General features: G+C 34.7%; 1 protein-coding gene across 1 annotated transcript; it reads right to left on the bottom strand.

The window, feature by feature from the left end:
• Positions 1-39,524: 39,524 nt before the first annotated feature.
• On the bottom strand, positions 39,525-40,853 carry LOC124642694. Its single transcript, XM_047181295.1, has one exon. It carries the CDS (start codon positions 40,851-40,853, stop codon positions 39,525-39,527), a length of 1,329 nt encoding a protein of 442 aa, XP_047037251.1.
• Positions 40,854-60,948: the final 20,095 nt, after the last annotated feature.

Raw genomic sequence — 60,948 nt, forward strand, 5'->3', positions numbered from 1 at the left:
TAGAGTTAATTTTATCTGGCTGTGCGGAGTTGTTCCCACGGGATGCAACTGAAACTGCTGGCGGAAGCAAGCCTACAATATAGGCGACCTAAAAACATTTTCCTTCTTGTTCTTTCTCATTTCAATGGCCAGACATGGGCTGGATGGATACAATAGTGTCTAGTTACATTATTATTAGCAACAACTAGAAAACAGTGGTCAATTCCGGGTCCGTCCGGTTTTAACCAAATACTGACCCCTTCTCACGATTCTACTGTCCTTTGTTATAAAAAACTTTGGCAGATGTTTCGTACTTTGCATGTTGTTGGGTCACGTTTTATTATTTTGAAAATCTATGCATTTATTTGCAGCTATTTAATCTGTGGACAATATGCTGATTGATCTATGGAATGACCGCAGCAAGCACGTATTAAAATGATCGATTTTATCATGGTTCTTACACGAGGCTGCCAGTCAAGATAGATAATTTCACATATACAGGAGTGGTACGCTCATCATCTGCCTAGCTTTTTAGTAGGTAGGTACTATAAAGAAGTATTATAGTAGAATTTTGTATTTTATGCAATTCCTGAAAATCACTAGACCATTTCCTTATATTTCTTTCAGGAACAGAAATCTCAAGACTATTTTTAAGAGCATAGGCAAAGCAAAACATTTTTTTTAAATGGAAAATGGGAACTTTTGTACTTCAACTACAATCGGCCTGTGAACATAATAATCCATCCTTTCTCAAAGTCGGATAAAAATGCGTACTATACCAACTCTTTGAACGACCATACCATTGATTTTGCAAAAATCCCGTTTAACTACTAAGGGTCAATTCCGGTTCTGACCAACAACTGACCCCTTCTCACGGTGCTATTGTCTGGCGAGGTCAGAAGGTCAGACAGATGTTTCGTAGTTGCATATTGTCTGGTCACGTATCGTGAAGTAAAGGATTTGCGAATAGTTGCTGAATGTTTTTTTGGAGTTGAATAATGATCGATGATTTTTTTACTTCTTTCTACAGTGCGCGTTTGAGAGTTGTTATTTGAGTTGAGTTTATTTTAATTTTATCACTGGGACAAACAAATTAGCATGCATTGTTTTTCAGTTATTTTTTAACCTTTATAAATTATTTTATCATATTATTGTTTCTATCGTCGTCGTCGATTTCGACGTCTAGACCAGACGTCTACTACGATCAATAGATTTATTTACATTAAAACTCGAAAAAATATCGAAATGAACGATACTCAATGTTTAGTTATGTTATATAGAAAGACCTGCTGCTTCTTACATATTTACAATGAAATTCATAATTTCCAAACTTACCACAAAAATCCACTCAACCCAAATACTCAAACTACCACATTAAAACCAAAGAACAAACAAAATCAGATACAGCAGTAGATAAACGCGCCGCGGTATGTAACGGAAGCGCGGTGTACCGGCGCGGTAAGAATTCGCGAAAACACCCGCAAATCTAGTATTTGGTAGTTTGGGTTTGTTGCAGAAAAAAATAAGGAAAGGTTCGTAGTTATTAAAATAACAAATTACACAACAGACACAAAACAATTTCTAGACATCCGTGAAAAAAAAAAATATTTAGTCATCTTCCGAGCCTTTTCCCAACTATCTTGATGCAGCTGAGTACCAGTGTTTAAAAAAAATGTTCTCTAGTAAACACGGAATTATTTGTCACATACTAAATCCACATAAACAGTGCTACATTAAAACCAAAGAACAAACAAAATCAGATACGGCAGTAGATAAACGCGCCGCGGTATGTAACGGAAGCGCGGTGTACCGGCGCGGTAAGAATTCGCGAAAACACCCGCGAATTATTGTCGCCTTCCTGTCGCGTGTTGTATACCTACAGGCGCTACTGATTTGTGACTAATCTTTGGTTGTTTAGTTTTATTAAATTTTTTTTGTTGAAGAAAATATTTTCCTGTGGCCGTTTCATCTTACATGTTTTGTTGCAAATTTTTCAAAATGTTTTATTGCAGAAAATTGCTTCATAAAAAGCATGCACTATACTTTTTTAAATAATAAATTAAAGGAACAGAAAATAATTGAAAAAAATCATGGACCTCTTAATGCGAATTTTCTTTACATAGACAAAACAAATTCAGCAAAATAGCTAAGTTAGAAAAGAACAAATTATTTGCTGGTGATATAATTCCGTACCAATTTTTCTAGATGAAATACCTACTTGATATTTTTAAAAGTTAGAGAGCAAAAAAAACTGTCATAATAAGAGAGACTTAACAAAAACTGAAACTGCCAACAATAACTTGACAAGTAAACACGATATCTCATGTTTTACAACTTTAACTTAAGCTTTAAAGTCGATATCTTTACTTTAATCTCTACAAGAGTTGGAACAATACTTTACTACGAATTTTATTCGTAGAGAAAAATGTTTCAGTATTTTTTTTAACTTTTTTCATAATCCAGTCTCCTGAAGTCGTACTCAGAGGTACCTTACCATTAAAGGCAATTTTAAAACGACTAAACATTGACGAATATTTCTAGTAAAATTTCAGAGAGAGATCAAGACAGTTTAACTCGCTCTCTAAGCCACAAACCGATATTTATTTAAATCAATAGTACTCTACCCGTTCTACAATATTAAATAAATTGTAATGTCGTTGCAGTAATGCCCCTCAATAAAGACGAAAAATACTTACTTTGCCCAATTTTACACAGTAGCTACAAAATTCCATTCGCTCCTTCAGCTATACCGCCTAATGTAAGATTTACACCGGTTATCCGGCTCCGGAGAATAGTTAGCTTCGCGACGGATTTCCGCGCGTCACACTAAAAATTTGCCTCACAAATACCCGGGTCCCTACCTGGTATGTGGGGGAAAGGGGTGGGGTGTAATAGGTACTTAGGTATGTGAAAATTTTGAAGTTTTGTTGGCTATGTAGGTTAGTGATTTTTATTTCTTTTTCTGAAAGTTACATAGGGAGGCTTTGATAATTCCTGAAAAGTAATTAAATAATATTGTTAGCTGAAAAAAATATCTACAAAGAAAGAAATGGTGGGTGAAATACGATACGCTGGAAATGATAGGGAGATGACGTCAGCGAAGAAAGAGGGTATTGAAAATAACAGTCTATGCGGAATGGAATATAACTAAAAAAATGTGTGTGCTTCGACATGCTCTGCCTGAAGAAACATATCAAACTTAGGTATAGGTAAACTGGGTTTTGTTGTATATTTGTTTCTTTCTAAAATTACTTCTCAAATCAGAGTACATAATATGAGAGTGTAGTTCACTCACAAATAAAACCATCTCAGCATAAATAAATAAAATTCCATTTATAATTTACATGCCTACGCCTCGGCGCTCCCACTGCGGCTCCGCATCGCTGCCAGTGCGGTGAATCTGTGGACCGCCTTGGGCACCATGGTCTTTCCTGTAGCAAAAGTGCTGGTCGCATGGCACGACACGCCAGCATAAATGACATTATCCGTCGTGCTCTTGTCACCGCCGGAGTGCCAGCCATTTTAGAACCCAGAGGCTTGGCGCGCGACGATGGCAAGAGACCAGACGGGATGTCTATAATGCCTTGGAAGTTGGGAAGGTCTTTGGTGTGGGACGCAACCTGCGTCGACACCCTTGCACCTTCCCACCTTCCCAGTACGGCGTGCTGTGTCGGTGCAGCTGCTGCAGCCGCGGAAAACCTCAAGCGGCACAAATATGTAAACCTCACCGGCAATTGCATTTTTGAGCCGTTTGGGGTTGAAACCCTGGGACCAAGTGCCCACAGACTCTTTCGAGAAATTAGTAAGCGATTAGTGGAGTCCACTCGTGACCAAAGGGCTGGCCTATACTTCTGTCAAAGGATATGCATTGCCGTCCAGCGTGGCAATGCAGCCAGCCTTTTGGGCACGATCCCAGCTGACAGCGATGCGGATGAATATTTTGATACTTAGTTTTAATATTTCCCTATAATAAGATCATTACTTAGTAGGTATGTATTTTTTGTATTATAAGATCATTTTGTAAAAATAAAATATATATTTTTTTAGAGTTAAAGTTTAAGTTGGAACTTGTGCGATGTTAAATAAAGTTCCCATACAATCATATTAAAACCAAAAGCTCACAAAAACCATCAAAACAATTGACAAACCGATAAAGTTAACAAAAACAGTAAACGTTTACAATATAAACATTTAGGTACGTAAAACACACAATATACGTATTCAACAGGTGGTGGGCAGTTGTAAGCAATGATAGGACATGTGTCGTCAGTGTCACGCCTTGCCGGGACAAAGAGTAGGCATGTAGCAGAGGGTACGAGAGAAAGTATGTATTCTGCCTAAGCTGTTTGGGAGGATTAAGTTTTATTTTTATTTACGTACATAATATACCCAATACAAATGCAGTAAATAGGTGATGTGTCTGATAAGGTTGTGAGATAACTGTTGTGTACCTAAATATCAAAAAGGAACACTACTAAGGGCCAATTTCTGTAATAAAAGAAAATATAAAATTGAATTTAAATCTAATTATTTATGTTCACAGTAGGTATTTATTTATTTTTCATAACAACGCGAACGAACGCATTTTGTAAAAAGTTTAAAATAACAAGCTTCTTACATATTGTCGTGCTATTTCAAAAAAAGTCATATGAGTATATTTGTAGTAAGTAGGTGCTGAATAAAATAGTCTATGTCCAAACTTAACAAGGTGTCGATCGTTTATTTATTAAAAGCGAAGTTATTGAATTTTAAAATGGCTACTTCCGTCTCCCGATCTCAGACAATATTAATTTATTATCAATTCATTGCATTTTAAACCTTATTCCTTCGCAATAAGAACTGCTTAAAATTCGATCAACTGCGTTCCAATATAACAGGATCAATAATTTGAAAACGTAGGTCAAGCATCGAAAACTACCTTCACAGAATTTTCAATCTTAACACTTCGAAATAAGACACATAATTATTTAACTGATAAATAATTTGAATAAAAAATAAAATGCGCTTTATACAATTTTGTATTTGCTGATTTTAAATTGAGAATTATTCAAAAATAGACTTTATTCTTTAGAAGTTAAGGATTACGCCTATTTGAATGAATGATAGCTCAATTTTTAAAATTGGAACAAGTAAGTGACGCCACAACTGTCATGTTAAAGAAATCGAAAGTTAAGGGTTGAAACGCGGTCGTAAAAAAATCATGTTTTATTGAATTTTACAAAAATATGGACCTTAACAGGTGGTTAGTGAAAGTATGTTAGATCTTTTTTAGATGGTATGCAGTGTAGATTTTTGGTTTGTATTGATTTTTTTTTTTGTTTGGTTGAAAAAAAAACGATTGTGTTTTTTAACCATCTGCTTGTGATAGGTAAAAAATGTATTTGTTTAGATATTTAGATATTCGGTTTATCATTTTACAAAAAATGGATCATCACTCGTGAACGGCTCGAGCAATTTTGAAGTTTTATTTTTTCCTTTTTAAGGTCAGCGTAGTATGTACCATAGTACAGAAAACCTAGTGCTTCATAACTAAAAATCTCCCTAAGACTACCCACTGACCCTCCATTGAATTCGAATATTTATACAAAAACATCCGTACTAAAAATATAGCAACTCTACATAATATAATTAACACTCAAGGGAATTTCTTTGTTACGATTTCACGCTAAAATTTCTAAACCGATTAGGATGAAACAGATCTGAGATGTAGTTTTCAGCAGGCAAGAAATTCAGTCACAAATAAATACTTATCTAATGTGGAAAATGAAAAGATCTATGACTCTTGTAGTGAATAATAAAGACTTAACCATACCTACTTAATAAACAATAACTAAAATAACCAACGGAAATGCCCATATACTTAACAACCCATAATTTAACAAATAATTGAATGGAACATAAACAATTTCTCAAAAAACACACCCACTATATGATTAAGGTGCTCACACACCATAACGTAACATTCGTCGCTACATGATTGGGTAGCCATGCAAAATATTATTCACTTAGAAAGTGTATGTAACGGTCTGTTACGCACAAATCGCGGTATTGGAATAATATGCTATTATTAAAATGATTGTCGGTAGTATGTTAATAGACGGTTTTAAGCCACGCCTTGTAAAATAGTCGGGTATTTTTGCATTATTTTGATGTTATTTTTATTATTTTGCAAATTGGAAATGTATTTAAACACCCTTGATGAAAAAGGACACTTATTTAAAAATATTTGAAAAATAACTATAGGCGTAAACAAAATTACTTAAAAACTAAAAGGTGTCGAATATAATATCTATCATCTCTAAATGACTTATTATTTACTAGCTGGTGCCCGCGACTTCGTCTGCGCAGGTTTAGTATTTCGAACAATATGTTTACAAATTGTAGCTTATGTGTTATTCTGATGTATAAGCTATATTATTGTACAGTTTCATAAAAATCCATTCAGTAGTTTTTGCGTGAAAGAGTAACAAACATCCATACATCCATACATACAAACTTTCGCGTTTATAATATTAGTAGGATATCTCACATACTACAACACAAAGGCAAAGGTTCGCAAAATAAAATTGAGTGGGGCTGTGGGAAACACCAGTATGGTTTAGAAGTCAAAAAGGCACGCAAATTATGATTCTGCATGTTGCTGAAAAAAATATCCAGTATTTTATCTTCTCCTTTTACAATTACACGAATACTTTATTTTGAAATTGTTTAGGTAAAGCTTAAATCATTATGAATATGTTGCTTTTAGATATAGAACCTTTAAACTATTGGCGGTATCCACACATTTCTTTGACGTTCTGGACAATTGCTAGTCTCTATTTTGTATAGAAAATCTCCAAGAGAATCATTAACCGTCTCTCTGCACTTGAATGAAAAACCTAATCGATCGAAAGGCAACTACGGCAATCTACGTATATACAGAGTGTTCTCCGCCGTTATACAGGACGCTACAAAACAGGGCAACTCGCCGCTTAGCTATGTAAGTGCAATTTAAAATGTAAATTAACACAGCAAAGAAGTGGGGGGAAGCACCAACACTTGGGGAATTTCCACCAACACTGTCTTGGCCACCCTGTATAATCACTTGGGTGAACAAGTTAAGATAGAAAAAAATGCAACCCATTTCATTCCTTACCACCTTGCAATAGAGCTCAATTTCAAATGTTTGTTTGGTCAGTTACGCCGTTTTGTGTTAAGTGAAAACGGTGATGTGAAAACTCTTGTATACAAGGTGATTTCAATTTTATTTTTAATGGAATAAGGTTGAGTTTTGAGTGTGTTCCTAGGGTTGCTTATAGGCTTTTCTTGGTGGGATTTTTATATTTTCTTCCCGACAGAAGAGATTTGTTACGTATAACTTGTAGCGGACTCGGTCCCTTCAGCGCGGAGGAATAAATTATAATGAGAACACCCCTGATTGCTTTTTCATTTTACTTTTTTGTTTTTGATTCATTTTTAGCAGTGTAAGAAATTATTTAGTTTGGAGTAGAATTTAGTGTTTTAAGAGGTTGTTTAGGTGATGACCAAAAAAATATTTTTTTAAGTACCTATTAAAATTCCTTGGAATTAAAATGGTGTTCTTTGACTATTTTTTGCACTCTAATAAATAATTGGATCCTTGAATTACATCTTGCGCTGTCCCTTTCACGCACGAGTGACGCAATTGCAGCGTTTTTTTTTTCCCCTTTTTATGTTCACTGTATTGTTTGTTTTGTGCCATATTTACTTATTTGTTTTTTGCGTCATTCGTGTGTTCGAAATAAATGGATTTTCTTTCTTTCTTTCTAATGAATATGTATTTTGATAATGTTAATTTTATATTTTATACATTGCATGAATATGCCATTTTTAATGTAACATTTTGTATACTTCTGTTTGTTTTTTCCGACATCTGTCATGAATATCCAAGTTCTTATGAAATAAATTATTTAAACTATAAAGTAAAGAATCTTCTTATATATAAGATATAGTCATTGTAATTAATCAAGCCACAGTATTAAAGTATATAAATAAATATATAATTTCTTAATAACAGCTCAAACCGTTAGGCTGAATCATAATTTGCGTCCATTGATGAAAATAATTATTGATCTCTAAAGGCCAGACGACAGTAACTTCAAATTAGAAAACTGACTCTAATTTAGCACAATACCTACCTATTAATTTTAGAAAACACTGTAAAAGACAGCTATCTTCAATCAATATACATGTTTTGTAAAAAATGCGGTTTCTCAATCCTTCATCATTAGCCTTTTTTTACCGTTACCGCCGTTTTATTTACTGTGACCGCCTTTTTTTTTAAATTGAATTATGACAAAATCCAAATCTTTATAATAATTTTCAGTGATATTAAAAAAAAAACATTAAGCTTATTCTCCCCTGCTGCTATATAAAAGAGTAAATAACACCTCAGGGTACATTATCGACCCCCCAAAAACTCCCATTAAAAAAACAAGCAAAAACCGTTCTCAAGGCGTCTCCGTCGCGAGGCAACGAGAGGCCACTTCTTTTTTCACCCCCATCCCCCGGAGGGGGGGGAGGGAGGGTCGCCGAGAAATGGAAAACTCGGGAAAATTGTAGCATTCTTGAGGCAACGCTCCGCTCACACCTTCTTGCGGATGGGGTGGCAAACATTTTGGTGGTGATAGGATTTATCTATATGTATTTTTTAGTTTTATTTTGGCATTTTTATTTGTGTTTTCAATTTTATGAGCTACGTGACTATGATGTAACTAATATTTACCTACGTTGATTGCTACGTTTGAAGTTAACTTTTTAATGGTAGTTTGATTTAAAAATGCAATTTTGATTCTTATATTCTGTTTTCGTAAATATAGATCATTTTTTAAAATATATAAATTAAATAACGCCTTTCATCAAAATATATTATGTAACTTATTTTTCAAGTATGAGAATCACATTTCACCTTTTCATGGTAGATTACTCCCGTCCGCATTTACTAGCTAAATAAATTATTTTCATATAGAATAACCACATTTTTACATTTCCACAATTTTCAACCCCTTTCTGAAACTATTATCTCAAGCCAAAGAAAAACATATTTTTTCCCAGAAAAATAAAATAAAAATATTTCCCCAGACGAAATCCAAAGAAAATGTTGCTAACCAATGCAGCGGCGCGCAACGTAAAAAGGAGCGCTGTGTCGGACGCCCCCCCTCCCTCCCGCCCCGCGCCGCCCGTGCCTCACCCCCCTCGGCCACGGACAGCGTCTCGGGGATGGATTTGGAGGGGACAATTTTGGGATGGGGTTTTTTTTATTGTAATTTTAAATTTTAATTGGAGTTGTCTTATTTAATTTTGGTAATTTCTTTGATACACGTATTATGATTAGAATTCGATTTTTATAAAACTATTTAGTAATCGAATTAATCTAGGTACGTGCCTACTATAACATCGGTGAATAAATAAAATAAAATAACGAGCCTCAGAAATTAGCAGTAAGATTTTTATATTAGCAGCGAAAATATCAAATGCAACCAACCAGACATTTGTTTTCAGAGTTTAACTAAAAAAGTCACCCTCACATATGATAGAAACCTCAATCAATTCATTACTTAACTTTCATACTTAAAAATAAAACATTTACCTAAATATTTAACAATAAAATAAATTATACTGGGATCGATCTATCATCACTGACAGGACTATTGTAGCCAATAAGCCTGATATTGTGGTGATAGATCGATTAGCGCGCCGCGCGATGATAATCGATGTCGCCGTTCCGCATGACGAGAACCTTGTGAAAGCTGAGAAAGAGAAACAAACGCCATGTGGAGTGTCGACAAGGCTGTTATTGTGCCGATTGTCGTTACGGCCAATGGTTTAATAACTCCTGAGGTGTTCGTCGAGGCTCTTGGCCTCGACGAACACCAGGAGGCTCTCGTTGGGCGGCTGGATCAAGGGACTGATTCAGAAGGCAGTACTCCTTGATACGGCACGTATTGTGAGGAGGTTTCTGTCTCTGGGACCCTAACCACCGGTACCTTGGACCCTGTGCCCGATATCGATGGCAACCTATTTTTTATATTTTTAAATGTTTTTTTATTTTTATATTTAATATTTAAAAATGTAATAAATATGTGCAAGAATAAATAAATGAGAAATAAATTATTTAACAAATCAAGTAAAAAAAATAATCATTAAGAAATTGCAGCTCACACTCGTCACGGGCCCCCAAGTCCGTCTCTGTTCGCGTCGCCGCGGGTTCCGTACCGGCGTTTTACATATTTCTTCAGTTCGCCCCCATTGTGCGCGGCCCGCGTATTGAATCAACTGTACTATTGTATACTTAAGTATGCGAGTACTTAGATAATGTAGGAAGAAAGAAGTAGTACTTCTTTGTTTTCCGTCTTGCCAGATAATGATGTAATTTATTGCTGAAAAAATAAGATAAGATGTTTTTTTTTTTTCAGGAGTAAAAGTTGGCTATACACATTTTGTTATTTTAGTGTAGATTAAGGGATGTTAGGCTAGGGACGTAGCAAAGGGGCATGTAAAATATACGTATTCTCAAAAAAAAAAAATTATCACATTATGTAATGGAGTGTGAAACCGACCAAATAAGGTATTAATTATGTCTAGTGAGATGATTACATGCTGAACATAGAAGGTTCTATGAAGCTTTTAACAATATTACTGTACAATTAATTGATTCCATAAAACTAGGAAGGAATTATCACTAAAACAAATCCAAGTAGTGGAATAGAGGCGGTTTGCTTCAAAATTAAAATACAAACGAAAATCGTCGGTAACTTAATTCGAATAAAGTTATGTACATATTTGAGTATCTAGATCCACAATAACGTCATGTCTTGTTAATGTGATCATTAGAACTGCGTGCTTCACCGCAGAAGTAGAGAACCTCAAGCGGCGCATAGGCTCATTGGATATTTTCATTCATATTTTATTATGTAGTAACTGAAGACCGAAATATTTTCTCTTATAGTGAAAAGGGCTGCAAAAGATCAATACACCCGCAACGAACTTCATCAAAATACCCCGAAAAACAAACCCATTAACGAAATACTCAATAACAATTATTTTTACAGGTCCAAGATAAAAGGGGGGGTTGGATTCCTTCCCCCCCCCTCCCTCAGCGATGACGTCACTTTCTGACAGTGTGTCAGCGAATATCTGACCATCATAACTTGAGCTATCTCAATCTGTGCTGGTGAAAAATCCCCGGGTCTTTAAGGACAAAGTTAAGAAGCGTGGGGGTCAACTTAAATTGGTATTTTTAGAGGCAAATGTTTTGTTATCCTTAGGGTAAATGATGCAAAAAGCTTCAAGAAAATTATTACGGTGAATATTATAAAGGATGAGTAGTATATTCTAAGATGGATGGTGAGAAATGCCTATTATTTATTATTGTAAAATTTATGGGGCGATATAAAGGGCGGTGGTATTTCTAAAACATAAATTCGAGTAACGGCCAGTTTCTTCATCAAAAGTAAAAGTCAAAGTAATGTCTAAGGTAAAAGTAACGGTCAAATTCGTTTTTTCAAGGCTAAAGTGACAGCAAAACTAATAGAAAAAACGAATTTGACCGTTACTTTTACTTTAGATATTACTTTGACTTTTACTTTGGCTTTAACTTTTCATGAAGAAACTGGCTGTGAATAAGAAATGGCTACGGATTAGATAAGTTATCTTTAGCTTAAAAATATTTCAGTCAAGTTTAATTAGGTAGGTGTTAATTATATTTTTACATAAGTACAAACCACCTACAAATAAAACTGCTCAGCTAATTACCAATACTAATAAACTATTTCATAGTGAAAAATATCAGCAGTGACTAAATTAGCGAAGTTAGGTAGGTAAGTATATTTTTACGTTTGAAACATTTTTTATTTTCTTTGACTCTCACTCATTAACACAGCACTTGACTTAAAACAACGTAGCTTAATTACAACTTAAAAGTATAATATAATAATATCACAAGAAACTTAAAAAGTGCATTAAAATATCATTCAACCCTTCGCTCGCTGGGGTAGTTACGACCGGCGATGTTGCCAGCGTGATATGTTGCCAAATTTATGTTTTTTGCCAACTACTGGCATTATCTCGTTTTAATGCTAGTCTCACAGTTATTTTCTACTTTTTATAGTGTCTATTTGGCATCATGTGGCAGTTTCATTTTAGGGTTGAATTCTTCGTTTAAGTATTTTTTAAATAGACTTTGTGTTTAGTTATAATTATATGCATATTTTATTTATAATAATCTATATTGTGTTGGTTACAACAGTATTAACTACATAATCATTTTGAAATCTAACTTTTTTTTAAAATTCTACAGCACCGGAACAAAAACGTGCCTTCACAAATGCTTTAGATAAAACAACAAAACAACCCCAATTCTTCAAAGATCCTCCCCAACCCTCAAATCACGTACATAACATAAAAATCACCAAAAATACCCCTCAAACAATTCAAACGAACAATCATAAAAAATCTCCTTGCAGTCGCACACATTCACAAAAAAACGCACACAACCAAAAATATAAAAGAGTGTACGAACGCTGCGAGTGCATCTGTGTGCGTGATAGCCGGTGCTTCCATTGGGCACGGAGCTATTTCTTTATTGATCCATATTTCTTCTTCTTTAGACTGGCCTGCGAGGGGGAACTCCCCCCGAGGGGGTCTTCCCAACCCCCCCGGAGGTGTTTTTCTACAGTTTTAATGAACGAAGGACTCGAAAATGGCGCGCAAGGAGTTTTAGGGGGTCTTGGGGAGAAGGTTATTAATGCTTTTTAAGCAGAGTAATTTTCACCCTTAACGTTTTTAGGCTTGGGTGTGCTTAGTTTTTGTTTTTAAGGCTATTTCGTTGTTTGTAGTCGGTTTTTATGTGTTTACCTAATAAGTAATTAACGTGTTTTATAAAAGTTTGGCGATGTTGTACCTACTCGTAAAGTGGATATGCATGAATGGGTCGTTTGTAAGACAAGAAGTCCACGGGGACGAATAATTTTATAATGAGTTTGTTGAGTCGGTGATTTTATTTTTAAGTATGACGAACATTTTTGTATATTAGATACAATATATTTAGCAGTTTTTAAAGGGGTGATTTTTTCAATTGGCACCAAGGCTAAGGCTTTGAAAAGTATTAAGCACTGTTTATAAGATAACATGTGTAGTAATATTCGAAATAAGTTTATCCATCCACCTACATTTTCAAGATTTTTCAATACAAAGTTACAACTTAGAACCATCATACTCAATATTACAACCCTGTAACATCAAATACCATTAAAAACACATGAGGTATCAGTCTTCAAAACAAAAATCACAAAACGAAATAATAATCCAATTCATTGTCAATGTAACCCGACACTTTATCTCATTCAAACACTCACACAACTCGAAAAAAAAAACAAAAAACGAAAAAAAGGAACAACCTTAACAAATTTGAAAAAACATACCTTATAATTTGGCTCATTACCAAAACGTAGGAAAAACATATTCGTTCTCCACTCCCCATAAATAAGTACGACGGGTTCGAAAAGGGAAAAATTTTATTATCCTACCTCCCCTATCCACCCCCAAGGAGAAATATGAAATAAAATGAAAATGTAATGGGGAAAAAATACGGAGCGAGGCAAGACAAAGGGATGGGATGGGGTAGGGATGTGTGGAGACGGCTTCTTTGAAAATGGGTGATTAGAATTTTTCAAGTGGAAGAGTATGGATTAACTGTAGGTAGTAATAAATAGTCCTTATGTGTTTACTTATAATAAATTACCTGTTGCAGAGGATTGCAACTTTTCATGTTATGATTGAATGAGCCAATAAAGTTTTGTCAGCATGTCCGCTAGCTAGTATTAGGTTTTCTTCAAGCCAATCGTGTAGGCACTGTTTTTAATCAATGACAAAGTTCATTCGTTCTATTATAAAATATTTACAAGAGTCGGAGTAGCTAACTGTTGTTCTCTAAAAATACTGGACTGAAGGTTTGTGATCATTGGATCTGAAGTGTACAATCCAAAACGAACTAAAAGAGCGCTAACACATGCAGTTACACCAGGAAGTGAAAGAATCGATATTGTTAGCAAAAAATGTATTTGTAATGAGTTTTGTTGCCATGCTTTGTTGTTTCTGGAAACATGAACATATGTGGATAAAGAATTTTACTATATAGCTTAACTAACGGAATTAAAGCCCATTTTTACCATCACTTTTCGTATGAATTTTAATTTTCAATCTAAACAGTTGTTTTAAGAAACACAGATATTTATGTGGTCGATATAAATGGTCCTTAATAGTGAAACTTTTTCTACTATTAAATTACTCTAAGCAATATAATAAATAGTACAAGATCCATCTCCACACTACGCTCGCTGACAGGGCGGGGTAGACGCCGCCTGCCCGCGGCGCGAAGACTCGTTCCTATAAATCTACCTTATCATAAAAATATACCGCGCCTATCTACCGCTTTACGATTGCGGCTTATGGCAACACTTTTATTCTTATGTAACCACTTACTTTTGAGGTAGGAATTATGGAGAATTAGGTTTAAGAAAGTAGGGTTATATATATTGAAGTTAGTGACGCTAGTTTTTGGCATAAGGAGACTTCATCTTCAGTCTTTTTATCGTCCCACTGCTGGGCATAGGCCTCCTCTCACACGGAGAAGCATTGAGCATTGATCAAAGTATCCGTATGCTACTTTATTATATAACGTATTCTTAAAATTACTGGTTTTAGTGCTGGGCTTAAACCGTCATTTTGAACAAAGTTAATGGTCTGAATCTAGCAATTTTGTAATAATGCCAATTATGTACAATAATGTAGATGCAGTTGTGTGAAAATGATAGACCTTTTGAAAACAAGATGTAGGTAATTAACTTACAGTATTGATGCCGAATAATAAGATTAGCCTTTTCGCGCGTTTTTGCTATGTTCCTTTCACAATGAGTATAGTAAGTTCTGTGAGTTAATTATAACATTCTCAGAAATTAGTATCTCTTGAGAGTTTCCGATAAATCTTTAAGAGTATCGTGATACATAGTTATTATATTATTTTACTTAGGGTAACCATTAGCGCGGTAGTTCCATGAAGAGACGATTTTCTGTGGGCTGGAAGTACCTAAAAGTTTTATGCGTCAAGCAGCCAACATGCAAGATAGTTGAAGTATATTGTGCTACCTTAATCAATTTTGTGTGTTAGGAACCATTCGTCAGTTGCATGCACTATTTTTAGTCAGCAAGACCTTGTTGTAATGTGCGCTTTCCCTACCACACATCTCCGTGATTACAGATTAAGATCTCAATCAAACTATGGGCTTACCTAAAGTAGTCTATGGGGATCTTAGAAAGTTCGACATTTACTAAATTACTTTTGAAGGCCGAAGAAAGTAAGATTGCCATCAAATAATATTTAGAAAATTCTTCCAAACTTTCTAGTATAATATATGGGTATGTATGCTAAACAAGTATGTACTTATTAAGTTTAACTTAAAGCTACCATTCAGTTACGAGCTATTTAATCCTTACCAAACACTATATCTACAACAGAAAACCCCCAACCTAAAAATAAAACACAAATTAATATTAAATATAAGTAAGTTTAATAAAAAAATAATCAATACCTACAACCCTTTTTGATATTTAAACCGTTCAAGTGAAAAATCGTTTCGAACGTAATCTTCAAAAGATACCCTTTACATATTCGCAGGTAAAAGAAAATCGGGGCCCTTGCAAAAATTAGCCCCCCTTAGGGGTAGAAAGGGGGAGGGGGACGTTAAGAGCATTTTTCTCCGTATGGGGAGTTTCATTGTTACAACTTTTTGTAAGTGAATTTTGGAGATAGAAGCGCTTTTAAAAAGGTTTGGTTTTCGAATTTTGGCTCTGTCTGGGTAATTTTGTGTGTGTATTTTCAGTTATGTATGATATAGGAATAGTGAAGGTAATAAATAACATACTTATTTATTGTACAGCATTTAGTTTAGAACACACACCGTATTGTTTAATTATGCGGATATAAGTACAGATAGCCAGATTTAATTACAGAAGCTATAGCCAGAAGACACGACTGCCCGCTTATGTGGAAATTAGTGCAGAGGACTAAGTCCCTGCTTACTATTGTGTATTAATTATAATTATATTGTTTGTGTACCTAACTACTGTATGGATCTCAGTTATCTGAATAAATAAAATTTATTATTATTATTTGTATGTCTCTAACCGACCACGGGACTACAGAGTCCCGGATTTTTGGAAGGCGAACGTGGGGCCGAAGCCAACACGCTGAAGCCCTTTTGAGACAACTTTAATGAAATGGTGACACAAAACCGACGATTATCTGTATACCTGTATACACTATATAAATGTACCCAAGGACAATCCCCGGTTCTGTGCTAAACTATTGCTAACTATGGATGAAAACTACTTGGGCTATTGTGATGGGATGCTAGTGGACTAGGAATGGGGAAACTACGGGAACTATGGCACCTGCCGATAACAATGTAATAAATACACGTAAAAATGGCAGGTGGAGACTCGCCAACTCACTTACTGGGCCCCCGGGAATCAGTCGCTAAATCGCAACAAGGGGGCAACAGGTACATGAGCGGCTAAAGGGTGAGGATACCTCGGCGGACTTTAAACGCAGATCACGCGCTCCCTGTGGGTCCAGCATCACCGGCCCACTCGCCACGAACTACGAGGCACCTACCCTCCGAGCGGGCTGCTAACCCTGCTCTAGCGACTCCACTCTGGCCGGCCGATGAAGGCAAGCCAAGAGGCGGGAGACCTATCCCCTGTCATGCTTCACTCCGGCAGGCCGGAGATGGGGGACAGTATACTCTCCCTGGAGCACTCGGATATATAGCCCCGCGGGGTCGCTACTCCCCGTCATCCGCCTCAGATGCCCTGCGGGGCTTATTATTATAAATGTATGTCTCTTCCAGACCTCGGGACTATAGTCCCGGAATTTTGGGAGGCGAACGTGGGGCCGAAGCCAACACGCTGAAGCCCTTTTGAGACAACTTTAATGAAATGGTGACACAAAACCGACGATTATCCCTGTATACACTATAGAAATGTACCCAAGGACAATCCCCGGTTCTGTGTTATACTATTGCTAACTGTGGATGAAAACTACTTGGGCTATTGTGATGGGATGCTAATGGACTGGGAATGGGGATAACTATGGGAACTATGGCACCTGCCGTTAACAATGTTTGCACACGTAAAAATGGCAGGTGGCAGCATTCCATATGCTGACTGATGATATATGTTATAATCTAGAAACAATATAGGACACGGCTTTTATACCATTTTTATCCAACAGCAAGACGTTATCTCAAAACGTAACGAAACAATTTATCTAATTTTATCAAATTAGCGACTGTCATGATCTAAATTTAACCTGTTCACTGTTGAACATCATAGGCTTCTTCTCACGTTGTTGTATGAGTCATACGCAGTCTCTATCTGTTAGTATGCAAAACCTTCATCTGCTCAGTGAAATGATGATAATATTACCCACAGTAATAAGACAGCTGCTTAAAAATGTATATGGGTAGCATTATACACATATAGAGTCTGTTAGAAATCATATCCACGTACAGAGATCGAACCCAGACATAATCATACTACGCACAACCTGCAACACCAACTCGCGAAAACCCCTAAATACATAACCCTTAAATTGGCAAATCAATTTACTACAAAAATTTAATTATTTTTTGTTATTTCCTGGTTTATTACGATGACAGATGACTGTAAAAAATTGTGAAAAAAATTTACCTATTACAGTTTTCGCGAAAATCTATGTACTCTGGGGAGTACATTGCCAACTCCAGTAGTTCTTCTGTTCGTACTACGTGGAGTACGTTGCCAAAATAAAACCACTGCAGAAAAAGAAAAAGAACATGCTGTATGACATACAATTCACAACACAACTGAAGTCATTTTACATAAAAACCAACAAAAAAAGGCTGTTTTGCATTTCTAAGTAATGAGCAATGTACTCCGTGTATACCAAAGTTTATGTTGTGGACTTCACTACGTACTTAGCAACGGTGTTCAGGGAGTACATACAAAGTTATGAACTTATAAAATTGCGATTACATTATTTACACACAAAATTACGAATGATTGATATCATTTATAATGTTCCTATGTAATTTAAAGAAAAATAACCACAAGTCCCATCCAAAAAAATGTAGAAAAACACAAAAAAACTTACCCGTGACCAAGATGCACCAGACCGCTTCGAAGACATTTTGAATTTGACAGCTATTTATCAATGGAACCACATTCAAATATTTTTTGTACCAAAATATACAATTATTGCAAGCCAATAATAATAATAAATTGTAATTTTTTTAGATTAGTACTACATTCGATTTAAAAAAAAGTTAATGTCTTTGGTGGAGTACATTGCCTATTTAAGGGATAATATACTTATTCACTAAGTAACATCATCCCTTATCAAAACAATAAAGTACCTTCTAAAAAAATCCTAACCACATAAAAAAAGGTTCTTTTATTTTTCCATACAGACTCCGCCTTACCGTCGACTGGCCAAGGGTTGGGGTATAAGGTACCCTCCCAGCTTATAATTGGGAGAGGATTCCAAGTTACACCCTCAGATTAAAATATTTATTTTTGTGATGGGAAGAAAAAGTACCGTTTTGTACAGTCGGCGGGAAAATTATATGAACTGTTTTGATAAAAAAAAATACTTTGAGTTTTTTTTGTTACTAAGTTAAATATCACGTGATTCGTCATTGTAATGAATTTTTTTTATTTGTTACTTAAGACAATAAATGTAGATGCAACGCCACATTACAAACATTGTGACACCTTCTATACTGTCCAATGTGCCCCAACACCTGCACATCTAATGACCTACTTGACGCCACTACGTGGCAAAATATTGGGCTTACAAAAATTAAGACTGATTGCCATTGACTCACCAAAAAGAACAAGATTGGTTACTATAGTATTTATACCAGATTATTTACTATTTGTCTTACAAGATTAAAAGACCCGTTCCTCCATTTCCAGGCAGAATTATTCAGACTAATCTAAACGGGTTTCTATAATAAGTAACGACTTCGGTATAAAATATGGATTTCTAGGTTGAAGGCCTTCCCATTGGACAGACATCACAAAACTACAAAAAAAAAATACAGAACAATCTTCTACATATACTTCTAAAGAGTGATAGTACTTTTCAATATTAAAAACGAAAGAAAAAGATCTGTGGACCAGATTACAGTGGCTGCGACTGTACCACGCGACGATACGCGCCCGTCCTTAAAAGGGTTTATACCAAAATATAATTTCGGAGTTGACTGTACTTCGCATTCACACAAAAATTCATGGAGATGAATGAAACTCTAATGGAATACGGATTTCTAGTTAGATTTTAAAGGTATGGTTTCTTACTAGATCTATTTATCCAATTTGGATTTGTTATATTTTCACAGACTGTTTGAGACCTGCGGTTTCAACCTATTCTTGATTTTCAACAATAGCGCCAGCAATGGTTGAAAAAGAAATGAGATTTAAAAAAAAAATCGCCCATGAGGGTACCTTAAAAAGTGTTTCTGTTGATACTTCAGTTTGTTCAGTTGCAAAGTGTGAGATATAAAACGAGTATTTAGATGTGACTGCATCAGTAGTAGAACTTTTAAGGCTGCGGATACTTCTGGCGAAATATGAGTGACTCTACATAAGTTAGGTAAATCTACCTTATCAGCTTATTTATTTTTCCTACTGCTTATATAATATCTTTATGCAAAGAAAACAGTACATAGAATAATGAAAAATATACCTTTCGCCACTCCACCGCACTTTCTATTCCCGAGAATCTCTCTAATGGAAAAAAGGATAAAATTTTAGGGTTACCTTTTAATATTTTTTTCATTAAAGTTTTTAATATTAATACGTGTATATCAGAGTTATGTTCAGTGGTAATTATTTTTCCCTATTTCCCGTTTTCAGGACTCGATGCGAGTTTATTTGAGGATATTAAATGAGCGATTACGAGTATTTTGTTATTTAGGCGTCTTGTTATAGATTTAAGAGTAATGGGTGTTTGGTGTTCATATACGTATACGCGAACGTCTTTATGTAAGTTTTTGCAAAAATTGTGGTAAACCTATTCGTATGCAAACCGAAATATTGCGAAAGTACTATGTATGTCTGTTTGTCGCGCTTTCACGCCAAAACCATTGAAGTGATTTCAATAAATATATAGGTACTAAAGGCCCTATATAGGCTAGCGCTAGTAATTTCTGATGATATGAAATGATAGAATGAATGTTGAAGATTTGTACGTATATTTTATAATCTATTTAATCGAGTATAGTCAATATTTATCTTGTAAGAATGGTTACAAATTTTTCATTCATATTAGTGCAGCCATTTTTACATGACTGCTTACATATCTGACCCAGCCAGGGTTGAGCAGGTCCTGGGACCTGGACAACCTAATACTCGTTGGTAAGGCTTGTTATCAGTATTTAGTCGTTGCAGTAAAATCATCAGAAAATTCAACATAACAGCAATACTACCCGTTACCCGCTGTTTTCGTAGCCAAATTCGTTTTTGTATATAAAAATGTGCAGGTGTATTAAAATTAATTTGTTTTTCACAACTGTCTGGCGTTGGAGAGAGTTAATTCCGTCTCGCTGGTTTTCCGCGATTTCTGTAGCCAACTCACGCTTTTCATATTTTCTTTATTTTGAATATTTTAATACAAAAACTGAACGGTTTTTGTATTGAGTCCGGTTGTTGTTTAAGTATTTTTTGGTTGGAGTTTTTTTTTTAATAGCTTGTTTATGTTCAATTGGATATTCGGTTCAATAAAAAAGAGTTATAGTATTTTTTGTTTATGTACTGAAAACACCTGAGTGCCATGCCAGTGCTTTATAGGAAGTGACTGCCTATCTTACGGGATTCCAGACTTTCTTCAGTATGATTCTACCTGTAAAGACGAACAAAGATAATAAGATATACATGTACACAGTACTTGGTATAGTATTTTACGGGTTTCTTATTTTGAAGTCCATAGAGATAAAATCCGTAGACAATCAGAGTAGGACAAATTATCATCATCATCAGTTTCTTCTATAAAAAGGTTGGACATCGTCAATGACGATGATCACTGTCGGGTTCTTCTCATACAGAGTAAGAATAAGCGTACTTCACCACATTTGCTCGTGTTGGATTGGCGAATCGATTACGGTCGGGCAAGTTACCTTTTCTAAGTAACATAATATAATAACATAGGTATCTACTTTCAAGTGTATCTTGGACACCAATCACTGAGTAAAGTTGAAGGAAAACATATTGAGGATTACTTACCTGGATTTTAAGGAGTATAGATATAGATTTTAACATAAAACAGATACAGGTAAACGTACAAGCGAACCTGAAGGTGGACTGGACAAGGAGAGCCTGAATACCACAGGGAATACTTATAATGCAGCAGCAGGTGTTGTATGTATTAATATTGGATATAAGAATGACAATACCTACATAAATTTGTCTGTCTGTCCGTCACACATGCACATCTCAATCACAGCCATATTTGATGAAATATGGCATAGAGATAAATCATCACCTCCGGAAGAAGAACGGATACCCATACTTTTTATCAAGAGGACACAGTCGCAGGCAGAAATACTTTATTAAAAACTAAGCAATTGTACTTTAATTTACTTATTACTTATCTGAAATAGGTAAATAAACTCACCAAGTGTAACCTCCTCATTGCTTGACCGATCGATACCATCGCCATCTGTTATTGAGTAGCGGAACTATTAAATTGTCATTCAACTTGTATTAATTCGTACTGGAATTTAAATATTTTGTTGACAAATAAAATAAATGAATACATCAACTTCCAATTTTTTTAATTTAAACCAGCAAAGTATTAATATTTAGTAAATATTGTACACGCTACCGTTCACAACTATCGCTGCACTTTTCGTTCTCTGCCATCTAGTGTCGAATAGATGCATCGTGTTGTATGAAAGACAAGAATAAACAGAATTGTAGAGGTATCTATAGAATGATATTACGTGTAATGTTTTATAAATTCAATTTTATTAATTCAATATTATTTACTACCCAAACTCTAAAACTTGGTCTCTTTTCTTTTTGATACGGTTAGCAAAACTGTTTAGGAACCTAAACAGTTTGATGATCATTTCATTTTTTTTAAGATCACCAAAACATTTTTTTTAACCTTCACCTTAATAATATGTCAGAAAAGTTAGTAAAAATTGCATTTTTTGTCATAATATACCTAAAAGAGACATATGTTTCAAATACAGACCAGGTACAAGTTCAAAAAATCCAACAAAAGAACTCAAAAAATCACCAATCAAAATACCATTTATTGACACTGAAAACATTTGAATTTGTAGAAAAAACAACGTGTGGACTGAATCAAATCTAATCCTTGAATCGTGTGACAGCGCTCGCTACTCGAAGCTACACATATGAATTCAATAGGGTTTTCATTTCCCATTCCTCTGACAGTTTTTATATCGGTTAGGGTTCCGTAGAGTGATGGGTGAGATAAAAATATAAATTGTTTATTACTTCAATTCGTTCATAACTGTACAACTATTTAATATTTTTAATTCATTTAATTAGGCTTACCAACTAATATACCTACATACAGACAATCTTAAAAGTATAAGAAACGACAGTTAGTATATGATCTTAAATTAAAGGTAGGCTCATCATTATGTTTGGACTGTTCAATTAAATATAATTAAGAAGTTAAACATTAAAAGCAATGTAAAATAAGTAATCCAGTACAAACATTATAAAAACTTTAACTTTAAAAATACATACCTACCTAAACAATTATTTGGTTAATTCTAAAAAATGCTATTTTAGATACTGATACTGATAGATAGTGGTTGCATTTTGAAATAATACCTAAATAAAAAAGTATTTAATATTTTATTACAATTGTGTACCTATGCAACCAATATTTTTATAAGAATAAAATATAAGCTGTTATTTCGACAATAATCGAAAATTTTGAACTAGCTATTTAGAAACAAGTCTATTAGGAAGTCTACACAAACAAACATTAACATCAAATGCAATCAATTAGAAACACATTAAATTCAATTACAAAGGTCATAAAACCCCAAAAAATACTACGGAACCCTTAGCACCGTACGCGAAAAAACCCGGTATTTTTTCCCGACCTTTTACAATTACGGCTCGCACGACTGAACGTCAGCGCGAGTGACGGTTTTTTTATTTCTTTTTTCCTTTTTTCCAATTTATCTTTTTTTCCACAGAAGGGTGGATTTTTCGCTTATTTACTCGCTTCATTGGCTTGTAAGTGAGCCGGGGTTGGGGTTTTTTAAACTCTTTTGTATTTTTTTTTAAACGAGGCCTTTTGACGAGGCTTATTGGATTTGGGTCAAAGAGTTTTTTTGTTGGCTCGAATTCTTATTGGATTTTTGTTGACCTTTCGCCCGCTCTAGCGGAATTAATGTGAACTATGAACTTTGAGAGCGACATCTGTTGTCGAGTAGTTGAAGTTATGTTTTGACTATTTTTATAAAATAAGGAAGCGTGCCATAAAAGATGAATAAATTGGTAGTTCATCCTACGAATTTATATTGAGTTAGGCGGCGTGTTTTTTTTTTTCAAAAATAATTTGTTTACTTTAGATTGAATATTGGTGATGGAATGAATTAATATACTTTTTCAAATTAGAATGCAAATGACAAAATATCATCTTATATTCTTGTTTATATCTATTGGTAAACCTTGATACACTGCCTAACCTCAGATAAGCTATAATTTATAATAATTAAATTCTTCCCATACAGCGCAAAAAAATCTGACTCCTTAATCCAGGTATTACATTTCTAAAACCGAGGATTATTTCGAAAAAGCACCCCCAAAGGACGAAAATTAAGTCTCAATTACATGTTTCGTTTAAAAAATATTCCCTAACCTGTGGTTATTTTAACCCTTCGTCTGAGGGTGGGGATGAGTACTGCAATGGATTTTTAAGTGGCGCCACTGTCCAACAGTGATTTATTGTAAGAAGCACCTTCAGGGTTCGGGAGGATGGAGAGGGACTTTTTTTAGTAATGTTTTTCTGTTTGTTTGAAAAATGATGAAGATGGTAAGAAAAAAAAACTCTCAAATTAAAACCAATCGTAAGTAGGTGTAGGTTCCTAGTGTCTTACTTAATAGAAATAGAAACCTTTTTGAAAAAGTGGTCAATTTATCTATTGATATTTTATTTCACGATAGATGAAAAGCCAATTTATTAACCGACTTCCCAAAAAGGAGGAGGTTCTCAATTCGTCGGGATCTTTTTTTTTTTTTTATGTATGTTCACCGATTACTCGGAGACGCCTGGACCGATTTGCAAAATTTTTTTTTGTTTGATAGGGCTTACTTTCCAGGTGTCCCATAATCACCAGGTCAGGAGCTGATGATGGAAACCCTGAGAAATCGAGGGCAACTTTCGAAAATTTTAGGCAGACGCAGGGTAAAAACTTGACACTAAGGCTTATGTCTGCTAACAATATGCAATGGTGAAGGTTTGAAGCTGACCTGATGATGGAGACCAGAGAAGGTTGAGGGAACTTGAACACTGAATGTGTAAACTACCTCGTGTTTGGGTTTATTTTGTTCGTATTGAAGATACCTTTGCAACAATGAAGGTTTGAAGCTGACCTGATGATGGAGACCAGAGAAGGTCGAGGGAACTCGACAACTGAATATGTAAACTACCTCATGTTTGGGCTTATATTGTTCGTATTGATGAAAACTTTCCACATAGGCGATTATCACACTGCCCCGCGTGATGTAGCGTAGCGCCTGGATGCGTTTTTTTCTGTTGCTTGTAAATATCTCCGTTTGTATGGAAAACACGCATAGTCCAACACACTGAAAATGCATCCACGCGCGTTCATGCGGATCACGCGCATACACGCGGAGAAACACGCACCCCCGCGCGTAGGTGCGGGGCAAGACTCAAGGTATGGCACACTGAATCCCGCAGTGCCGCGCGTGATTTTGAACGGGCGTGACGTGTATATTTGAAAATGGAACTCGATGAGAGCCGCTGTGCGTGAATTTACAAAACGCACCTACGCGCGTGAGTGCGCAAAAAACCCGCACGATGATGCATCTGCACTCCCGCAGGAACGCGCGTAGCTGCGTCGACACGCAAGATGCAGCGTGATACGGGGCAGTGTGAAGATCACCTTATGCGGATAGTGACAACTATGCTTGTCACTGAAAAGCTAAAAATAAAAAAACTTTTTACAAAAAATAAAACCGACTCCCAAAAACACTGAAAAGCAAAAAAAAAATTATTCCTAGGTGCATCGGCCTAGAAGTCGGTGGCGAAATAAATTTAGTTACATTCATTAGACACTGACTTCTAGGCCGATGCACCTAGGAATAGTTTTTTTTTGCTTTTCAGTGTTTTTGGGAGTCGGTTTTTGTAATTATATTCTTTCATGATATTTATGAAACGCATCTCTAGACCTCGTGTGATTACATGTGCTTCAGGCACATAACTTATGACTTAAGACAATCGATTCTTATACCGATTTACATCAGTTTTAGTGTGTAGTATTCTAACTAGAGTGTTACTAAGACGACAAAAACCGTGCCTTAGTAATTTCTAATAAAATATTTAATTCACAATCCATGTTTGTTGCTTTCAGTTTAGGTAAAACAATTCAAATTTGCAAAAAAAAAGTTGGACGTTTAAAAAATCCACTAAAGAAATAAAGAATCCTCCTCTACACAATCAAGCGTACTCATCGCTTTTTTTCCATGCCGGACATACGCTGGAGGCTCGATTACTGGCGCCCCACAAATCTGTTAATCGCTTACAGCGCTTTTTTACCGCTGCAAGTTAATTTAACAGTTGTTTGTGCGGTTCGCCGCTTGGGGGCGCTGATGTCGGCCCGAGCCATTAATTTTTTTTGTGAAACGGGTAAAATTTTGAGTAATATGATGGTTTTTTGTGGTGGACGGAAACTATGGTGTAGGAAATATGGTGAAATTAAATAGTTTTATTATTCAAATGAAGAGATTTTATTAGGAATTAAAAAAAACATGGAAATCACAAAAATCGCGTAAGAAACATACATACATGGAACATCTTCATGTGCCCCTAAGAATGGGGAATCAAAATGCTGCTTGGCTTCACCTCCTATTTATCGAGTGAGATGCAAGTTAAATCTCTTAACAACCCCTAGTGTCAGAGATTTCTCAAATCTGCTTGTCGATCTCTACATAGATTGTAACAAATGATATAATGTTGTAGTTATCGGTATACTAAAAATTCAACTGCATACATTATAAGTTAAGTAAACTAATTTAAATTTACTAAATATCGCCTGGTGTTGATTTTTATCATATTTACCTGCGCCATTTTTTCACCATAACCTATAACCACAGTACCTCAGTAAGTAAATAGCACCCTTCCTTACGTATTAGGTGTCAGGGTAACTAAGTTGCAAGCTCGTCGCCTCGCCGCAATCACCTAGCCCATTCCACTTAACTATTTGTCTATCAAGACCTAGATATAACACAATCTTTGTAATAATGTAATTATTTTCTTAAGTAATAATATAAAGACGACTTTTTTGTTTGTTTGTTTGTACCTTAAATGTTCTGAAACTGCTGAACCTTCATGTCCCCGGGTGATATAACTAACCCATCTAACAGCTTTATTTACGATTAAAATAATAAGAATACGATTTATGATAGGGCAATATTAAAACTAAGTATCAAAAAATTCATCCGCATCGCTGTCAGCTGGGATCGTGCCCAAAAGGCTGGCTGCATTGCCACGCTGGATGGCAATGCATGCTTTGACCGAAGTATAGGCCAGCCCTTTGGTCACGAGTGGACTCCACTAATCGCTTACTGATTTCTCGAAAGAGTCTGTGGGCACTAACAGCTTGTATGTTATAAACAGGCTGGTCCAAGGTATAAACTAAGAAATTGACTGTAGGTATTCTTACCTATATTTAAAGCTAATCGCGCTCGGGAAATGCTCTCCCGATTACTTATATTTATTTTTCAGTGTTGGATAGTGTGTTTGTCAGGGCAGGCTGTACCTTGGGTGTAGCTTTTCATCTAGATATACGAAGTAGTTCTACAGCTCTTCAATTTTGTCTTTACTTCTATACTAATTTTTTACTTAAATACTTATGACGTGGTTGTTGGTTGAAATAAATAAGCTCCCTAACAATTGAACAGTGTGGATTTAAAAAACTCCCTCAAGAACGATTAGATTATGTAAGTACTTACACAAAGCCAGTACTGTATAAAAGTTCTATTTTTATTCCACAGTTTACAGGAACTATTCCTGTAGCTTATTACGTTATATAATATTTATTGTGTTAAGTAAACGTAATCCGTAGCCGGAATCATGCTTCATTCCCGGAGGAGAATTCTACTATTAAGTTTAGACAATGAGGGATCTTAAACAGGGAAATAATATTTCCGTATTATCTTCTTCACTTTCTAAAAATTAAATTATTTTATCACATCTCTTTTATTCACATTTTCCTTTCGCAGGAAGAGATTTTAATAATTTAATAAGAGATTTTTAATAAGAAATCTCTTATTAAATTATTCTTTCTTCTCTGTCTTATTTCTTATGATGTGTGTGTACATAAATTGTAAATAAATAAATTATTGAAGTTAAAAAGTCTATATTATAATCTATACTGATTTTACACATATTACTAAACCGACGTGATTTTCGGTGTTAAATAGGTATCCCATTTTCCAAAACGGGTCAAATAAGGCGGGTATTAGTTTCGATCAGGTCTGTGAAAAATATTGTAGGTAACCTATTATTTTTACCTATTCTTAGATTTTTCTTAGTAGGCAGCAGTTTTCTGCTATCGAAGAAACCCTTTAAAGATGTGATAAATGTCAGTTCCATGACAATGACACAAACGCGGCATCAGCGCGCATTAAAAAAATATTTGTAGGATAAAAGTGCGCGTGTTTAAAAAACGAGTGTGCAGAGGTGCTAAGAATTTGAGAAAAATGAAAGAGTAGGTAGTTATTTTCTTATAATCGCACGCCTCTCTCTTTTAATGAAAACACGCGTATATTCTCTTGTTCTAACAACAATAAGAAATTAACGCACAATAAACCTTACACATAAAGCCTAAAATTTAATATATTCTGAGCATATAAAGTAAATACAATAGGTACACGGAGGGGACGAAATTCCTACTTTCACCTGTACACAAAGAAAATACCAAAACGTCTTATACTTACCCGTATTTGGTAGAGAGATTTAATTAAAATGTAGGGGGGTAACCACCCCCCCGGTGGGAGGGGTGGAATGAAGAAATATCGCCGAGGGCGGCTAAGTTTTTGGGGCCAACACAAACATTGTATTAACATATTATTTAAATTTCCGATGTTGATGTCTTCTTGCACGTTTTGTGTCTAAGAGTTGTGTTGGAACGTTATTTATTTACGCACAATTTTATGTGGGTATTTGTTATTCAATATTAAAGAAATACGAAAGTACATAAATCTGTCGGTAAATCTAGTATTACATGTTTTGCAGATGTTAAAGTCATCTCTTGAAAAAAATATCTTGAGACATTGATCTTATATACCTGTATCTTTGACAGGTAATACAGTACGGGATCTTCTGTGCTGTGCGCGGGATCTCAGGTTCGATTCCCGGGTTCAGTTCTACGCCTGATCTCTCCCCATTCGTGTCGGATTGCCGTCGCTGCATCTGTGTCTGCGCAAATGCTTGTGCACTATAATATGCGCAGTTGGCTGATCTCCTTACATGAGAACAGCCGCCGTAGCCGATAATTGACTAGGAGGACATCGTCATCATGTCCTGCGCAGCTGGCTGATCTTAGTCAGAACAGCTGCCGTGACCGAATATATGTAGATATATAGAATATCGGTTTGGAGGCCATTAGTCGGGCGTCCGAAAGTGTGTCAACCAATGCTACCAAGGGATGCCTGTCACCAAGAAACAGGGTTATAAAGGTCAGATTAAGGTACATTGAATTAAGACACTAATCGGAAGTTTCTTATAAAACCGCTACCGCAAAAATCGACTTCAAATCTACTAAATTATCCTACTAATATTATAAACGCGAAAGTTTGTATGTATGGATGTTTGTTACTCTTTCACGCAAAAACTACTGAATGGATTTTAATGAAACTTTACAATAATATAGCTTATACATCAGAATAACACATAGGCTACAATTTGTAAACATATTGTTCGAAATACTAAACCTGCGCAGACGAAGTCGCGGGCACCAGCTAGTAAACCATAAAATAGTAAATAATCTTAATTTTTTTGCAATAATTTGCCCTTCAACTGTGCTTCTCCTAAATAATAAACTGCATAACCAAAGTCCCTCTTTCTACTACCCATACATACCTACATATCTTATTTCCTTATAATTAAATCTCTCAACATGTACACTTTAATAAATTTATAAATTTTCCCTCGGAGAGTGCTTTCTTACAAAGAGGGAGTAATTTGGCACACACACAGGCGCTTGTGTGTGTGTACACGGCACACACATACAGACGTGTGCAATTTAAGATGAATAATTATGTGGCAGTACCGCCTTGCTACGTTGAGGAAACGGACGATAGAATATAGGGGATAAGACTGGGATATATATATTTTGCTTTATGTTCCTTTAATGTAAAATTGCTAGCCAAAATTGAGTTGTTATTATTGAAAAATTGTAGGCTATTCAAGATTGTTGTGGTGATTACATGCCCATAAATGTAGTAATTACATTAGAACGTAGTTATTAAATTAGTTATTTACATTAGAGTTTGCATTAACAAACTCTTCGATTTTTTTGTTTACATTCCTGTTTTCTAGTGCATCATTCTAGTCCACGTCGGTAGATCTTTTTTAGTATAGATTTTGAAATGAATGATCTAGAAGGCAATGTAATGACCTATCATTAGTGATGGCAAATTCTTACAAAACAGATTTTTTCAGTATTAATTAATTGAGCATAAAAAACATATATTATTCACACAATTTAATGAGGCCACATCCACACAAACCTCCACTTTCCTCAAGCTCCTACCCTAAGAAAACACATACTACACTTATTTATCTAAGGCCCCCACTCTTTATGAAAGGAATGATTAATGTCTGCCAGCATTAGGGCTCTAACGAACCCCCCACCCCCCACTTCTAATTATTATTCGCACTTATAAGAGTTTGGAGATAACCCCCCGAGATAATGGCGTCTTTGTTGCGAGGTAATTTTATTTGAAGATTTTGAGGTTGTTTTGTTTTATTATGTAGAGTTATTTATATTTATGTACCTAGTATGTAAGAGTGAATGGTAGGTATTTTGGCCAGACAAACAAAACAAGAGGTAGAACAAGAGCACCTATGTAATTAGGTAGGTACTCTATAAAATTATTTCTTTGTAAACAGACAAAGATTACTATAATTTTGTTATTTTCTCTAAAAGAAATGGTTAGGTGGGGAAAGAATGAGCATTCGCTCGCTTAAAATAATGTTGAAGGTTAAATAATGTTAAAATAGGTAGGTACTCTAGTTTCTATGTTTGTGTTGTTTTAAATGCCTAAGATGTAAAAGATTTTCTAAACTGTAAGGTATACATAGATAGCTAAATCTGGCTATTTATGATTTTATTAAAATGACCTGAGTAAGAGTACTCATCACTCTAGGTTACTTACGCTTCGACTATGTAATCCAATGTGGGAATTTTATCAGCGTTATACAAGTAAAGACAAAATCTTCATTTCCCGAGCCTTTTCCCAACTATGTTGGGGCCGGCTATCAGTCTAACTGGATGCCGCTGAGTGTCATTATGAAATCTCTACTTACATTAATTAACGGACAAGAAAATATCAAAAACTTCATAAATATCCCAAAAAACGAAGATCATATTTCCCCCACACACACATACCTACATACCAAATACATACCTCAACGCACACGTTCACACATTACACGCATACAAGGGCCAGCTGACGAGCCTAAATCCATTAAGTTCGACATTTTCCTTTCTTAATCCAACCTTTGTTACAAAAGCAACGTGTGTGTGGCGTAGACGTGGCGTGGAGTGTGTGGAAAACCGTTTTTTGTTACCGAAAAGGCCGCCTTCGTCGTTAATTACGTGTCTGAGAAAATTTCCTATAGGGTGTTCGAAATTGTGTAAGTAAAGATGGGTAATATTGGGCAGAAATACCAGGAGTCATGGTGAAGCTAGGGCCATATGGAAAGTTTATTTTTCAAAATACATAGAGGAGGTCAGATAGGCAGTCGCTCCTTGTAAAACACTGGTACTCAGCAGCTGGGAAAAGGTTAGACACATGATAAAGGAAGAGAAATGTAGCTTCCATAATAGATTAACCATGTCAACAAAAATATATATTTTTTTATAAACCTGTGGTTCCTTATTTTGTATTTACTTTTTAGTACCTATACTTTTCTCGAAGGGAAATCAAAATGAATATAAAATAAATCCTAAAATAAAACCAGCATTTATAATTTCATTCTCTCCTTTTCGACATCACAAAATGAATTAAAAAGAGTAAAAAAGTCCAAATGAGCTGCCCAGCGCATAGTTGTACAAGTTAGTTAAAAACTATGTTTAATCTGCGCTGTCGGATTTTTTAATTAACGTAGTCCAATTTGTAAATTGTCGGACTTTACAGCATAGTTTTAGATTTATTATATAGTTGTAAGAAAATGTAGATATAATACATTTTTTTACAGTAAATGTCGAGATAAATCAAATTTCTTTGCCAATGGATAGTGGACAAAATTAAAACCTCATGTATTCAAAGCAGGCTGAAAATTAGCACTTTTTGAAGATCAAGTTTACAATAGACAGCCCCCAAAAACTTCCACTTCTTATATGGTTTCATCGGAAAGAAAAAATGGTGGAACGAACTCCCCAGCAAACTGGTGTACTATAGAGGTATACTGTTTTATCAAAAATCCCAATGAATTTTGTATAAACAAAACATAAAAATAATTCCCAACTATTAATAAAAGCGCAAAATCAATTACATAACCACTATAACCGTAAAACAATTTTCCAAAACTGAACACGCTGTAGCTACCCACAAAATTCGTCTAAGAAAACGTAGGCCGGGTTCTGTAGCAATTTATCACGAGTCAAGTTATATTAATGTGGATAAATGGGGCGTTCGCGGGACTTGGGGCAAAGTGGGGCGGGGGAGGTAGGGTGGGGCGGACCGGTACGTCTTGGCGATTAGTTTTTTGTTTAGGTATATAGGTGCTGTTTTTTAATTAAAGCTCTTTTTGGCGTTTGGTTGGCTTTTGTTTTTAATTGACAAGAGAGAGGTTCTCAATTCATATGTTTATATGTTTTGCTCATACCTTGTATTTCACATCGATTTTCTTTTGAGTAATATGACTTACTTTTACGATATATGTCACAAATGAAAGTAAATATAAGTAGGTATTTTATTATTGAGTGAAACGCCAGATTAGGTAAAAGATGGATATTATAATCTAGAAAAGATGAACACATAATATGATTGATGGAATGTACATATCGTGTATAAATATTGAAAAACAAAAACGTCAGATTGAATAATCCTGACGATCAGTAATGATATTTTTTCGTATTAATTGCTGTCATTGAATATTCACAATGGAAACAATAGGTCATCCTCCGAGCCTTTTCCCAATCATGTTGGGGTCGGCTTCCAGTCTAACCGGATTCAGCTGAGTACCAGTGCTTTACAAGAAGCGACTGCCTATCTGGCCTCCTCAACCCAGTATCCCGGGCAACCCGATACCCCTTGGTTAGACTGGTGTCAGACTTACTGGCTTCTGACTACCCGTAACGACTGCCAAGGATGTTCAATGACAGCCGGGACCTACAGTTTAACGTGCCATCCGAAACACAGCCAATGGTGTCTAAGATATACTTAGAAAGTACATACAAACTTAGAAAAGTTGCATTGGTACTTGCCTGACCTGGGATCGAACCCGCGCCCTCGTACTTGAGGTTGGTCCTTTACCCACTAGGCCACCACGACTCAACACAATACAATAGGTAACAATAAAAACCTCGGAAACAATAGGTATGTATTTAATTTAAATTGAAACAAAGATGCTTCAAATTACAAACATGCAACAGATAATCTCAAAATTCTTTTGTTTTAATTTTGAACTATCATTGTCTTCGACTACAAAAAATTAAATTCTCTTCAAATGTATAGAAATCGTTCGAGTAGTTATAGTTAAAAGGCTTTGGGGTGTGTAATTGAGCTTGAAGGCGATGACCTAGCAATATCTATTGGGGTAGATAAACTTATAGTCATATGTTTAAATACCCACATGTGAACTAGTTCTTCCCACATTCCTGCATTTGCATCAAAGTTTCAGATAAATCGGTTCAGATCAAATATTTATGTTAAAGCTCCCTTACTAAAATAATTATAAAATGACGATGATTATGAAAAAAAAAACCTTACACAAAATACCAACTGACTTGTATTTATATTGCATAGATTTAGCGTGGTTTTTCTTATGACTGAAGGAAAGAGCAGACCAGGGAACAAGTATCGGAACATACCTGAAAAGGGACCATATACCTATTGCTGAAGTTAGAACAGGTACCATGGAACAGGTGGGTATCTACATATCTGAAAATGGGCATATACTGCTAGAATTGTTTGAAACCACTTATTTAAGGTACCTAAAAGAACTGTTTCATGGTTTGTTAACAGCATGATATAATAAAAACATTTGACGTATTCACCAATCGATAACATAAACGGTATATTCGAGTCTAATGATTCCATCATTTGAGACTGTGGTTATATCGATAGATTTTTTAGAAAATAAAGACTGAAATTTACTTCCTACTATAAATACTTTTTAAACAAAACACCCCTAATGAAGCTATTACATTGTTGATCTAAGTTATATGCTGCCTCCTAGATAACAATGGCGTAATAAATATTAACGCTGTCAATACGGTATATAGCGGGAACTTATCTGTTAGATATTATATAAACGCCTCAGGGTGGCGAAGCGAGGAATTTTAGAGCACCTCCACATTCAACGGATTGAGACGCTGCGTTTTTAGGGGTGAAATCGCATTGATTGAGGAAAATGAAAATGTGCAATTTTATTGTAATGTTCATGTTCCTTATTACTTATTTAAAGGAGGAATGTTTATTTTAGTTCTTTATTGTTATATTTTCAACTAGTGAGTTAGCTAAGTTAAGCTGTGAAAGTGGTAAACGATCAGTTCTTACGGCTGTCAAAACCTCAAAAAAATCAAACTCAAAATGCCGTAAAAATTTGAAGTATACTCTTTATTCTGTCACTCTCCTTGGACGGCAACCGAACACGACCGGAGACAAATCGGTCCTAGGGCTGAAATTTACGTGCTCGTCGATGTACGATACATCAACACCAACTTCTAAACGGGCTACTGTATTATTTAAAATTTACAATGCAATTTGACCTGGAAACCGAACCTGAAACCCGATGCACAGCCGTCACGCTTGCCAATCACTAGAGCAAAGCGACAGTTAACTAAATAATAGCAAAGAGATTCTCTGTACAAGATCGTAGCGTCCTCAGATATATCAGATTTCAACGGTAGCGTCTATAACATAAGTGTGCAACACCCTTTAGGTTCTCCGTAATGAGCCCTGGCACAACTTTCTGCACAGCCGCGAAAGTAGCACGGAAAACTTTAACAGCGTCTTCGGTATGTAGTGCGCACGAACAAAGTTGATACTTGAACTTTAATTTATTACCCCTAATTAAGGGGGAAATTTTGTAAAGAAAGAATTGCTGTGGTGATAACCTATTTAGTGGTATGATGATCATAGTGATGAATGATTAGAATGAGCAAAGGATAATAAAAAAAAAACATGGTTAAAATGAAAATTGAATGGTGGAAATAGGTTGGTCTTTATTTGTATATAAAATATTCGATTTTTTCATTTATTACAGGTATTAATTTTAAAGTTGTTTTCATTGGAATATTGACGACAGTTGAAACGCAATGACCAATGTGAACAATTTATGTGTGTTTTTTTTTCTGTTTAAAATTATTTTCACAGCCAGTTAACTTAATCTACATTACAAATAGCTAAAACCAGATTTGACCTTAACACAATCTTACAAAATTAGCTCAGTGTTACCCCAACCCTCTAAGATTAACCCTTTCCCACGCGCTGACCACTGTCCGGTAACGTCTTGGGGTCAAAACGACCCCTCTATTGTTATTTAAAAACCTGTTTCTTGCAAGAAATAACTGATATTACTAGAAAAACTTGTTTTTGTTCCCACAATGGACAAGGGTTTATCTTTTATGATAATTCTAGTTTTGTTATTAATGTAGATTTTGGTGAAGGGTTTGGTTTGACTGACCAAAAGGTAAACTTTTTATCATTCAATATCTGTCACCTCAGTTTGGATTTATTTTTGTTTCATATTAAGGAGTATTAATAATCGTAAAGAAGAAGCTTTTTAGTGGGCTCGCTAAGTAGAATATGTTCTGGAAACTAAGAACAAGGATGGAGATAAGTACAATTATTAAATGAAAATGGTTACAAAATAGTTCCATTTTTGAAGTTGCTATTTTCTTTAGTCTCCGGTCCGTTCCGAAAATCTTGATGCTTGTACCTTTTGCTGGATCAAGTCGTAACATTGACACCTGTAATAGAAAAACCACTATGAATAATCGAGAAAATCTCAAGAATTACGTAACACCAAGTATCAAAACTACTGTATCCTACTACACCGCGCCTGAGATAAATTTTGGAGCGTCAGTGAAATTTTAATAACTAATTTTCTTGTAGGACTTGCTCGCGATCCCGACCCCATCTTGCAACCGAAAATATACCGTGAATTATATAATATATGTACCGTATATTGTTTATATATGAATTTCCAGGAATGTTCGTGATTATGAGGAGTTTTCAAGTTATAATTGCCTCGTTTATTATGTTTTCTTGGTCTTGGAATTGAGTTCTTTAAGGAAAGTGGAATTTTATTCGTTGCTACAGTTTTAGTTATGTATGATAATATATCGAACAGGTAAAATAGTTTTTTTATTTATTTACTTATGCTATTTCTTATTCACTAATGTTATATTTTTATTATTAATTCGAAAGAGCCTCTAAAATCTCTTTCTAGTGACGAACACAACTTTGACTATCTTTAGTAATTTGCATATAAATACATTACTTTCTGACTTTAATTTACATTATGTACTGTGATATAAAAGAATTCCAACCTACGCTGCTCCTAAAAATAATAAAAGAATAAACAAAACGTACATTTTACAGTTCTCCCGTAATAACTAAAACAAAAGGAAGCACAATAATCAACTATAATTAATTATAAATCAATTAAAAACTTACACTTGTGTGAATACGAATTTAAGGCTGCTAAACATAGTCGGACCAATATATCTTGATCCTTGCTTACCTTTAAAATGTATAGGGTGTTCGTCTTTTTCTAAATGGGGATACGAAGGTTCGGAGTATACAGGGGGTTTCGCAAATTGCCTCGGGGTGGGGGAGAGGGGGCGTAAGGGTGGAAAAGCGTGAAAATTACACAAGAAAATTTCACCATTCAGCATCTTTGTGTTTTCCTTCAAGATGGCGAACGGCGCGTTTCGTAGGTTGAGGAGAATGGTGTAAGTGTGTTTATGAGTTAGTGTTGTGTTGTTATATTTATACGTTTGGAGGCTATTTATTTGTTTATTACGAGCTCTATTTATTTATTATGCGGGATTAATCTTGCACTCAACTCCATGAATATGATTTAACACAACCTTCCTAAATAAATACGATATCTACAAATCGACTTTCTTATCTTTTCTGACACCAAAATACCTACACGAAAAAATTAGAAGTTACAACAAAATTGTCTATATCTACGAAAAATACATATATGGAACGCAAATAAAGAATTGAATTGAATTGAAAAATTCTAGCCTAACCACTTTATCAACCATTTTTACCGAAATACCCCAGAAAACTCCCATGTTCAAACAACTCGTAAAATGTATACTCGTATACAAGTCCAGAATATTCACTAGCACATGTATGCGCGTGGCTCGCTGCAGGAAGTCGGCACAATGGCTGTACTCAGCTTCTTTGATCATCGCGTTAATTAACGGTTTCTTGTGAATAATACCTATTTGAATATCTGCTGTCTTTCATCGTTGTTTTGGAAATGTTTTTGACGAGAACTTTCATTTAAAATACCCACCTAATGTATGTTTTAGTCTCAAAAATGTGATTTTGTCTTTAATTATTAGAGATTGTAGCTTCTAATAATATGGATATTGTGATTGAAATAATGAACGCTATGTACACAATAACTATAATTTTTTATATTATTTATTCTAGTAAGTACTTCAGCCGTTCGGAGATAACCATTATGTTCTTTTCGAAACCGTCTATCCACCCAGATTTTAAACTAAATATTTTTTTAATTAAATAAAACCAGAAATATTATAATAATATTTTAGATCATATTTTTTTTATGGCAACAGTTTACAATAGCATTAATCTCTATAAATTCATACTAAAGAGTATATTAATACTCTTTAATATTTTTCAACTATTTTTCATTATTATTAACCTCGTTCGACGAACACGTGTATCAGGCACAAAATAACAACAAGAAAATCAAGTTTCAAATTCAGAAATCGTAATTCGAACACTATTCGAACCGGTTTCCATTTTTGAATTTGTATCAATCCAACGGTTTCAACCCTTCACTTTTGATGACAAAAACGTGAAACTGGAAAGTTGGCCATTTGGTCAACTAGACCCGTTGGACAAACTAGTTTAAGTGCTTTGAAAAGAACTTGTTTGGTCATTGATATTATTGGTTTTAAGAAGTCTGTATGGTATTCCATACCAGGTGGCTTTTGACTGGTATTAATAGTATTTTTTTATTTAATTCAGAATTGTATCAATACCTGTTTATAATATTCTGTTCAACTGTTGTCATATTTATCCACATTTATTTTATGTAATTATACAAACCTAATATAAAAAATATGTTACGATATATTTTTTCAAAAAGTTTCTTAATAAGTACATATTTTCAGGTGCAGTAAAATTGTTAGACGTCTCTATAAAAGAGGTTCGTTTCAAATCCTCATCTTTATAGTGTAAGCTAACCGATAAGACAAAATATCTCTATTCAACCCTAAAAACCTAGGACGTCACTATCGAACCGCTATCATTTGGAACAAAATCAGCAATACAAAAGCCCGGGGTGGCATGTAACCCCACAAAGGCTGGGCAAATAAGCCATTAAAAGCGTTGCGACGGTGCTGGGCTATAAAATCTCTGCTTCTTGCCCCCTTCCGCACCCTTAGGGTGGGCAGTCCCCCCACCCCTTCGCGATAAACTGCTTTTATGCCGTTCCGTAGTATAATTAAAATGGTATGACATTTTCTGGAGTTAGATAGAATATCTAAGACGCGTAGGGTTGACTGGTAAAGAGATGTTGTTTTGTTTTTATTTTTGCAAGGGAAATAAATGCGTCGTATTATTTTTCTCGTTTATGGTATGTGCTTACAATCAATGTAGTGAAATTGAGGGTCTGGAGAGAGTATTTTATTTGGCAAGTTTGTTGCTAAGACACTAAGCTAGACCTTTTTGGTATTCTACTGATGATCTTTCTTAATACATGGACATGTATTAATTCGTATATGGCCTTTCTTAACATTGAATTTACTTGTCCGCAAAATCGAACCCAGGATTACTAACACTTGTGACTACGAAACTCAAAATGCATTTGGAAGTAGGTACAAATTCCAAATAACATTGATATAAAGACAGGAGTAGTAGTAGTAATGTGCACTACCATTCATCTCTCTGCTGAATTATGAGCCTTATCAATCTATCGGCCAACTAATTATTGCAATGTGGGTTTGATCTTAAGAAGGTGATTATATTTTATGATTTTTTCATACAACATAAAAGAAATAGAGAATGTGGGTATAAAAAACATAGGTACATGTAAACATAATACCCACCTTTTATCAGTACCTATTATGAAGATTTTTTCCATCTTGAAGTGCAGATCAATCTGCTGACAAATTTCTTCTTAAATAAATGTGGTGCGTAGTTCATCTCAGCAGTATTTTTTTCATATTTGATTATGCTACAGATGAAGATGATTTCTGAAGATCTCAGTGAGTCCTGTAATATAAATTTTGAAATGAATTTGATTTTATTTTTTATTTGAATAAAAACGAATAAAATATGACTGGATTTTTTTATTATCGATGTTTTGATTATTTTATTATTGATTTTTGTTTTCTTGCTTGCTTTAGAGAAATATGATAAATACGATTAGTTTTTGTTTTGGACTAATTTTCCATATAGTAATAATTATGAGAACAGAATAAAGTCATATTTTTTCATTGCGAAACACATTTAATTTAAATGATACCACTACTACTATGGCCTGATAACATCTATAAAAGATGATTAAAGCTGCATCCGTTTCAGGTGGTTTGGCTTTGGCACTTGCGCTGATGGCTAACAAGGCCTATACGGGAGCGACATCGCCGGTCGCAACGTCCGCAGACGAATTGAGTTCCTGGTGATGTTGGAGGCTGTGCCATTCGTTGGTGACGTAGATCGCGTTTTTTGGAGAGCAGATCGAACCAGGCACTGTCATGCGCGACCACTCCATCGGATATTTTTTTCCTCCAACTATCACGGTCATCAGAGAGTTTTTCCCAGATGTTCGGGTCGATTTTAAACGATACCATGTCGCGTTTAACGCTATCTTTAAATCGCAACAATGGCCGCCCAACTGGTCGCTTGGCATCTGATATTTGGCCGAGGAGAGTTTGTCTTGGCAAACGAGAAGGTTCCATCCGCTGCACATGCCCTAGCCAGCGCAATCTTCTTTGTTTAAGAAGTGCGGTTATGCTAGGTATGCACGCCATACTAAGCACCTTCTCGTTTGTTACTCGATCCTTCCAAGAAATATCCAAAATGCGCCGGAGACAGCGCATATGGAAGTTGTTTAATCTCCGCTCCTGTTTAGCATACGATGTCCAGGTCTCCGCGCCATACAAGAGTATGGATAAGATGCATGTCTGGTAGATAATAATCTTAGTCTTAACTGTTAGATATTTGTTGTGCCAAACTCTTGCGCTCAGCTTCCCGAACATCGTAGAGGCCTTACCGATGCGGCTGTTTATTTCGGCGTCCAGGCAAAGGTTATTTGTGACTGTGGATCCCAGGTAGCAGAAGTTTTCAACAACCTCCAGTGGTGAACCATCCAGTGAGATTGTGGGTATCTCAGTAATCCCTTGCGTCATAATTACCGTCTTCCTTTCGTTGATTGACATAGAGAATTGCTTACAAGCTTTATTAAACCTATCCAGCATTTCCTGAAGTTGCGATGGGCTTGAAGCAACAAATGCTGCATCATCCGCAAACAGTAAGCTATCAACGATAATATCCTGGCGATGTTTTTTGGATTTAAGGAGCGAAATATTGAAGAGCTTACCATCCACCCTGGTGTGAAGGTGTATGCCTTGTTGATTATCTCCGAACGCAACTTTGAGGAGTACAGAGAAAAATATACCGAACAGCGTTGGTGCTAGTACACAACCCTGCCGGACCCCTCTTCTCATGTCAAACGGGTCAGATGTATTGCCCTTAAAAACAACAGAGGCTTTCATGTCTTCATGGAAAAGCCTTATTAGGTTTAACAGCTTCGGTGGACAGCCAATCCTCTGCAGCACAGCGTATAGTCCCTCCCTGCTCACAGTATCGAATGCCTTGTTAAGGTCAACAAAGGCCGTTAGCAGACACATTCCGGCAACTTCAAGAAAAGTGTAGGGAACAAAGAACACCTCTGCTAACGGCCTTTGTTGACCTTAACAAGGCATTCGATACTTAAATGATACCAAGACAGTAAATTAACTGTGAAAAGTATGCAATTATATTTAGTGTACAGTATTAGGTACCATTCAAGCTAAGAGTTTATAAATTAGTTGATAGAATAAATATAATGTCTTGAGAATGTATTTAGCTCACAAACAGCACAAATACTACTCGATACTCAGCGTCGATTATTTCACATTCCGAATCAAATTGTATTCGAATTGAAACGGTAACGGTAGTCTCTATTTAATTACTACTTCAGTTATTTATTATTTAGTTGTATTTTGCTAAATTTTTAAGACTATATATGTAATAATTATAGGTATGTTTACGGTTCGTTCTTGTACGTTCGTTTTTGTAACCTAGGAAACCTCAAACTTATAGTTATTTTTAGAGAGCCCACATATTCAAAATAAAAACAGGTACCATTCGGTACTCAGGAAACCGATAGTTTTAGTCATATCTTAGGTATTAAATAACAGTAATAAAGACACCTGGTACTTTTTTTAAGTTCTTTTAAAAATTCTAAAATGTGTTACCTCGTAAAGTTTATTTATTAGATTGTATTAGTTATAATAAATGTTAGAAGACCAAAAATTATGTTTCAGAAACCACCAAACATTTCCTTAACAGATCAAAGAAGAAACTTAAATGCAAATTCATAATCTTCAAAATACCAAAACCGAACTATAACCGCAAAATAAAGGCCGACAATAGTCACGACTAATCTTCTAAAATCAATACCTTTTTACCTCTTACCCCCCAAAATTTTCCAAACTACCACCCTCGCCCCCCCTTTTCAATTTAAACGACAAAGTATTATTTAATTTTCGGCGTCTTTTCACCATTGTAAGGGAGAGAGGGAGAAACCGCTGTTCTTTACTAAGACATTGTCTATCTCTTTCTTTGCTTTGTATTTGCGTGGGTATGAGGGAGACGGGTATACGCAAGACGTGCGCCTCCGTTTTCTTAATGACGTCATATAGATTTATAGATGTATTTAGGGGGTGTTTCTCCGCCCAGTGGGGTGCGAAAGTTTTTACTACCCCGCTTTTATTAGTGTTTAGTTTTTCTATTACCTATGCTTTTGTTTTAGCGATTTTTTTTGTTGATAAATATTTTATAAGATAAAACCGTTTTGGGTCAGATTAAAAAAAACTGGCTACGAAAATAGGCACTTAGGATGGCATTCAAATGTATTTTTATGACAATATTTGCCTTTTATCTGATGTTATATTGTAATTAGTTATTTTCAAAAAAATATTTTGAATGAATCATCCTTCCAAAACCATTGGCTGAAAAATATTGACATATTATGGCATTAAAATTTTTGGTGCTCATAGTGCAATGCCTAAACGGCCCAATACATAGAATTTGATGACATCCTATAGTGCATTGTACCTCTGTAGAGACTTAAAAAAATTAGTATGTATGAACCATAAAGGTTTCACCTAAAAACCATCCCCAAAAAACCTCAACTAATCCCAGTTAAAACAATCTAATTAAAAAGAAATCACCACGTTCCACATTTAAATTACTAAACGCATTTATATTCAAGGCAAAGGCATAAAACGATTCAACCACCATCGTGCGTTCGAAATACGAAAAAGCCGATGTAAATCGCCTAATCTTGAGACCGCGCTCATGACGTATGTACGGCACGTCGCGTTGAATCGAAGTTCAAATTAGGAACGCGCGCCATCTTGGACATGGTACAGAGTAAGAAAATGTAGTTGGAACTTAGTTGAAATTTTGCAGTGTGGTAAGAAAATTAAGGGTGGTTTTTTAGACTGTGTTTCGAAGGTATGGTAGTTTGTACCGGAATTGTGAGGCAAATAGAGGAATCTTGGGCGCTTTAATCCAGCAATTACGCATTTTAATGGCTTTCGTTGGTGCCTCCGGTTTTAATATTCCGTTCCTTGTTTTACTGCTCAGCTTAGCTGCTTAGGCCTTGCGGTATTAATGTATTTAGTTATTTTAATTGTAATCTCGGTTGCGTTAGGTATTGCGAAGATCGTTACTTAAAGGATTGATGTATTTTGTTTTTGGATAAAAAATATCTTTATATTTTGTTTGTGTTTATTATTGGAATTGGAAATTTTATTGGAACTTATTACAATTACCAAAAAAACATAACTATGATTATTTTTGAAAGAAGCATTCATTGAAAACCAAACCTAATGGTACCTTACAGAAACGGACCGACCAAAAACTACGTCATAATTATCACAGAGAACCTACTAAACGCTCAAAAATAAAACAGATACAAAACACAGTTTTCCCCAAAAAAAATCTCAACCCTCAGATAGCAACACGAAACGGTTTTGTATCACCAACAATAAAAAAATAACTAAAAAGAATTTATTACACGGCAACCCAAAACTAATTATAACACAATAAAACTGACGTCTCTCATGCGGCATTAAAACTAAAAACGAGAATTCTCATTTGAAACGAAAAGGTTGCTTGCAAAGCATAAAATTCTGAACGCGAAAGACGACCGGTGCTTATTAAAACGCCGGTTTTGCAAAGTTAAAATTAAACATGAAAAACGACGCCCCCCCCCTCTCGCCTCCTGACTACCTGGGGGGCGACCCGACAACTATGCTCTAGTTATAGGGCTGCGCGTATTTACATAAATACCATTTTTATTTTTTGTAGTTTCTGGGAAAGAGAATTAGGAGAAGTAGAAAACATTTTTGAACATAGAATAAAGAAAACTATTAAATAAGGTCCTGAATACTGTCTATAACTGACAAGTATTTGTAGTTTCCGAACCCAAGCGGTAAAATGGGACCCTATTTGCTGTCCGTCTGTCCCTTTGTAACTACGGTGTATCTCATGAACCTAAATAGTAAGTATTTGAATTTTGCTTTTACATAGGTATTATGTAATTTTCTGACATTGTTAATGCAACACAAAATGAATATTTTCAGGAGATCCCATGCCAGAAAGACAGCCACTTGAAATGGTCACATAATATTGAGTTTACTAGATCTTGATGGATTTTCATGTAGTTTTCATCGATGTAAATAATTTTTCATGTGAAATGGACTAGTAAAAAAGTACGTGAACCATAAAAATATCTTACTGACTTATAATTTCCATGCCGTGACAGCCCTACAAAATTTTATTTCGCCGCGAAATTTGTAAATTTATGTAAATATTCCGCGTCTTGGGGGAGGGGAGGGGAAGTGGAGGAGGTGTAAGGCGGACCAAGAGTTATAAGTGCGAGCGGCGCCGCGGTACTGAACATGTATACGCTATTTGCTTATGTGTGTTATTATTTTTTGCATGTGTGTGTTATTTGTTTGTTGTATAAATCGTTTTTTTGGGACGAACCTTTTTAGTGGTGGTGGTTAGTTTTTCATATTATGCTACTCTGCATGTAGTAACGTACTGAGTAGTCGTACGTAGTACGTAGTTCGGTATTCAGCATTGCAGCTTTTGGATTTGCGAATATTGATATTCAATTATGAATTTATGACCTAACCTGAGTGATCAGAGGGTTAACTTTTTTTTAGTTTTGTTTATTTATTTATTTACTTATTGGAAAACCAACGGCTATACAAAACAATGTTGTAGACATATATAAAGAAACAGAAAGCCAATTATAGGTTTTCACGGATAATAATGGAATAACACGCTTAAAGCTAGGTAATCAGCTGGTCTATGAGGTATTAAAATTATAGTTACATACTGCAAAGTTAAATTTTGAAAAAATCGTGATTTAGTTGCCTACGAACCACAGCACTCTTGGTATTGAATGGGTCAAAAGAGTACTCTTTACACAATTTGATAAAATCCTTGCTCGCTCGCAACATATATGTATTCTGCCTATAGTTCGAAGATGACAATGGGACTGATATAGGTGGGTTAAGCCTAACAGATTTTTGAGGAACAGAGAAATTAAGTTTTTGCAATAAATTAGGGCAGTCAATTTCATTTGACAGCAGTTTGAGTAGAAATGAACAGTCGGCTAAACGGCGTTTTTAGGTCTTCCGTATCGATGTACTCATGTTTATGTTTTGTTATTAATAAAAACAACATTCAAGATAATCAAAATTCTACGGGCCTCAAAGTAGGGTTCAATATTGAAAATAAATAAATAAATAATGCCCGGACATTTTTCACGCACGATCGGTTAGCCCCACGTTAAGTTATTAATTAACTTGTGTTATGGGTGCTAACACAACTGATAAACTACATATAGCTACATATATACATATTTATAAATACATATCATAACACCCAGACCACGGCCAACAAGCATGCTCATCACACAAATGTCGACCGAACCGAGAATCGAACCCGGGACCTCAGGTTCGGCAGTCCGGCATGGTGACCATTGCGCCATCGAGGTCGTCGCAAAATCAAAATCAATTATGTTTTGTAATATCTAAAGTCGCTCCTTATATTTTGTTAGCGTAAGATAATATCTACCTACTATACCACTACTGAGTTAATGTAGATACTCCTACAGGTCATAATGTGCGATAATTATATTATTAGCACATTCAAGTAGAGCTTCGTAATCAACAACTTCAAAATCATCACATATGTAAATTGTATTAAAACTTGAGCCTGAAAATTCAAAGAATTTTAATTTATTTACTCTTAACTTAAACTTAAGTTCAAGTTTTCAAGTAAAACGTACTTGCGTAAAGAAAACTCATTAAAACTTCAAATAGGTATACGAAGTCGATTTTCAAGAGACTTAAAAGTCGTTTGAAGTTCTCGAAAATTCAATTAAAGGGCTTTTTAATTCGTATCGATTTTGGATTTTCTAGTGATATTGGTAATTTTAGATAAATACAATTCATAGATATTTCTTACTTATGTCTATTTTAAGAAACTAGTAATCGAGTTTATACAAATAATTTTGAGAAAAACATGTACCTAGGTACTTAGCAGAAAGCACTATCAACTTTTAATTTTATAAAAGTAGTTGCTAAGCATGTTCCAAAATGGAGTCATCAATCATCATCATCTGGAAAATGGAGTACATATACAACAAATATTTAACTTAAACTAGTTAAACTAAACTTTATCCATAAACTTTTACTAAGCTTGTGAATTTCGAAAATACCCCCAGTTTTGAGATTTTAGCAATCATCATTACGATTCTTCAGAATTATGAAAATCGGAAAATTGAGATTCGGTAAAAGCCTTTCGGATGTATAGTATTTTTACACCAAATAAGTACCTTATTTATATAAGACCTAAGTATGAATATAACCGTCAATACAGATGTCTGTTTTTGTTAAAACATAGTCTGTTTACTTTGAAAAATGAACCTGAAAATTCATAAGGAAAAAACATTCAAATTATGTTATTATTCTAGTTGGCTAACAGCCAGTTTCTTCATCAAAAGTTAAAGCCAAAGTAAAAGTCAAAGTAATGTCTAAAGTAAAAGTAACGGTCAAATTCAATTTTTCTATTAGTTTTGCTGTCACTTTAGCCTTGAAAGAACGAATTTGACCGTTACTTTTACTTTAGACATTATTTTGACTTTAACTTTTGATGAAGAAACTGGCCGTAAAAAGGCTAAAGTCTTTCGACCATACCGCCTAGTCATTCGGTACATTAGGTACACGTACATGAACTAGTGTTCTTTTTTCAAAATCTTGTTGTACGATCATAAAGCCGCACCCACACATAACGAGAGCGTTATTGTATAGATGCATAAATGAGTAGGTATTCTTTACTGATTTGTACCCATATTCCGACAAATAAATGTTTCTTTCTTTCTTTCTTTCAAAATCTTGATACATGATCATTATGCCGCGTCCGTACTTTACTATATAGGTACATAAATGAGTGTTCTTTTTTCAAAATCTTGCAGTACGATCATAAAGCCGCACCCACACATATAACAAGAGCGTTATTGTATACATAAAACATTTGTGATTGCCTTTGACAGTACGGGCCGCGACTGCTAAGTTTTAATAGAAATTTAAATTAGCTGTACCTCGTTTGAAACGCTTGTATTGCGAACACAGACGTATTAATATTATATTTATTGTATACGTATACAGATTGTGTTGATTTTGAAGTTGGTTTGATAAGTTAAAAATGTTTTTGATTTTTTGTAGTCTTGTGAGTACAATGCATCAATTAAGATACCACACAGACCTGCATTTTAATGTTTGATATAAAACAATGATCTTAATAAAATTTAGGAGAGAAAGAAAAGTAGAAGTAGCAAAAAGAAAATTATCAAACATAGAGATTCTTTTGGCACTTGGGAAATCGTCTGATAACAACGTGAACAAAGTCGCTTTTTCTGTCCCTTTTTGCGCTTAAATCTTCAAAACTGCGCAACCGATTTTCATGCAGTTTTTTCAATAGATAGAGTGATTGAAGAGGAAGGTTTATATGTATAATAAAATCCATTAAATTGTGGGGAAATACTGACATCCCGTGCGAATCCGGTGCGGGTTGCTAGTATTGACTAAAACCCACCATGTTCCTTCTGGAGCCATATGTATCAGGGCCGCGGTAACTCGCGCAAACAATCCCGCAGCCCCGACAGAATAAGTGTAGATCATAAACAGCTTGAAGAGGTTTCATTTTTAAACTAAAGATAATATTGTAATATAGTGTACATTTTACCTACATAATTGTTCGGTAGTTTCCAACCTTATAACCTATCTTGTTTTCAAAGCAAAATAGTTTAGTTTGATTAGTCTTTCAATTTTAAAGCGTCTTGTAAGTAATTAATTTTCTAGTTCCTAGAATATTACAATAACAATCTTATATAGACGTTTTCTCCCACGTATCCTATTGTTTATTACGTATTGTTGGAATGAAGGATAATTTAGATATTTTCCGAATGAGATATTTCACTATCCAGATCTTTAAGATCTAAGTTTGAATTTTGTAGCCAAGTAAGTATACCTTAAATACTTGGTTTGGAAGATACTTGCTTTGGAACTCTGCGCACCCGGATAATATTATCTTTCTTAATAACTGTCTAATACTATCAATACTTTTTAAATCGTTTAGTTCAATCAACTTTTTGGCTTCGTAATATTGATAAGATCATTTTTGATTTTTGTATTGTGGTAAACTATTGTGTCGCCACTGTTTTGCACTGCTATCCCAACAATTTATACATTAAATCGGGTTAAATATATTTTAAATACTTAAATTTTTGCAATGCGCTTGTGAATATTTAGAGTAGGTACTAGGTAGTGTATAATAGTTATTTGTTATACAAGAGTGCAAAGTTGCTTTTTAACCGCGGGCTCAATTTTGATGACCGAGCAAGCGAAGGATTCTAAAATTGAAACACGAGCGTAGCGAGTGTTTCAATAATTAGAATCAAAAGAGCACAAGGTGAAAATCTTTGCACTCGAGTGCAACACGTAACTTTTCACCCCACCTCATCGAGGAAATTACTAAATGCAAAAAACAAAATGGCGCGCACATATCAGTATCAAATTAAAAAGAAGTACCTATTAAAGTTCATTTATTTGAAAACTCAGTTTAAAAATGAAACGAGGTTAAAAAGCTATGTAAAAACAATAATAAGAATAATTATTTTAAGCCGTATTTTATTTGTTTAATATGTATTTGTTTGAAAAATCTTATCAAGAATGTCACAAATGGAGTATTGCACACGATGTTCTAAATTCAAATCACTTTGCCGCTCTAGAGGATAAAAACGGCTTTTGCGCTCAGATATCAAAGGGTAAAACTGCTCTTTCCGAGATGGTGGGATGAAAAGAATATTATACTGAGCATTCCCATATACTAGAGACATGTAATGGTTAACCATGTTGGTAGTTAATTCATAAATTAGAGTTCCATTTACTTTTACATTAAATCCTCAATTAGTTTCAATTATAAACCATTTATTAAGCAGTCTAATGAAGGCTGGAGAATTGGGAATAAGACGTTGGCGAAATAATGGCGGCGTCAACTTTTGATTGTCAAACACGACGCAAGACGGAACTTTGGACCGATTCGTTCATAGAGTGCTAGTGATGGGCGCTCTTGGTATAGGATCGGAATAATAGGTACGTATTTTCTTATAAATTATAGTCATAAGATTGTTGTAATTGGAAAAAAACTGTCTCGGTGGTCTTACAGTTGAATAGCGCAATAAATACTTTTGTGCATTGGGTCTGGGGTTCGATTCTTGGTTGGAAATGAAATCGATGTTGTTGATCGATACTTTGTATTTTGTATTATATAACGTATGTATGTTCGTTTTTAAGGTATATATATATATGGGCCATTGTTGCCTGAATATAAAAGAATAAATAAATAAAAGATACTGCAATGTCGGTCCTGCGAGTGATCGTCGATTGTTTTTGTCAAATAATTAACCAGTTGCAGTCCAGTTACTTACATTACGAAGAAACATGTGCCCAGTGTACCAAAGCTATCATTTGTTATTTAATTGTCAAATAAAAGAATGACTACGTTTTATTCTGACGCCTGAATTTAAAATTTGAACTAAACTAACAAATGTTCTCATTTCACTAACATTTTTTTTCACAAAACCGAACTTCTGCGAAAATCACCAGGTCCAAAATACCAGTTCCACATTTCCACATCCCTATCCGAGTAACTCACTAGCTTTCCAACTAGCTTCGTTGGCTTCGTTCGTGGCAAGTTTTGATAGAATTTTCAATTACCTTCCTTTGTTTCAGGAGTTTCCTGAGCGCCTCTCCACTCGCTACTTCTCACAAGTTGCCGCTTGTCTTTGTACTTCTACTGACTGTATAGCAAATGGTATAATAAAATTGTATTTTAGAATTTGTTTGTTTTTTTTTTTTTGGATGTTCTTTTGTTTTTGGTTTCCTGGCCTAAAGGGAAAAATGGAGCACACAAAGTGAGTCACGATCATAATCTCTGTCTGATCGGTTGTCTGATTAACTGCAATAGATATACAGTTGTCACAGGTAATGTATTCATGTTGCTGCTATAACAAGAAATACTAAAATAAATATTTCGAAGGTTTCAATTCAACAAAGGTGATTTTTGACCGTTTCAATAGACAGCCGTACGAAACATTGGCGAATCGCAATTGGCTGTTTTTTATCGATTGTTATATTTCCCAACGCTATTAGTATCTGGTGATGCGTGTATTACCTATTTATGTAGCAGAGCTTTAGACAAACAGACACAGTTAATTTTTTGAAAAATATAAAAAAAAAACTTATCTCTTTCTTATTCCTACAATACTTTTTTCATCTCAAAATTCTTCAACAATTAAAATCAATCGTACAACACAAGAGGATTCAATTAAGTCACATTGATACAGCTTGTGATTCAACGCCATCTTGCTCTGCCGAATTCTAATGAAGCCGCCTGCATAATATTGTCATAACTGAATGCCTGAGGTTACACAATGTTCCATACATAACAAATGTACACGTTTGATACAAATAAAATTTCAGTTGACATACCATTTTTAGGGTCCTGTACCTAAAGGGTAAAATGGGACCTTGTTACTTAGATTTCGTAGTCCATCCATTAGTTATTAGGCTGTATCTCATGAACCGTCCTAGTAAGACAGTTGAAATTATCGCAGGTAATGTATTTCTGTTGCTGTTATTACAAATATTGAAAACTAGATTAAGAAAGAGTATTTTGGGGGCTCCCATAGGTACACCGAAAGTGTTTTTGCTCATTTATCAGGTAATGGGATGAATGCCTCCGCGCACAAGTCCCGATCATACTTTAATGTTTTTTTTTGTAAATAATGTTCATAAAAATATTTTGAAAAAAAATCTTTAATACTACCTGCTTAAACTTAAAAAACAACCCAGCCAAAACAATGACAAAATACCTACTGCATGAGTTTCTCTGGGAATGCTATTGTATCTAAACCTTGAGTAACCTGGCTTTAAAACGATTCTTTAACAGATGATATGTAGTTTTGACTATAATATTCAAAACATATATTGCTTGTCTTTCTCCAAGACTAACCCCCTACCCAACAATATAAATTCACGATAAACAAATCTTCATAACACACCTTAACAAAATAGGTACACTTCACCCCGACTCTCCCTTCCCCAAATAATACCTAACACTACGAAATTCCATAAATTTCCCAGCGAAAGAAACCCAACAATTTATTCTCTAAATTTAAACTTCCCCGATCCGTCTTCGTGCCGGTGGTTCATTTTTGCCCCCCCTCCCTTTTCTCCCCTTCGCGAAACTTTGACGGTTCCGTGGTGGTAACCCCTCCCCCCCTCAGAATGTGGTTGAAGGGGTTTTAATCAATTTTTCAACTTCATTTCACGGTTTGGTTAATTAATTTCGGTTCTAATCTTAGTTTTTAGTTGGGGGTGTATGGAGGAATAGTTTGGAGTTATATTTGTACCGCCATGGTATTTTTTTTTTTCTTTGAAGATTTCTTTCTCCATATTTTCTCCACAAAGAAATAAACTTCTAATTATCTCTAAAGAAACCTATGTATTATTTTAACTCTTTTATTTCTTAAAAACACTTCATACGCGTAAAATACTAGAACACGGAACATAGCATTCACTCCAAAGTATAACAAAACCAAATTAACAAAACACTACACAAAATCGCAAACAAACCCAGAAAATATTCGAAACTAATAAAGGATCGAAAAACACTACCCTTTTACTGCTAACTTTTCCGAACGCAATTCTGAAAATTTTACAGCTACCGAACTAAAACTATCTGGGGGCCCGAAAGGCTAAAAAAGGTCGGCCTAACTAAACAGACCCTTATAAAACACCCTTGTGCAACTACTATGAAAATTCGAAATGTTTTTCGGAATATTTTGGTGTACATTGCTTCTTAGGAACGTATTTTTTTTCGTAAGGAAAAAAACTATCTTTGAAAAATTGTTTAAGTTTTTTGACTAGTGTCTTTAGTCCAAAATTTTAATCTTACGTAATCACTAAATCACTTTCTTATAAAATCAATAGGTATGGAATATAGAAGTTTAAGTACGATTAGTATATTACGTTGAAATAAATAACGAAAACTTTTCAAAAAAATCGCTAGACCGAAGCAGTTTTCATAAAACTATAAAAAGTTGCATCGGAATCCTGCAAAACGGCCAAATATTTCACGTATCTTTTAATTTATCTCCCGATTCGAAATGCAAGTACTTAAATATAAAATATGAAATGTAAATAAAATATTAATCTGGCAAAGTGGTCGTCTGAATTTTCGATCAGCCCGTATTTATCGAATGCAAGTTGCAATGTTATTCCAATCCACCGAGACTTTTGAAATATCATACGTCATTATTACTTCATGAGGATTTTCCAAATCATGTTTTTGGTTATGTGAGTTCCTTTAAGCAAAATGGACGAAAAAAGGCTAAGATGAAGAAGGTTTTAAGCAAATATTAATTAATAGATCTATTAGACGATTTGTTGTGTGCTTATTTGAATTAAAAAAGACTGTAACTATGTTATTGAAGAATTTTGAAACTTCGTCTTCATCCCAGCGTTTTATTCGGCGTATATGCCACGAGTCCAATTGACTTAAAGAAATTGAATGTTTGTATAATTTTTGTAACTGAATCCACTCATAGCTGTAGTGTTATGGAGATATTTCATTATTGACAACAATTAGATCGAATATGGAACCTGATCTTACTTTACTCTGTGATACATGTTATTTTCTCATCATATAATTATTGTTTTAATAAAATAAAAACGTGAGAAAAAGGAGGCCTTTGCCCAAAATTCGCTACTGCAAAAAAACGCACGTAAAAAAAAATATAAAAAAATCTATTCAAATGATTCTAAAGCAGCAATGTACATCAAAGTGAGAACGTAAATTCGTATTTTCATAGTAACGCCCGGAGGTCCAAAACCATCCAAAAAGGCAGTAAAACTAAAGGAATTAAGGGTGACTGCGAACTACTTTTCAAAACACTTTTGTGCCCCTAAAATATATGAAGGCCAATTTATATTTTGCGCACTGTGCCGTATCTACGAGGTCGTCGTATTGATTTTAGTAAGAGGTTTAGACGTAGAAAATTTTAAATTTTGTTTGTGATTATAATTCTGGGACGTTAAGTGATGATTAGTTTTTTTAAGAGGTTTGTGTGTAGCTAGTAATAATTTTTGGAAAAGAAAGGGGATGATGAAAAGATGTATGGTTTATGTGAATGATATGGCAGGAGAGGAAGTTGCTTGTGAGATGTCGTTAGATAGAGAAGTATAGGAAAAGAAGATACGCAGACCCTAAATAAAATTGGGAGAATAATAATTATTTAGGGTGGAAAAAAATAAAGAGTGGACTAAAAGAAAAGGTCGCGTGAAATACTTTTAAAGGTGATTCGAGGGAAAAGAAGCGGAATGATAAAATGATTCAAATAAAATGGGAATAACATCAGAAAGTTGTTTTTGACTTAGACGTTTTGCTTCTAATAGTAATGCACCGAAATAAAAAATGATTCCCATTTTCGTCGCTATCAATTTTGGTGAAAGTGTTTTCACATAACACACCAGCTTATTTACACCATAAAACCACCATGAAAATTAAATTCAACATAACAGTCTCTAAACAAGAAATTACGGCCTACGGTACGTAATTTTATACTTCCCTTACACTCAATAGTAGTCACGATAAGAGCTTCTTGGGAGGGAGTCATAAATTACCGCGATACCTCCGTAATTGCTTCGCCTTTGAATTTTCTATTTACTACAGCATTGTTTAAGTCTGATTCATTAATTGCTTTGATTATATTTATTTCTTTATCTTTACTTATATTGTAAACAAGTAAAGTTCGTAAGATTGTGAGTTTTTGAAGTTTGTAGTGATAATCTCTGGATCTGCTCGACTGATTTCAAAAAATATTTTAAAAGAGAGCCTCTTTTGTATATAATTAATTATCTAAGGGAAATAGTTCTCCCGTTTAGTATATGGGTGGAACCTCGAGAGTATTAGGTATATCATTTTGAGTCTGAGAAAAAAAGTAATTTCTTTGAAAGAATTAGTACCTATTTGTCAGACGGAGGAGGTTTTGGTATATTTTCAGTTTTCTCATAAAATGACAATTGTTTCTAAGTTTCTCTAGTTAAGTTTTGACATCATAACAAAATCATGATAGAATTAAAAGTTACGTGTTATCAAGAGTGTAACTCCTACGCAGTGGGATTGATAATATAATCAGTAACTTTGTTCTTTTGTTAGTAAACAACACTTCAAAGCCTTTTGGGAATACTAGTAAAGTAATTTTATTGCAATTTATTACTACAAGGCAGTATTTTGTAACATCATTTGTTATTTTTTTTGTCTTAACTATCCTCTTCATCAGATCTAGTTTATTTTATTATTTGCTTATCTCAAGTTGGCTACTGGTGACGATAGAATATTCAAGATGTGTGATCAAAAAGCTTTAGATACGCAATGATAAATAAACTGTACAGTCCGATCGGATGCAGCAAATGACTACTCTATATTTACCTAAGTACTATTTTTTAAAATTTAGATATTAGGTGTAAATAATGTGTTAATTAAATGTAATATAAGTCAGAAAAAAATTATCTCAAACTGAAGAGTTTGTTTGTTTGCTTCCTTGAATTCGTTCGACTTCGCTGGAACTACTCCACCCGGGTACGTGCAGTAGGTCCCGCTTAGCAGAAATCACTGACGACATCTTTTTTTATAGAAAATCTACTTAATGTTAGATATTGCTAATGATAACCTGGTACCTTAAAATATACTACAATACATTCCAGCCAGTCTTTTTGAGAGTCGCTCAGTCGCCAACTTCAGAATGGCAAAGTAATTTGACGAATGCTCCAAAGTCCAATGATTGAAACGTTATACCTTCTATATAACATTATGGAATTTAAGTACTAAGTATTGAATTTTGTAAACCGCTCACGAAAATGGATTTTCAAACAAATAGTACATTAAAATTTGTCTTTAAACTATGTCTAACGAAGTGAAGTCGCATTCAAATCACGATCACCTGACAAAAGTACTGCATTCGAGTCCCGACTGCGAACGTCTCGGAACAAATTCAATAAAGTTCAGCCCGAACTCCGCTAAGGGGAATACATAATTTCTTAGTGTCTCTTTGTATGGGGGTTAGGGATGGGAAACGGGCGGGTTTATCGATAAGCGTTATTGTCTTGTTAGAGATGTTGAGTGAAGAACATATTTTGTGGTCCATTTTTTTTGTACATAGAAGCGTACAGTTTTCTTTCCGCTTGTGTTATTTTCACTCATATAAAGCTTCAGAATAAAAGAAAATTGCAATTGATTCTCAGTATGTTTTTCGTGAATAGAATAATTCAAAATAATTTTGCCAAAAAAACACAAATTGTACACAATTATTGTTTGTTAATAGCTCGTATCGGCTATAATTGGTATCTAATCTATCTAGCTTCTAAAATAAACACGCGTCATAATTCTTAAAAAAATATGTTTTCACAAAATTTTCATACCAATTTTCAATTAAATAGACTTTGCCACATCAATTACAAAAACAATTCATAATAAAAATTATCGACAACGTAATCTCCATTTCCCATCCCTATTCAGTAGCGTTACTATTTAAATCTAGTTACAAGTTCTGAATGTATTTTGTTAATTACAACCAAGTTTGTACATGAAAATTTCGGGGCAGGTGCGCCCTCGTTCTTAAGAAATATATTGTTACTTCATTTTGTAATTTGACGCAAGATTGTGCGTTCCTAGTGATTATCGTGCGTTTATTAAACGTTTATTAAAATGAAGTGTTTTGTTGCTCGTTAGGAGGCTTGATTAAAATGGGGGGAAATAGTGATGTAAGAAATTGGTATCGATATTTTTTTTCTGACAAAGTACGTCGTATTTTTTGTAGGTATTTTTTTTGGCAATTAAGGAAGTAATTTGATGAAGGTAATTTTATGTATGAAAATGGTTAGTGAGTAATTTTTTTATTCTTTTAAAGCATTAGAAAAGCTCTTGTAAAGGTAATCAATGATATTTTTTTCAGTTTTTGCGCAGGTGCTGGTAACAACTCAACTCACTTGGAAGGCGGACCAGATTACGTTTAACTTGTGCGAAATACCAGTTTTATTATGTACTCTATCTCAATGAAAACAAGAACTATTATTGCAGCGAGTCTGGTACACAAAATGATCATATTTAGTTATATAGCTTTGGCTGAAAAAGAATGACGATCGGCGAAGATAGGATTACATATTTATGAAAAATAGTAGTAGAAGCTCGTGTTTTTGTTATTTACTTTAGTAGTTTTGTAGTTAATGTCTAGATTTATAAACCGATATACTAATTGACTCTTTTTAATTTAGTAACACATAATACATATACCTAAAAACTATAGTCTTAACAAACAACGGAATTTTAATCAATAAAAGCTACCCAAAACACAGCTACCTATGCATAATTTTTCGCCATCAAACTGAACAAACTCCGCCATATTGTGTTTAATTCCCGCCAAGTCGCTTTAATTTCCAAATTTGGAAACTTGGAACGCGCCGTTCCACGTTTAAATTCAAGTTTGAATTGAGCGCGTTCCGTATTCGAGGCACGAGTTTTCATATCACGCCCCCCTCGCCCCTCTTCGCCCCCTCTAGCTTGTGATCGCTAGCGAACGTTAAATTGACTTGAGAGGGTAGTTAAAAAATTTTTATAAAGCTGTTTTCAACCTGGATAAGAAATACACAGGTGGGTAAATAAAATTAGTTTTCTTGCTATATATTTTTGGACTTCTGGTTATGATGATGCTTTGGTTAGAATATAATTTAGATAATACCAAAATGCAAATAAGTATATATTTTTTTAACATTGCTTTTTATTTGTATGTATGTTATGTCCATTGAGTGTGTGTAATAAAATCTTCCTAAATAAACCTAAAAGAGATTTAATTACCAAAAAAAACCGCATCCAATCAATTACCAATACCTACCACCAATTACAAATTCCATTCCCATTCAAAAATCGAATCAATCAAACGAAACAAAAAGACAAAGAACCAATCACAATAGCTCATTCGAAAATTAAAATAAAAACAAGAACACAAAACCAATAGCGTTCCAATTTCAAACGCAGACGTTTCCCGGAACGGTACGTCAGTTCCTTCCTTAGAGAGAGAAGTAAACAAAATTCCTGCAAGGATATGAGGGCGGTGGGGCGAGGGGGGGGTGAAGCCCGGGGAGAGAGGGGGGAGAACACGACTAGTTAAGGTTTTTTGTCTGTGTACGTAACTAGTAAATTTTTATGCATGTGTGGGTTTTTTGCAAAAGTATGTGTGCAACGCTTTTTCGGATAAGCTTTTTAGCGAGAAAAGGGTTAAATTTAATAGTCGGTTTTACTAAAAACCCGTTATATGTTGAAAGTTGAAAAACGCTGGCGGAAATTTCGTTAGTTTTTTAGTTTATAACTTGGGCGAGGATTTGAATGCGTTATAACTTTTTGTTTGAGGTTTTTGGTAGGTTGTAAATTTCAATGTGTTAGTGTGTGTGTAGCATATAATTGTGTATTGGCAAATGCAATTATTTTGTTACTTTATCAGTTGTATGAAAAATTAAATAACATTGATTGTAACTATAAAATAGATGGACACTTCTAATGAATAATGAATTAGGTAAGAGTTTTAGACTTTCGGATATATTCTTTTGTAATATGACGTAATTTCAGTAATTAGTCTTTTAATATACCTAATTCAATCTTTCTATAAATATATTCAAATCTATAAACTCATTATAAAAAGACAACTAAACTTACTGATAAAGCCTCACAAATTCACCTAAGTATGTATTAAGTTAGAAGGTACCTTTAGCTTAAACCATAATATCTTACTTAAAATTAACATCATTAAGTAAATGAAACGGAATTTTGTCGTCTAACACAAAGATAAGCAAAGCTAAGTTGCAATAACTTATATTCTCTTGTATGTGAGTATAATTGTGTGCCTTTGTACGTCATCTTATCGTAATAACTATTAACTTTCATTGCGTTATTGTTATTTTGTTTGTCTGACAAGTTCTGTCAGATAAATTAATATTGTGGAATGATTGATTACAAAAAATAATTTATAAGTAGCAGAACGTGTTAAGTGAAAAATTAAGTCTTAAATACTAAATAGTGTGTAAAGCGGTATTAAAATAAATCGATATATCGAGAGTTTGATCAAACAAACAAAAAAAGCAAAAAAAAATACTAACCTGAAGCAAAAATGTTCAAATAAAACGTTCTATATTTGAATTCAGAAACAAAAACTAAAAAAATGTAATCAAACAACTAATTTGATAAAATTCCAATTTCAAAATAATAGCCCTCCGTTCCAAATTCGAACTAGCGGCGTTCTGAAACCGGCAACAAAAATCAATCCCCCTGCATAGTTCGTTGCTAAGTATCCTCCCCTTTTTTAACCCAAGAATTGGTTAAGGCGGACCGGGGTGTGGGGAAGGGGTAGTTTTTTCACCCTTTGAAGAATTGCCCCAAGGCGCGGGGTGGTTTTTGCGCGAGCGGGGCGGGCTCAGCGCGAATGTGTGGGTAGTAAGTATTATTAACGAATTTAGAAAGGGACATAGTTTTTGAACGTAGCGGTCGATACGCGCGGTTGTTTGAATTTGGAATCTGCTTGTTCTTTTTTGATATTCTTTTTTTTTTCAGTTTCATAATATTCTTTGTACTCAGCGTTACAGTTTTGTGGCAGTTTGAGAGAGTCTTGTATTTTGTTTTAGACTTAAAACAATTTTGTTGAATTAATCATTGTTTTGATTGCCTGATGAATTACTATTTTTTAAAGAATGGGTTTGCTTTTAAAGTTAACTTCTCCGTAAGAGTTACTTTAATGTTTGTTTTTTTGTAAAGCTCTTTATTGGTATAGCTTGGTTATGTCCTATCTAATACACATTTTTGGAATGCGAAGATAATTCTGTCCGTCTTGTTGTTACGTTCTCATACTAAGATTACTTTACCGATGTGGACTTTGTCAAGGAGATAATTTTGATTTATTGGGAAGAACATGGTGGTTTAGGCTTCATACAGTACCTATGAGAATTACCTAGTACCAGTAGATAAATTCATGAATGAAACGGTGGAATACAATAAGTATGTTAATTCATAAACCTACTAATAAATTATTATCAGATATTACTAAAAGCTTTCATACTGTTTAATTTTCCTATGAAACGGTTGTATTTCTGCGGTTTTACCTACTGATACATAGTCTACATATTATTGTTGTAAATGTTACTACGTCAAGTGAACTTGGTGAACCGATATTAATTGATTTTAATTGCCTTGAATTATTTATGACGGTCATAACGTTTTTTCTTTTTATAATACCAATATGATGTTTGGTAGGAACTGTACGCGTATTCCTAGAGAAAATGTGAACAAAATCTTATTAAAATAAACTGTATTTTCCTTAAGGTACACAAAGAAACGAAAATTTTGAATCTATGTTTTTCATCGTTCGTCGCTTCCTAGCCTATATCACGTGTGGCCTAAATTAATTGTTTGCGTGAAACCGGAGGGAACAGCTAGATATGGTTAATATAAGGTAATAAAAGTTAGGTATAATATTATCTATTAATCATGATATTTTATGTTACAATAATTACCTATCCAATAATATCGCTGTTTTATTTTATGGAAAATAAAATGATGACATTGACTTCAATGTGTTTCTATTCGTTCATTGCCAGACTTGCTCACTGTTTTAGGTATAACTTCTTTACAGAACCATACATTCACAATATTAAAATAACCCTCAAAAGATCACGTCTACAAAATAAAGGCACATACGTACCTTTACTTTCAAAACATAGAACTGTAAGAACTCAACCCTCCAATGCTAAATAATGCATTATAAAAGTGTAGAGGGTTGAAACGACCCCGCCTAGTTAACCCGCGCCAGCCGTCTCAAAGAGAGTAAAGATAAGTAAACGAGTTGTACTGTACACCAAATTTTGTATACAGGATGCGGTTTTTGGAAATAAAAAGTATTTGAGTTTATTTTTTGGTATTAATTATGAAAGATTGGTATTTTTCAGGACAGATTAAGATCAGGCTGTGCCCGCAAAGACGAAATAGTTTTTATTGTTAGGTAAACATACCTATATTTTATTTAAGGCTTCGTTAATAAAAATAAAATAAACATTTGAAAAATGTTTTCATTATCAATGCTACAGCTACGAGTACATAAATATTGAAATTAATTTATTAGCGTTTCTGTAACACAAAGTTTTTTTTTTCAGGTGCTGTTATTTTTTCCTATTACCTACATGTTTTTCAACAACACAGCGATTTATAATAGGCGACTGACTGCAAATAAACTTAAAAAATTGCTACCAATAAAAAGAGACAAAAAACTTACAAGAAAGACGATTTTTCGCCCTGAAAATCAGTCAGCGCCTTAACACACATAAATTCGCACCCTATATAAACATTTGCACCCCAGTGAAAATCTTCGCGACTCATTACTCGCGAGGGGGGTCCGGGGAGGAAAGGGGGTCTAAGGAGGTAGCGAATCTTCGTTCAAATCTCTGACGTTTTATCTAAATGGGCCTCGGAATGGGTGTCGTTTCTGCTAATGACCCCCAAGAAATAGTGAGACGTTGTTCGGCGACAGTGAGTTAGTGGGTGCCTGCCTTTACGCCCAATGTTTATGTAAACGTTCGCCAAATTTAAATGTTTTGGTTAAACGAATTGATGGTTCTTGCGTGATCTGGAATTTTCCAAAATGTAATTTCTTCTGCTGTAGCTGTAGATTTTTTCACTTTCAAAGGCATTATAATAAAATCACCTGTCATTTCTTTAATTTTCTCTATCAAAATGATTACCGATTCTAGTAGTAATTTATTCAATATCCAACTTGCAACGCGACTTTTAAAACGAAGTGATTGAACTGCTTAAATCATTGTTATCAGCTTCCGCAATTATAATTTAGTAAGAGCACCAAAATAAAACAAGAATTTTATTGGGGCAATACAAATAAATACAGAAGTGCTTTACCGACCTGTCTACTCGATTGTATCTCAAAATAGCAAGGCAAACAATTTGTCACCTATTTCCGTAGCGATCAAATGGAGAACAGTG

This window comes from Helicoverpa zea, chromosome 25, assembly GCF_022581195.2.
Source record: "Helicoverpa zea isolate HzStark_Cry1AcR chromosome 25, ilHelZeax1.1, whole genome shotgun sequence".
In the NCBI taxonomy this organism is placed as follows: Eukaryota; Metazoa; Arthropoda; class Insecta; order Lepidoptera; family Noctuidae; genus Helicoverpa; species Helicoverpa zea.

What these genes read in the sequence shown, in the direction of transcription:
- LOC124642694 (XM_047181295.1), bottom strand. Translation starts at nt 40,853, where the DNA reads ATGTGTCTGCTAACGGCCTTTGTTGACCTTAACAAGGCATTCGATACT.